General features: G+C 46.9%; 1 protein-coding gene across 3 annotated transcripts; it reads right to left on the bottom strand.

Annotated features, from left to right (window-relative positions):
- Positions 1-4,752: 4,752 nt before the first annotated feature.
- LOC135918589 (solute carrier family 22 member 6-like) lies at positions 4,753-47,231 on the bottom strand. 3 transcript variants are annotated; one of them, XM_070526480.1, is made up of 7 exons: positions 46,708-47,231; positions 37,018-37,342; positions 29,120-29,537; positions 21,653-21,960; positions 11,149-11,471; positions 6,008-6,332; positions 4,753-5,173 (listed from the first exon to the last, which is right to left on the bottom strand). In XM_070526480.1, exons 2-7 carry the CDS (start codon positions 37,333-37,335, stop codon positions 4,898-4,900), a joined length of 1,968 nt encoding a protein of 655 aa, XP_070382581.1. In that variant the 5' UTR covers positions 37,336-37,342; positions 46,708-47,231; the 3' UTR covers positions 4,753-4,897. The 3 variants fall into 3 exon arrangements, with proteins under 3 accessions (XP_070382581.1, XP_065308278.2, XP_070382580.1); XM_065452206.2 differs by having other exon boundaries at positions 37,018-37,339; positions 46,704-47,231; XM_070526479.1 differs by having other exon boundaries at positions 46,704-47,231.
- Between the last annotated feature and the right edge of the window lie 19,659 nt (positions 47,232-66,890).

Raw genomic sequence — 66,890 nt, forward strand, 5'->3', positions numbered from 1 at the left:
GAGAGCCCTGGCCCTCGCCAACCTCCGCTCCTTGTTTTGCTCGGGGTTCACGTTCCTTGGGATCGGGCAGACTCTGAGCTTTCTGTTCATGCTATCCGGTATAGGTACGTCTTTCTGCTGCTCGCTTTCCCTCGGCTCGAGGCCAAGGTCCCGCAGTATCTTTCTTCCGGTTCTCGTTTCAGAGAGACGCTCGAGTTGCGCCGTTCTTTGTGCTTCGGCTATTTCGTCCAGCGTGTTGTGGACTCCCAGTGCCATGAATTTTTCGGTGCTCGTGCTCCCGAGGTGGCTGAGTGCCGCCTTATACGCCTTGCGTATGGTGGCGTCTATCTTGTTACGGCCCACATGGGCAGTCACGTGTCGGAACGCGGGAACGTGAACCACATCGAGACGGCCAACTCGGCCGCGCGAGGACTAACCAACCACGCAGCTGCAAGCACGGCCGACTCGGAGTGTTGGTCGCGGTGCAGTGCCAAGGACAAGTTGACCACCTTCAACGAAATAGTGAAGTGGTACAGACTTAACAGACAGACTATGCCGCCACCTCACCCGGGGCTTACCCGGGAGGAGGCATTGTTATACAGGCAATTACAGACGGGGTCCCTGCTCACCCCGGTGCTAGCTAAGCACGTGTGTCCGAGCGTGTACGCGAGTGACGTGTGTAGACTGTGCGCTAAGGAGAGAGCCACCGCGGCTCACATGCTTTGGGACTGCAGTATAAATCCACGAGAAGCCAGCGAGAAGACGATCCCGCCGCAGCTAGAGGCTGCAACGAGGAGCTATGACCAAGATACACAACTCAAGGCCATCCAGCAGGTCTCGGCAGCTCTAGAGAGGCACCGACCTCGCGAAACCGAGGAGAAGGGGGGCAGCAGCCCCAGGAAGGGGGCTGCGGCCTTCTCCGCGTAAGTAGCGAGGAACCAAGACCTCGAGGAGCGCAATGCACGAGATTGACGTAGTGGCCGCGTCGCGGTAAAAGCTTGTCCTCCCTGCGTGGAGGGAGCTTAACCGACTCTGCAGGCATTTTTACTAAAGTTGTTCTCTCTCTCTCTCTTATTTACGCTTTATCTACGAAAATTTTCTAGTATTTGTAGTGTAGTATTGCGTCGGCGCTCATGAGTAATTATTGAGAATTGTTGACGGCGTACCGCAATTATTTCGTGCAAATTTTGGACAGGCAAGGTCAGAGAGAAGCGCTCTGCGAGTATCACAACGTTGAGGCAAACTCATGTCGTTATTATCATTGAACACTTTCAGCTTCTTTACAGACGGGCACAGAACTTCCCTCAAGTCATAATTTTAACGTATCTGGCACGAGAGCGGCAAAATGCTGATATTGAAAATGAGTCTCCTTCTTGGGCGAAATTTTTTTATTGTTTCAGAAGCAGCATGCCCGGTGCGCAGGCATTTCCTTTGTCTCGAACACAACTTTGATGGAATTAGGGCCAAACAATGAAATCTTCCTTACCTCAGTAAGGAAGCCTTCATTGCAGTGAGGCTACCTTATGTCACTCTGAAAGGTTCCTTACTGAGGCGCCCTCGGTGAAGGCTTCCTTGGTGCTTCCTTGGTACTTCCTCAGCATAAGAAGCCAAACAATGAAATCTTCCTTATCTCACTAAGGAAGCCTTCATTGGGGTGAGGCTACCTTATGTCACTCTGAAAGCTTCCTTACTGAGGGGCCCTCGGTGAAGGCTTCCTTGGTGCTTCCTCAGCGTAAGGTAGCTCCAAAGCTACCTTCATGCGTCCTTACGCCGCTCCTGGCCCTGAACGAGCGCTTCACCTCACTGCTTAACCACGTGGCATTCGCTTGCGCATGCGCACTGTCGCCCACCTGCGGAGAAGCGCGAGCACGGTACGTCTTGCCAGGCATGTTCGTTTCAGTCACGCGTGCGGCATGAAAGCGTTGCTAGGCGTTGCTAGGCGTTGCAAGACGCCGGCGTGCCAGCGATGCTGGATCACATCAACTTTTGCACTATAATGCTCAACTTTTTTTTAACTTTAGTAAACGAAACTAGAAGAAAGCGTCCACGCTTCTCTATATTAGCTATTCAATTTAAAGATTGTGCGACGATACAACATTTTTTAATAGAATAATGGTGTTCGGGGAAATATTTGAAGAGATAATCTCGAACCCAGGCACGCGGCAACCGCTCCTTAGGTGAGGACGGGTGAAGGGAGCTTTCAGAGTACGCTTGCTTCCTCCATCGGTCCTTCGCTGTAAGGAGGCCTCACGTAAGGTTAGGAAGCGCTCGAAGGAAAGGAACTAGGGGTGTGCGAATATTCGGAATTTCGAATACGGATCGAATATTTTCCATATTCGAAGCGTATTCGGTTCGAGAAATGCATGTTCGGAAATTCACGAATATCCGAGGACGGCCGAATAACGCTGGAAACGGCGAATATTCGGATAGACTGCGAATAATTGAGCAATTAACCAATTGTATGCTTGCTCCGCATTCTCCTAAGAACATGTTTATTAACTGAGAACTTCGCATGATCCGCTCATTATCTGTATGCTCTGTTTCAGTCTATCTGCTTCAGGCATTTGAGACATGACCAGTTTCGGTTTCTTTTTCACCAAGCTTTAGAATTCCAATTATTTTGGAATGTCCCATTGCCTTGAAGGTTGCAAAGGCAACTCAGGGTTTTCTAACATTGATTCAAAATGTATCAAGGCTCTTTGTGCGGAGTGGAAATTTGATGAAGTGGCCAGCCTAGGCATGTTTCTTGATCCGCGCTTTATGGCCACAGTTCATCAGGCATCTAGTCAGATGATCTGGCTGAAAAACCTTGTGACAAGGGAGCTCCAGGAAGCCGTCGTGGAACACCCTGGGGACGCCGCCGTGCCAGCGTCGACTTCGTGTCCACTGGTGGCATCGAGTGTATAGAATGCTTTTGACGATCTAGTGATGAACAAAGAGAAGACAGATTTGGCATCTGCGCCTGAGAGGGAAGTTACAGACTACGCGCAAATGCCTCTTCTGGAAAGGGGCATGAATCCTTGTGAGTGGTGGCAGTCCATTGGCCGCTTCAGGTACGCGCTTTTAAGTGCACTCGCCCGGAAGTACTTGGCGATCCCTGCCACTTCAGTTCCTAGTGAAAGAGTCTTTTCTGCCGGTAGAAATGTGACAGTGCATAGAGAGCGTGTACTTTCTGGCCATATTGAGAAGTTAATTTTCCTTCACGACAATCTGTAACAAGCATTTTAACTGACTGAGGGCATTACCTGAGTCCATTATCTATAATTGAGTACCTCTTTAATTTGAAGCAACCTTGTAAAATGCAATGTTATTTTTAAAAGGGTAATAAAGCTATTGTTACCTGTCTTGCAATTTTTTAATACTACACATGTATTCGATATTCGATTCGATATTCGAAGAGAGTTCTTCGACTTATTCGTATTCCATTCGTAATCAAAAATTTCAATATTCGCACACCCCTAAAAGGAACGTTTTATTGTTTGGGCCAAGCTACCTTCATGCGTCCTTACGCCGCTCCTGGCCCTGAACGAGCGCTTCGCCTCACTGCTTAACCACGTGACGTTTGCTTGCGCGTGCGTGCTGTCGCCCACCTTCGGGGAAGCGCGAGCACGGTACGTTTTGCCAGGCACGTTCGTTAAAGTCACGCGTGCGGCATGGAAGCGTTGCTAGGCGTTGCTAGGCGTTGCACGACGCCGGTGTGCCAGCGTTGCTGGAGCACATCAAGTTTCGCACTGTAATGCACTGCTTCTTTAGATTTAGTAAACAAAACTAAAAAATAGCGTCCACGCTTCTCTATATTAGCTCATCAACTTAGAGATTGTGCGACGATACAACCTTTTTTATTGAATAGTGGTGTTCTGGTGTTCGCCTAAAGCTTTTAAGAGATAATCTCGAACCCAGGCATGGCGGCAACCGCTCCTTACGTGAGGACGGGTGAAGGGAGCTTTCAGAGTATGCTTGCTTCCTCCATCGGTCCTTCGCTGTAAGGAGGCCTCACGTAAGGTTAGGAAGCGCTCGAAGGAAAGGAACGTTTCATTGTTTGGGCCTTAGTGTTGTCATTCTACAAAGTAACGCAAGCCTTGTAGGTTCATTAATCACTCCCGGTAAACTCGTTGTGGATACTTGTGAATGAGGTGCTTTTTCACAAACCATTTATGTATTTTGATGCTCCTAGACATTCCTGCTCGCTTTGCTGGTGGTTTTGCAGACGAGGGCTCTACAAGTTGGCAGCTCAGTAGGTTATGTATATTCGAGTACTTCCGCATGAGAAGAAATGTCTGAAACACGTGCAACAAGCTTATTGTCTTGACCAAACACACATAGACCCCTGACCTGAAGGCGACTTACGATTTTTCAGCGGCGCAGAACATTAAGCGCAATTTATTTCCGCTGTAGAGGTAATCATCAGGACTTTTCCTTTGGTGATTTAAAATACGGCCCATCTTCTATCGTCAGTCGGTGTTTTGGTTTATGTACATAGTCATGTGGTTCGTTGGCCTATTGCCTTCGATATTTTTATGCCTCACTAATAACTGTAACGACCATGGCGGCTTCATCATTAGGACACTATTCGTAGCGAAATTAAGTGAAGAAAATCACATCAGAATTGCAACCTAATGTCTTTCCGGTCGTGCAAATTACGAAACCTAAGCAGTGACTCGTCCAGAAGTTATTTTTTGATGGTGCAACTTATCTTCCATGACATTAAAGATTCACTAAACGCAAAGGAAGAACCAGGCAGATAAATATTGACAATATCAAGATATCTAAAACTACTAAAAAAACTAAATATATTTACATTCTGGCATCAATTTCTGACATCTATAATGGCGCATTGAGAGCAAACATACGGCAAACAGTAAAACTAGACACATGCACACAGTTACCAGTGCTCCATAGGGATGGTACACCAAAAATGTCATTCGCGAGTACCCAAGGGCACTAGGTGGCGTCGGTGTTGTTCTCTTTTCGTCTCGTCGTGCCACATCATCGCCATCATTGACGCTTCAGGGGGCCCTTGATTACCAAGCGTCATCAAGAACAGAGATGACAGGGCCAAACCCAGAGCAGAAAACGCAAGCGGGAGAGCCTTCGCGCTTCCGGTTAGGTGCTCCTCAATGTCCTTAACAGCGCTGGCAGACGTGGCACCCAGCCGACCCCACATGTAGGCGCCCGAGAAGCCGACACTACGAACCTGGAAAGTCCACGAAGACCAGCTCTTTAATACTGCACGTACTTGTACTAAATGAATTTTATTTAAATTATTTCCACGAATGTTTTTAGCTGGATTTGTGAGAAATCGTCACATTCAGAAGGGATGCTTTTCTGTCAGCCCCCCATATGTACATATGAAGCTTTTTTTTCGCGGAATTAGTAAAATAGTTCGTTGAAGCAATTTTCCAACTTATCCGCCAGTATGAGCTCGACAGATATTACAGTGGCTGAAGAGGATGCGGATATTCAGAGAATTATTATACAACTTTAATTTGGTCAGGTTCAAAGCTGGCGTAACGCAAGAAAATTAAGATATGTTGCTTATTCAATCACCTATTATTATCGACACAACTGTTTCATTAATATTTATTGCAATATATTTGCTACGAGAATATTGCCATATGTACCGAAAATGTACAGGACAACTGTATTCCCGCGCATGAAAGAAGTGAGCACTACTTACACTGGGCTTTTAACATAACTAGTGAAACATCAACTTTGATAAAAGATTCTGGATAGAGTCGCAAAACTATCTTAGCTTTTCTCCGAGGAGAACACTTCGGGCACTACAGTTTAGAGTTGCCACTACAGTTAAAGATAGTCATGAAGTACTAGTACACGGTAAACATTCTTTGGGTTCACTACGCAGCAATACCAGCAGGCGGTATTCATTACCCTTCCTTAAAGATACAAATATTTAAAGTAGTAGGCCACAGAATGAGAAGGGGTTATTCTTTTTCGAAGTAAGCCCCGAGCAATGATGCGAATACATTTAAAGAGTTAACAAGAACCAAATACGATTCACGCTCCGCACTTCTGTCGGGAACATCTCGACCGTGTGCACGCATAGCACGACGTAGGTGATGTTCAGCAGCAGCTTCATCCACATGATGAGTACAGCTAGCGGCAGCGACAGATCAAACGCCACCAGTGCAGACTGGACCGCTAGTGCTATCGCCACCGTGGACATCACCATGACGGCAGAGGCCAGGTGGTCGTGGTGTTTGACCAGGAAGTAGGCGACCGCCATTGCTGGCGCATTTCCGGTCACCACGACCCATTTGGAAAGCTCGTAGCTGTGGCTCACTGACTTGTGATCGGTTGCCACTCCGCCGTAGTAGATCAGGTACAATGTGAACCTGCGACGAGCGCACACTTGAAAAATCTATAGTTGTACCGAGTAAACCCCGGGAACCCCTATATGGACATTAAAGAGAGAACATTTTATGGAAATAGCAATTATATGGAGACTCCAGGCGCACTTCTGCCTTCGTTGTCACCGTCGGCGTTGTCATCAGTTTGTGTATGAAGTCATAGTGCGATAACACCATGGCTGCGCGCTGTGCGCTGTAGGTGCCACGGTAGGCTGAGGGTGATGGCTTGATCTGGTGCGCGCGAAGGAGGAATGTGGGGAGGAAGGGCGCCGTCTTTCACCGCGCGCAAGGCACAGGGTGGAGTAGTGGGGGGAGGGGGCAGTAGTCTACATCGGCGGTGGCTGCCTATGGCGCGGCTGAGCTCGGCTGCGTGAGCCTTATCTGGAAAGCGATCTCCGGTGAGTACTTGGTCTCAGTGCGCCGTGGGCTCATTGCTTTTTGTGCGCTGTGGTAGGCCACTTAGTTTGTGTTCAACCAAGAGGAAGCACGAAGGTTAAAGCGCTCGCTGCTGCTGCCGCTCTTTCTCACGCCAGCGTTTTGACAGCGAGTGTCGGTGCTCATCAAGTATGCTGTCTTTATGTTTGCCGCTGGGCGCGTAACACCATGCTTGCTAATTTAGTAAGCGAAAGTTTATGACTTCACACGGCCGATAAATCTACCATCCTTACTTGGTACAGCTGGCGTCTAATTTGCGATCATCGTATCGAGGATTTGCCTTTCGCGCGATACTGCGAGCGTTTAGAGCGCAGCTCGTGGGCGACCGCTCCTGCGTCGAGTCTGCGCGTCACTTGTAGCCGAGAGAGCGAGAACAGCGAAAAGTGAGAAAGAACGCCGCGCTTAGCGCTGGATGGAAAAATCGGCGAGAGCGAAGACTTGCGAATAGGAAAGCGGATGACGGTGTGGCGAAAGGGTCAGGAGGAAATCCAGGCGTATGGCATGCCTGACAATCAGGCGTGCAGCGAGCGGGGAAACAAAGCGCTGACTTGGGCTTCGGGCCCACTGCGCATGCGCTACTTCGCTCATGGCGCCGCCGGCGCTAGAGATTGCACTCCACGCGAACCCCACGTTCACGTGTTCGCGCTTTTAAACTAAACAACGACGGCGCAACCAACTGAAATGCTTCATGTGCCACTAAACGAGCTGCCCGAGGGAGGTTCAGCGCCGCCGCCCTGTCGTTCCGAATGAAATTTTTGACACAACATATCGCGAATCGAAAACATCTAAAGAGCAGTGCTCAATATTCGCATTAAGGTATATCGAAATCGTAAGTAATTTCTTTTTTTCCTGCAGAAAAGATGTTTACCTCTAGCCTCCTTATGCATCTCCCTGCATGAGTTCCCAGGGGGGGGTACCCTAGCCGGTTTATGTCGGTAACACCACGCGTGGAGAGGAACGTGTGATGCGATCCCAGTGATAGTACAATACCGTGCCGACCCGCGGCGGAGTAGAAGCAGGCCTCAGACATTCCGCCCACTTAAAAAAAAACGAGTTTAATATCGTGGGTCTAAATAGAGCCCCATAAATTTGGAGTTATATGAGAAACACTATATAAGTATACTAGAAAGCGCACTTCTTATAGCAAGTTGGTTCTCATGCACTTTGTTTTGTAGGGTCTCGACTATCGCCTCCAGAGCCAGTGAATAAGATGGGCTCACGCGCGTGTAGCACCAGAGTAGAACACACTAGTGCGCTCGACCTGAGCGGCGGGGGTAGTTGTCGCTTCCGTGATCCCTCGACACTATGGCTGTCCGGCATAAATAAACAGCGGCCATGTCGGCTACCTCTTCGCGCCGCCTCCCCCAGTTTTAAATTCTACTTGACAAATAATGAAAGTACAAAAGGATGCGAAGACGGCGCCTGTGCATGTGGCCTGCGATTCTGTGTTTATGACGTCACGCGCGTCGTAAGGTGCCGCCGCGGCTACGGCAGCGGTTGCGGCAGATGCATGGGGCGGCACTTGTGTCGGAGTAGTTTGGTTCTGTATGAAAAAAAAAGTTATGATTTCAAAATGCATGTAGCTTGTGTATGCAGCTAATGTATGCGCCTAAACAGCGTCGCTGGTAATGTATCCCCATAAAAATGTTGCGGCCCTACCCCCCCCCCCGCGCCGGAATGTCGATTTTACTACATTACCCTGTGACGTTATGTAAACATGCACTCTTATCACGAAAGGCACTTGAGTAAGAAGCAAAGAACTTTTAAGAAAATATACGACAGACGACTGATGGTGCCACCTATATGTTCCCGCAATAGCACACGGTAATCTCGTGGGTTCAGTAGTAAACTGTTGGGGCACACCTAAATTTCCCTCTCCAAAAATATAGTTCATTGAGACTAAAAGAACCAAGTAGACAACTTAAGAACTATCATGAACTTTTTCTGTGCAACAACAACTGTGAATTCGTGACGGCCCACTCTCATGGTTCCCTGCAGCTTTGACGTAACATTAAAACAGATGAAAATTACCTTCCTTTTTTCTTATATTCTGCTCATTAACATAACATAAAAAACAGCTATCCACAAAAAATTTGTTACACTAAATTTATTTTGCCTGTCCCTTTCAGACTCGTCGCTTGAAATATTTACACAAAATATGGCGTAAAAAGCTGACTTCATTAGCCTATTATACTTGTTTAGAAGCAGCGACGTAAGACTTTCACCCTTATAATATACCACTGACACGGAACGGTAGTGTGAGCGTTTGGTTAGGCGTAAAATATATGATATGAAAGAAAATCTTACGTAGTCACGCGTACCTCTATTTCTGTGAAAATCAGCACACGTATGTTTTGATTAGCGAATTTTTTTGCGATAGAAGATTATAGTTGAAATTTTGGTCTCTATCTTCTTCTTTTCATTGCATAACATATTTATACTTTTGTGTTTTGGACTTTCTACTTTTGCGTTCTGGATTCGTTTGATTTTTCTTGCTAAGATGACTGTAGGGTTCAATTAGACATAGATCTTTGTTTTTATTGTTGTATTTGCTCGTCACGTTTCAAGCTTATTGTCGTAATAGCCCTGCTGGTTCTTGCAAAGAAGGCCTTCAGTGTGGTTAAATAAAATAATATTTTCATTGATGAAGGAACTGTACCCTATTTTGAAGCTGCCATATCGAGGCTGTGCTTGGAATGCGTACGGTGCAGTTGGCTTGAGCAATACCTGCTGAGATCGGCTTGATATGTTTAAGGAATTTTTGTTTTTTTTTTCATGCTCCACCTACAGTGTTGTGGGAATATTTTGAATACCAGGTCAAGTTTTCCGGACGTATTACCTCAGAAGTGCCACGCAGCTCTCTGGTAGCGAAAACATCATACATATTGTCACATTGTCGAGATTGAAAAATTAGATCAGGCCCAACGGCAAGTCATAAACTATGTCTTTATTGGGCGAGATTGCGAGCACTAGGAACAAGTTGCACTTGGTCAGAACGATAGTGGCGAGCAAATGCATCGGTGGTAGAAATCTGTCCTCTGTGTCGAGCGTGTCGGCTATTTGTACATGACTTGTACACAGTGCCAGCGTAATAGCTGGCGTTCTCGTACTTTCCACAAGGTATAATACTATTCGCGTTGCAGATACAGTTTCATTATACAAAGTACGGCGACAACGTATACAATGTATTATTATACCTGCAAATACACTCTGTGCGCCCACTTTATTGGTCTCGGAAAGAGATTGGCAGTATTGAAAAATAGATAAGTAAATAAATAAATAAATAAATAATAACATTCCTGAAACTTCCGATGCATGCAAGCGTGTAATGCACTGAGCGATAATGTTAAGCGATTAGCGGGTGAAAAGTGGCCCCCAGACACAAGGTAAACAAGTACGCGGGTGAAGATACAGGGTGATTATTTTGAAGTGTTACAGAAATTTGAATGACTACCAATGGTATATATAATAATTCTTGTCTTAGAGCTAAATTCTTACGAGAGACGCTCTTTGCTAGTAGGTGAAATCGAAACACATATTGAACAAATTAACAAAACTTGACTTATAATTTCTTAGCCAATTACTTTACGGCACATATGGCAACTCACGAATCGTAGCCTATTAGTTTCAAAGCGCATCCGCTTGAAATGAATTTCCAGGATGACACCAGATTAGAGGTATTATTTCACGAATATATGAACAAAGTGCATGGGCGTATCAGTTACTTTCCTTCTTCAAAGCATAAAAGAGCGTTTTGCTAGAAAAGTAAGCGGAATAATGCTGCATTTTACGACAAGATTCCTGGCACAAATCTCTAAACTGGCGTCATTCTGGAAATTGATTCCAAGTCGATACGCGTTGCGAACTCACCGGCTACACTCCATAAATTGCAATATGTGCCGTAAAGTTATTAATCCAAGAGATAAATCCTGGATGTGGGAGTATTGCCTGAATACGCGTATCGAATTTTCGCGGAAGTAATGTCCGCCTCTCTCAATAATCCAGCTCATAGACTAGAATTATGTTATCTAGAACAAGCTATTGTTAAAGTTTTCATAAAACTTAAAAATGGTCACCTTGTATAAGTGCTCAAGCACAGATATAAGTTTGTGCGTGTTCTGCACATTTTGTCTTAGTCGCAGCTCCCTCGCCACACTATTATTCACAACTCAAAAAATCAACTAAAATGTGATAACACAGGAGCTGTTAAACAAGATGCTTTCTTTTTTTGGGGGGAGGGGGGGGGGGTGGTCGCACTTATTTGGTAAAACAGGCTTTACGCGCGCGGTCTGTTAGTAAAGGTTTGAAATCATTTTGGATGTTTTCCAATAAGGTTACCTTAAGTTTGGCCACACACAGGACTCACCAGGCTACGCTCAGCGCCAAGCTTCGGCGCGCCAAACCACCGCACATAAACGTAGCAGCCAGCGAGCGCTTGGCAGACTCCAACAGCCATGCGCCTCGGCCACGTGGGTGGCTGAGCCTGGCGGCGTGGCGGATAGCGTCGATGCGCCTGCGCACGCGGTCCGTGTCCTCGTCGTTGAATCGGGCCGCGTACAGAGCGACGCGCTCGGCGTCTTCAAAGCGCAGGCTGACGATCAGCCAATGCGGTGATTCGTCGACCAGACACGCCGTGACCAGCAGGAATGCCGACGGTAGCAGTATCATCAAGTTGAAAGCGGTCCAATCCTGCGAGGTTTGAATAAAGATAACTGGTATACAATGCAATGCAGATGCAAAGTCCGCCTGCAAACCCTGGCACCTACATACATTTTTAAATTACGGGATTTTACATGCCAAAAGGACTTTCTCCTTATCAGACACTCCGTAGTGGGGGACTCCAAGAATCTGGACCCCCTGGTGTTCTTTAAGGTGCACCTAAATCTAGGTACATGGGTGTTTTTGCATCTCTCTCCCATCGAAATGCGGCCGCCGTGGCCGGGATTCGATTCCGCCATCTCGTGTATAGCAGCCCAACACCATTGCTACTAAGCAACCACGGCGCGTGACTACTTGGTAATGACCGTAGAGTTTCCAGAAAAATGACTACTAGGGCTATATTCGGTAGTATCTACGAAAGATGCAAGCCTGGCACATAAGTCACAACTGAAATAATGGTTAGTACACAGATGTGCCTAAACATCGCCCTTGTGTCTTTGTAAACTGCTCTCTTACACCAAAATATTGTGCTAAGTGCCGCAATTCCCAGTGGTTATAGGCGTTTTGCGTAGTCTTATTTGCTTCTGCGTTTACAATAATAGCATTGCCTTTCATATTTCGTACAATAAAAGCCGATATATCGTAGTAATCAAAATGATGAGAAAGTCACTAGCAACTAACACTACTATCAGAAAAATTCATGTGCTATCCCTCCCCACGTTGCTCGATGGTCGTAGCCACGCAGCCTCCTGTAATAAATTTATAGCAAGCACCCTGGCATTCACAATAATCACTTTGCCTTCTGAATTGATAAAGTAACATTTTAATGAAGGACAAATAAAGACGAAGTTCCGGAATTCGTAATAAAACAAGGCGTGCACTTCAAGGAATTCGCCTTCTAACTTCACGAGACCAAAAGCAATGAAGTGCACGCAATGAAGTGCACGAAGTGGGACAACTAATGTTATACATTTGCCTCAATGGAGCCATTGCGATCTAAAAGTATACGCGTGTAGTAGTTTACGTGCGCTATATTACAAAATATGCTCCCAAAAAAGAAAGCAAAATAGGTCATGGTGCTCAAAAAGCTCGTTTCTGAGGAAGGTTCGCATGTCTTAAGCAAGTGACATACTGCGCAAGAATGCCTCGTAGTACCCGAGATATGATGCCTAATTACGACTGCCCCGATTTTGAACGAATGGCCGCGACTTTTCTTATCACTCACACCGTGAACCCCCAAAGTCACCGATGTTTGCATTTAGAGCTATAACAGGAAGTAAATAAACTTTAGTGATGCAAGCAGCTGCACGCAAAATCACATTATGGATATGAGAGACGCCGTAGCAGGGCGCTGCTGATTAATTTTGAACACCTGGGTTTCTTTAGCGTACGCCAAATACGCGCTACACAGGCTTTTTTTCTATTAGACATCCATCAAGGTGCAGCCTATCCGTGGCATAAAGTGCGAAGTGACACAGGCGAAGACTAGAAGCAGACAGGATGTGCGCTCGTCCAGTCTGCGTCTAGTCTTCCTCCGTGTTCTTTCGCCCTACATACCAAGAAGGTGTTACCATACCAGCTCACCCTACTCTTCATCTTTTTGCGAAATGCTGCTGCCATGGCCGGCATTTTCTCCGCGCCCTCAGGCTGGCCAGCACAACGTCAAAGCGGCTACACTTCAATGGGAGGAAAACTCATCTGCTGCACCGAGAGTAGTCCCTCAAAGAGTACATCAACACTATTTAAAAACATGTTTTTTTTTTTTCTAACCAACAGAACATGGCCCTGCTCCGCTAGACCATTGTCTGTCGTTACATCTGCATACAAGTGCAGATGCCACAACTTTCACATTGAGTGTGTACACACAAGTTACACAAACCACAGTCAAGTTACCAAATGTAGACGCCACACTTTAGTAGATCGCTTACAGGCATTTCGTAGGCTCGGATAACCAATTTACCTGCTCACGTTAATGAGCAGTTATTACATCATAAACTGGAAGCATTCCAAATGCAAACAGAAAATTACGCAATAGTTAGCGGCTCCTTAAGCTCGTAAAGCGCTCTTTATCCAAAGCAGGATTTGTTATCCCAGTGACGGAGGGAATTTTCGCTTCTAACTGTTGCGACGTGAAGCATAGGATGAGAAGGTGGCCTTCTGACGCCAAAATCTTCAATAACTCTCCGCAGGCATGTTGTAAAACATAAGGGGATCGTTTCCTTAAACCGGCATATATATATAGATAATAACACAATACGACATGTTAGAGGTATACCAGCCCCCCAAATACTTCGAATCAGGCTCTTTTGTGTCCTAGTTACTCTTCAACTAATGCTGTCTCTTCTTCAGTTTTCGTGGCGATGTGCAGAATTTCTACAAGATATAAAATACTTAAGTCAAGCGCATCCTAATAAACAAAATTGGTGCCGTTATCGCAACTACACACGCAATAGTTTTCTGGCACACCTGGCAGTGGAACCATATTGACATCTTTTCAGTAAATGGGAACAAATACTATCTTGCGAAACCTAAAACCTAAACCCTTAGGCACCAGTGTCACTGCTGACAAAAATGCAACAAATATGTTCCCTCTAAAATGGGCTTATAAATGACACGATATGCGCATGTACGCATAAAAACGCCCGGGAAGTGGCCAGGTGCATACAATGTGGCCAGATTTGGTTTACTAACCTTGGTAATTAGTGAGCAGCTGCTGGCTCACGATGTTGCACTTTCGCGCAGGAACTTTCACAAGAGCACTCAATATAACAGTTTTAAGGAATTCATTTCAGCTCTTTAAATTGAAGAAGCGAGGAATGTGAGTGCGCACAAATATTCTAAAAAAGAAGTTTCGGCTGTTTGCATTATATGTTAGTTCTCGCAGTGACAGTGTGCTGAGCACATGCTTTTCCTTTGTGGGACTTGTCTGTTCCTGTAAGAAGCAGGTTTATATAGATGTACATGCACAAAAATAGTCGTTTAAAACCGACATTTCCTTACGTAATTTTTTTCTACGTAAGTTTACGCTAGTTTTCTATAAGTGGCTTTGCCATAGTGGGCTGACTGTGACAATGTGTTTAGTAGTTTTCGGAGACATTGTGTGGTACTTACACATACCGTGCCTGGTTATCGAGCACAAAATGTCCGTGACAGGGGGTCTCGCATTTGACCATTGCGTTTCCTACGTCGCAACACACAGGAGTTGGGGCTTGCCTATATCACCCTCATGTGTTAATGTTTTTATTTTAATGTTATTTCCAGTGAAACCGGTATGTCTGCCCGTAAACGGCCTGTGCCCCCTTTTGAATTCGATACAGCTGATGTTCTGCAAAAATTCAGCAGGCATTTCTGCGAATACATTGAAAATGTTTCGAAGGTTGCCTCTGGCAGATGGCATACTTATAGTTCATGTGCTCCCCTACGTGAAGAGGCGGACATTATTAGCTCAAAAAATTGAAATGCATTATCGACTAAACAACAAAAAATAACTAATTTGGATTTTTACTAATGACCTCATGTCTTATATTGCAAATGACAAATTCTACCCGTGAAGTTCGCAAGGCGGATCCGCTTGGGACGAATTCTCTGGATGACACCAGTTTCGGGATATTAATTCCCGAACTTTGCGGAGAATCGTATTGGCGTTCCAGTTACTTTTTTCCTTGAGTGCGTAAAACGACGTTACCTTAAGAAAGTGCCTCGAATGCCAAAGCATCTTTCGCAAAGTTCGTGTACTAGTATTTCAAATCTGGTGTTATCCTGGCAATTCGTTCCAAGTGGATCCGCCTTGTGAATTCCACGGCTACAAGTAGTAACATGCAATATGGGCCGTACCGTAATTAGATAAGAACCTAATTGGATGGATGGATGGATGGATGGATGGATGGATGGATGGATGGATGGATGGATGGATGGATGGATGGATGGATGGATGGATGGATGGATGGATGGATGTGTGTTGTTTAGTGGCGCAAGGGCCAGGTGTGGCCAAAGAGCGCCATGACTGATAATGATGTATTAAGCACTGATTGGTGAGTTACGATGATGAGGTGTAACATGGCTGTAAAGTGGCCTAAAATTAGTCGCTATCGTAGAAGCATAAAACGATATATAGGTATAAAATTATGACAGTGATACGTGGAGTGGTCTCTGGGTATAGGGCGAGTGACAGGTCATAATGGGGCTAAAATGCATGAATATGGAAATAGCACATATGCCTCCTTAAAGCCTTTGAGCCCAAAGGCTGGGAGGCAGGTGCTTTCTTTCAATGCAGCTACCGCAGCAGAAACCTCTGTTAAGAGGCTGTGCTACGGATTTCTTGGGGCTATAGTATGAAAGCTGTGTACAGCTTTTAAAAATTGAAATAGTGATTGATGTTTAAAGAGAGGTTCCATACCTATAATCATTTGGGGATGAAGTGGAATTTGTTGTCGGTGAGGTAATGGAAAATGCTTTTTCCTATTTGCATCTAATTCTCTGCACTGCATCAGGATGTGAAGCACGGTAAGTGGCTCACCACACTTATCACACATGGGTGGATCACCACCTGACAAGAGGTATGCGTGTGTACTGTATGTGTGTCCTATTCTAAGTCTGCAAAGTATTACTTCCGTGTGGCGGTTCTTTGATACCGGCGGCCAGTTGCCAAGCTATGGCTTGATAACATGCAGTTTATTTTCTGTTTCTTTATCCCATAACCGCTGCCAAAAAGCCCTGAGCGTTTTCCTTATGGAGGGCTTAAGGTCCATTACAGGGACAGTCATGGAAATGTCTGTAGCGTTCGCGTGCACGGATGTGGCTAGCTGGTCAGCCAACACGTTTCCTTCAATGTCGCGGTGCCCCTGCACCCAGCATACTACGATATGCTGCCTGGACGCATAGGCGGTGCATAATGCTGAATAGAGAGATACAATTATAGGATTTTGATATTTCTTCACAGTTTTCAATGCGTTTACGACGCTCAAAGAGTCTGTGTATATAACTGCCTTTGGGATATTCAATTCTTTAATGTGTTTAACGGCAGCCAATATGGCGTAGGCCTCTGCTGTAAAGATACTTGTGCTCGTGTGCAGAACACCGGTATCCGAAAAGGATGGACCGACTGCTGCGTAAGATACGCCAGAATTACGCTTTGATGCGTCTGTGAAGAATTCAGGACCTGAGTATTTGTGTTGTAATTCCAGGAAGTACATTCGTATATGCGCGAGGGGAGCGCGTTTTGTAACAGCAATGAAGGATATATCACACTCTATTGGTTGCCACTGCCACGGTGGGGGCCGTATAGCAGGGGACGTAAGGTGGTATTCAAGCAGGGGAAAACTTGTTTCTTCAGCTATGTCTCTGACACGCAGTGAGAAAGGCTTTGCCACTGTGGGCCGGTTGCGAAAAAGTTGACAACTGGACAAATCATTTATAGTGTAATACGCGGGGTGCTGACTGTTTCCGTTTACTCTAAGAAAATACATGAAAGATGAGTATGTTCTCTGCAGTTGAAGTGACCGTTCATCCGATTCAACGTACAGACTTTCCACTGGGCTTGTTCTAAAGGCACCTGTGGACAGGCGAATTCCTAAGTGGTGGACAGGGTCCAGCATCTTTAGAGCAGTTGGAGTAGCCGACTGGTAGACTATGGCTCCATAGTCTAGTCGTGTGCGTATGAGGCTTTTATACAAATTCATGAGACATTTTCTATCACTGCCCCAGGTTCTGCGTGAGAGCACCTTTAAGATATTCATTGTTTTCATACATTTGATTTTAAGATACTTTATGTGCGGCACAAAGGTTAATTTCGCGTCTAAAATTATGCCTAAAAATTTATGTTCCTTGTTTACAGGCAGACGCTCACCATTCAACAGAATTTCAGGATCAGCGTGCAGGCCCCTTTTTCTCGAGAAAACGACACATGTGCTTTTTTGCGGGTTCAGTCTGAACCCGTTCTCGTCAGCCCATTTGGAGACCTTGTTAAGGCCAAGCTGGAGCTGTCGCTCACAGATTGCAAGAGAACTTGATTGGAATCCTATCTGCACATCGTCAACATACGTTGAATAGAAGATGTTACATGGTATGTGTAGACGAAGAGAATTCATTTTTACTATAAAGAGCGTGCAGCTGAGCACACCGCCCTGCGGCACTCCTGTTTCCTGTATAAATTTCCGTGACAAGACATTGCCCACTCGAACACGGAATGTGCGATTAGACAGATAGCTTTCAATAACACTAAACATATTGCCATGTATACCTAACTGTGAGAGGTCTCTCAATATCCCAAACCGCCACGCAGTATCATAAGCTTTCTCCATATATAAGAATACTGATAAAAAAAAAACTTCTTATGAACAAAAGCTTCACGAATACGTGCCTCGATACGTATGAGATGGTCACTTGTGGAACGACCCTCGCAAAACCCGCACTGGTATGGGTCAAGGAATTTATTTGATTCGAGGATATGTAGTAGGCGACAGTTAGTCATTTTTTCGAATACTTTGCAGAGGCAACTTGTTAGCGCTATAGGTCGGTAACTTGATACAGAGGAAGGATCCTTCCCGTGTTTCAGAATTGGAATTACAATAGCCTCCTTCCAAACGGAGGGGATCTCGCCGGAAGACCATATAACGTTGTATAGGTAGAGGAGGGTTTTCTGTGTTTCAGGTGGTAGTTGTTTTGGCATCTCATATATTACGCGGTCTGAACCTGGGGCGGATGTATTACAACAGTTTAGTGCTGCCTGCAGTTCTGCTATACAGAATGGATCGTTGTACGCCGCACTTTTAGCAGACTTTCTTTCTAATTTTTGCTGTTGTATTTGTGTTTTGTACTTTAGGAAGGTTTCGGAGTAGTGTGAAGAGCTCGATATGTATTCAAAATGTGCACCGAGAGAGTTGGCTTGGTCTTCAAGGCTTTCTCCATGGCTACTTACTAGAGGTAAGGAATACGTTTGCTGCCCATTAACTTTCTTCACTCTATTCCAGACTTTTCTCTCATCTGTATATGAGTTGATGCTTGATATAAATTTTGCCCAGCTCTCTCGTCTTGCTTGCCGGCACGTTCTCCTTGCCTGGGATTTGACATGCTTAAAGTTTTCCAAAGTTTTCTGCTGTTGGTGAATCGCGAAGCAGCGCCCACGCTTTGTTCTGCTTCCTCCGTGCTTGCCTACATGCATCGTTCCACCAAGGAACACGCCGCTTGGAACCCATGCCGCTCGCTTGAGTAATACATTTACAGGCGGCATCCAGTATAAAAGCTGTAAAATATGCAGCAGCATCATCTATAGTTATACCAGACATCTCAGTCCAAGTCATGTGTGTAAGAGATCTGTACCGTTCCCAATCGGCTGTGTCAATCTTCCACCGAGGGACGTGCGGGGAAGTTGATCTTGTTTCGGCGTAGTTAGGATTATTGGGAAGTGGTCACTCCCATATGGGTTATTAAGCACATTCCATTTAAAATATGGTAAAAGCATCGGCGATAAAATGCTAAGATCTATGGCAGAGTATGACTTGTTGGCTAGGTTAAAATATGTGGGCTCCTTCGTGTTCAAGAGACATGTTCCGGAGGAAAAAAGCACCTGTTCGATGACGCGACCTCGCGCATCACAGCGCGAATCGCCCCACAAACTGCTGTGTGCATTAAAATCACCGAGAATCATATAGGGCTCCGGGAGCTCATCTATTAATGATTCTAAGTCACGCCTGTGAAGCTGATAATGTGGTGGTATGTACAAAGAGCAGATGGTAATGAGTTTATTTAAAAGTACGGCTCGAACGGCCACGGCCTCATGGGCCGTTTGGAGCCTCAAATGCTGACACGCTACACTTCTATCAGCAATGATAGCTACACCGCCAGATGATGCGACAGCATCCTCGCGGTCTTTCCGGAAAGTCATGTATTGTCGGAGGAAGTTGGTGTGTTTGGAAGATAGGTGGGTTTCTTGCACACACAGCACTTTAGGTTTAAACTTACAGAGAATTTCTTGGATGTCTTGTAGGTTTCTTAATAATACTCTGATATTCCATTGTATGATGTCATCCATGTTGAAAAAAAAAGTTGTGCTGTGTGTCTCAAGAGAGAGGAGAATGACATTACTTTACAGGGCCTTTGTTAGGCCCTGTAATTGGTGTTTTGTCCTTTTTGGAGCGGTCAAGAGAACCTCGCCGCTCCTTCGGCGCTACTTGCGCCGTTTGGCTTGGACTGGTGTCCATAGCCTCCTGCGAGGCACGGGACACCCGCTCCAGAGAGCGATGTGTGCGTCGCGTAGACTTCGTCTCAAGCGACGGAGTCTTCGTCCCCACGGGGCCGGAGGTCGACAGGACCCCTGTGGCCTCTGCGGTGCCCTGGCTGCTGCCGAAGCTTGAAGAGGCCACTGGTGTGGAAACTTTGAGAGATGGCAGGGCAGCGTTAGCTGCTCCCACCGTAGGGGCGGGTGGCGTTAGCCTCGGCACGCTAGGCGTGGTCCGGGCTGCCGCCAGAGGCCGTTGTGGTGCCGCCCCCCGTTGCACCACTTCAGCGAAAGATGTTTTCAGGGAAAATAACGCAGAGACCCTTTGTCTTGCTTCACGGAATGTTATGTTCTCCTTATATTTTACTGTAATTATTTCTTTCTCTTTCTTCCAGGCTGGACAAGCTCCGGAGTACGCAGGGTGACTGCCGTCACAGTTCGCACAATGTACCTCATTATTGCAGTCGTCAGCAGAGTGACCGGTTGCGCCGCACTTTGCGCACATAAGCTGTCCTCGGCAGCTCTGGGATGCGTGACCAAATCTCTGACATTTGAAGCATCGTCGTTTGTTAGGAATGTAGGGTCGAGCATGTAGTTTTACATAGCCAGTTTCAAGAGTCTCGGGTAGAGTAGTTGAGCTGAAAGTTAGTATTAAATGCTTTGTTGGGATTTCATTGTCATTCCGTCTGATTTTGATGCGCTGCACATGGATTACGCCTTGGTCCTTCCATCCATCCAGGAGTTCTTCTTCATTCAGTGTCATTAGGCCTTCATCTGAAACTACGCCTTTGACTGTGTTCATAGTTCGATGTGCGCTGACAGAAACAGGGATGTTGCCAAAGGCTACGAGGTGTGCAAGTCTGTTGTGTTGTTCCTTGTCCTTTAGTTCGAGGAGCAAATCCCCACTTGCCATCTTTGTTACTTTGTAACCGGCTCTCTTTTAGGCACTTGGCGACAAGAAATGGTGAGATTACTCTAGCTTTAGTAGATAACTGTTCACAGTGAAGTACGTGGAATTTCGGGAAAGTTTCTTTGTTCTGGGGAATGAATAGCGAGGTTGCGTTGGTGCGTACCCTTTTCGAGGCACGATCAGGTGAAAACGGGTTCGAGGATCCCATGGAAAAAAGTAAGTTGTTCGGCAACGGCGTCTGCCACCCACCACGGAGCCCAACAAGGGGACGTGGCAGAACATGTAAACAAGTCTGCACAGCGCCAGCAGTATGCCGTTACTATAACCCAATATGGTATACCCAAGGTAGGACAGCCACACCAGGTTAACCCTTGCCGCCAGGAAAAGTCGAAGTGAATGGAAAAGATGAGAAGACAGGAAAGATCAAAAGGGGAAGAGAAAGACGAAGATGCGGGTAGAGAGAGACAGGAAAAGGCGACTGCCGGTTTCCTCCAGGTGGGTCAGTCTGGAGGTGCCGTCTATGTGAAGCCGAGGCCGAAGAGGTGTGTTGCCTCCGCCGGGGGGCCTTAAAGGTCCAAACGCCCAGCATCGGCTCAACCCCCAGGATCCCCTTTTCCCCAGACACGGCTAAGCCGCGCACGGCTACACGCGGGAGGGTCCAACCCTCGTGTGCTCGGGTCCATGGTGTCGCAACACACCAAACGCCCGCTGACGCAGACGCCCCTGCGGGGAAGTACCTAATTAATGATTTTCTTCTGTAGTCGATTAGCCATTTCAATTGCAAGTAATGCCCGCTTCTTCGAGTAGACAAAATTGCGAAGAATAGTGCTATCTGCCACAGGCAATGTTTACAAACGTTCGCCGTGTTCACGGAAACACCCTTCATTATGAGTGACTTTAGCTATTTGAACCAACAGTGCTTCATATTTTGCATCATGTGCAGTTCTCCGATCGCAAATACGAATATGCAGCATGACACTGTTAAGTTGTAGAAACTGGAAAGTGTTATATGCGAACGACCAATATTTTTCAAATGAGCCAGAAAACCTCGGATAGAGTGTTAAATATTTATGCAAAAATGCGTACCGTAAAGACAACTGCTAGTCCGGCGACGTATATGGGCGCGAGAAGCGTGGGCCAGCAGATGGCCAGGGCGCAGTACGGCCCCCGCGGTCCAGGCTGTGTGCTCTCGAAGAGCAGTATGAACGACGTCACTTCTATGGCGCTGCAGGCAGCCGATGACAAACAGCGCAAAAGTCCGTAGGCCAACAGGGAGCTTGCTAGGCAAGTAGCCACACCCGAGCCTATCACCACTGCCAAGGCCATAAGAAGAACCAGCCGGCGACCTAGGATGTCCGACGCTATGCCAACGCATGGTGTGACCAGGACGCTGGCTGCAATGGCAGAAAAGTTAGTGAGATTAATTGTTACACTACAACTAAACAACTAAATCGGTCACTCTATCCTTAGAAGATGAGATAACGTCTCCTTATAAAATGTACACACCTATTTCATCTGAATTCCCATGGCGTCTCCTTCATTGCCGCGACTGGTACCCAGCAAATTGATAAGGTAATTCCAGGCAAACTAAACTAGAGTTGAACATCAGTATATGGTTGTCCATGTCACTAACAGTATTGGTTGGCGTTGGGATACCTACTGACCGAAGTTGGAGTGAAATACTTTCACCTAATTTGGGAGGGAGCATACCCAGTGGCCCCAGTGGCAGATAACCAGCGGCCGAAAAGGGAACACATCCACTGATCCCTACAGAAAAGTCAAAGCTTCGCCCAAAAGACGAAGCATCGATTGCGATAGCAAATTAGTGGACAGTTATATGAAGTAAGGATAGTAGCTTTATTGGCCGTATACACTTGTACACGCAGGCATTTTCACTCATTTAGCAAGCATGGTGTCACAGGCGCACAAGTAAACATGCACATGTCTGACTCCATCACCGTGGAAACTCGTAGTGAAAACACTAGCGTCAGGAAGCGCGGCAACAACAGCGAGCGAGTCGACCTTCGTGCTTCGTCTCGCATCAAAGCGAACTAAGCTGCGAAAACACAACTAGCACAGGACTCTGTCCCCAAGGCAGATGACTTTCAAGGTACAGGGCTGGCGCCCCTACCCCGTAGAGCTTTGTGCGCGACGGAAGACGGCGCGCTTCCTCACCACTTTTCTCCCTCGCGTGCGCGAGGTTTAGCCGCAATCGTCTGCTCACTTTCGCACGCTATCACTGGCATTTGCAGCATACGGCGCGCGGTGGTGCTTTTAGCGCCCTTAGTCTTTAACATCACGGCGACGCTGACAACAGAAATACACCTGGATTGCCCATATAATAAGCGATCGCAATAACATTAGCTTCAGAAAAGTTCTTCAAAAAAAGGAGCGGCACCCACCTCGCGATGGTTTTCAACGGTAAGTCCTAAGCAATGAATCAATATAGCGACACAACGCATTGCCACCACCGAAACAAGTTATTTGTTGGATGTGTAGGGGAGCAGGACTCCTATTCGCACTTTCCTAAGAACATTTGGCGCCATGAGGCAGTGTCGCCGTAAAGTTTGCACGTGGCAACCGAAATGTGTGACGAGCCTGTGCATGCGAATGCCCAGAAATGCATTATGCTGCAACCGTAATCATCTTTCGAGCCTTTTATGGATAGACAAGTGGAGGCTATGTGTGACCCCTGTGAAGTGAGGTGGTCCGTGACACCACCAAGCTCTCCGTTCTATTTTCCTAATCTGTCACCTACATCTCCTTTAGATGTATTTATAAAAAAACATATTGATTCAAAGCATCAACCTTTCCGAACCACTATTGGCAACTTTGTTTAGTACACCTCCGTTGTTTGTTGTCTCCTTACAGTTGTGCCACCAAACCTTCAATCGCGTTTGGCTAATCTCTATTGTGTACGTGTTTACTTTCCCCCTGCTATCTCTGAACAGAAGTGCTTCAAGGAGGACAGCGGAGTCTAAACCGACAGCTGGGTAGATATCTTGGCTTTCTAATTAGAGATATTACGTCCTTTCCATAGCTTACAGCAACAAGCACATGTTCTTTGGTCTACCTCGCTGTATAACTTCGCGCTCTTAGGCTTCCTGAGGTCCCTTCGAGATATAGAGCTTCCGTTTGAGTTGTCAGAGATTCTTTCTCGATTTCATCTTTAATTTTTAAGTAGTTACTCATAGCAGGCACCTTTTCTTTTACCGCCACCCAGAAGATTGTCTCACACTATTTACTTTGAGTTAGTTTTTTTCTTAACATTTGCAGGGGCCCGATGATTTGATGAACATGACAACACGTGCACAGGCTCGTCGATTGGATGAACATGACGACACCAGCACAGACCCGATGACTGGTGGAAAATGACATGACCCCGAAAGACTGAACGGGTTATAAGCAAGAGAAACATCGGGAAGAGAAAGACGTTCTGCTTGCCGCGCGCCGCAGCGGGCGATTTGGTGCCGGCCGTAACGATGAGTTAGAGGGCAAAGGCCCTAAGTAGCTCATACCCTTGATGGCCTTGAAAAAAAATGGGTCATCCTGTCTAAAGGAACAAAAACTATCATGATCGGCAGCAATCGCTCATACCGCCCTAAGCAAGCAAAAATGCAATGGCTCATCCCTCTCGTAATGCAGAGGTTACAAGCACTTAGAAAAGTTAAGCGTACAGTGCATACATTCATTGAAATATCCCGCCCAACACAAAGAACAGCTTACGTTTCAGTCCCCTGCGGAGAGGATGCAAAATTGAAGAGAAACGTCATTGGCACGAATCTGACCCCGCAATGCAATCGCGCGGATCCACAGCTAAGTATTGAAAACGAGTCGAAGAAGCCGAACCACGAAAGCAGAAGCGCGACTATGCGAAACGGCGCATTACCATGTCTGCAGCAGGCTTTCGGCTTCACGTGTTACAGAAGTGTATCTAGCTGTCGAACTCATTTACTGTTATTTTGCTTTTTCTAGTCCTGTACTTAATGTAAATAAACCTTCATTCCTCTAAGTCGTCATCAATGTCGGCCAACTACCGCACATGATGGCAAGATCACATAAATGGTGGCAGTGACAGGGATAAGCTTTCGATCAAAGAATTACTGAGCAACTGGGAACAGCGATATGGATGAGCTTTTGATCAAAGCAGTCCTGAGCAGGTGGAAACAGCGATAGGGATGAGCCTCCGACTCAGGGAGTGGAGAACAACTGGGAACAGCGATAAGGTTGAGCCTTCGACCCAGGGAGCTTTGAGCAACTGGGAACAGCGATGTGCGTTACAGCGCCTAATGTTCGCGGACACCTCAGATCCGTTGTTCTCGCACAGCATCATGATCTCCCCAGCACAGGCCACTTCGGCGGCGCTTGTAGTTTTCACCATGACAGCCCGTGCTTCTTCTGGCCTAGTGTCTACTGCAATATCTGACGATACGTTTTGACCCACGAGAGCAGCCAACGCAGACCATTGGCATGCCAACCTAGCGGTTTCTCAAATTCGACTAGACCTACTGGAACCGTTCTCCACGTCCACCATAGCTAACTGACGTATTGCACCGATGCCATACCCTAGGCGACTCGCTTCGCTATCACACAGACTCTCCCTAAGAGCCGCGTCACTGACGTAAGCGATTGTTTTGTTCGCGACGTTGTACATCACGGTGTTTCTTGCCAGCTGGGGAGAAACCATGGCCGCTTCTTTCTCTCCACACTCATTGACAATCTTCTCTGATCTTTGTGCAGTCTTCAAAACTTTACGAACATTAAGCAAGCGCCCACAAATAGGCTCAGCAACCGCCTGAGATATACGCGTACGAACATGTTCTTAATGTGTTTCAGGAGATGAGCCTGATTGGAACTTTACATTGAACTATGCCAGCTTGACTTCTAAAGCTTCCCACCACTAAACCGACGGATAATTCACCCTTTTATCTCCTGTATCACAGCAAGCTGCGTCTACCCTTCGACTCCTTCTTTCCAACTGATACACATATGGCCTGCTCTTATGCACTGTTACACCACCCCGCATCGCCCATGCTCGTTTTCTGTCACCTAAGGCTACTCAGTAAACAACTAATGGGCACACCAGTCAAGACGTTCGCTTCTGCCCTTTGCGCATCATCCACCTCTCAGATCCTTCTCATAGCATAGGCTCTGGGAACAACTGACACGCCATTATGTTGGCTTCAATCATGTCGCTAGTCAAGTGGCGCACTTAACCCACACGATATCTCCTTTGGCAGCCCCCAGGCCCCATTCGTGCCTTTAGCCCTTGTTGTTGAACTTACGCGCATATTGCGGCTCAAGCCGTATCGATTAGTCTCGTACACTTTATCTTAGCCAACACCGCTTAGTCGAAAACACATCAGAAAGCTCACTTGTGTAAATTTTGTTCCATGGTATAACGTCATGTAGTCCGACCCTGAGACCCTGGCGTCTGTATGACGACGTCCATTATGCCGCAAATACTTTATTCAAACATTTTTAATCACTCCAAGTGAATTTCTGCGATCGTCATCGTTGTTGCCGAGCGCTCTGTTGTAAATGCCATATGCGATAGGACTTTATCGCACTCCGAGCACCATATGATTTTTATCTGCGGCGAATCACGACGGGTTTAGCTGCCGAGGATTGTGGTTTGATGGCCGCCGTTTTTCCGCTGGCGCAGCGTTGTGCGCGCAAAGGAAGAGGGGAAGGTGTAGGGAGTGAGAGGTGAACTCGCGTCTCCTCTTCTTTCCCTGCCGTTAATACGTGATGGGCGCCTGAGTGCGGCATTGCGCGGCACTTGGGCTAAGATGCGGTGGGCGCAAAGCTGAGACGAGCCGAGGTGAGCTTGTAGCTTCGAGTACTCTGCGCTCTCGTGCATCTAGTGTTGAAGGCCGCGAAATCTAGTATTGCGGAGACGCGTACACGCAGCATGAAGCCTTTGCTTGCTAATGGTGCCATCCGTGATCACGCCCGCGTTTCTACCGCAAGTGTCTGCGGTCATCGATGGAGAGGATGGATGACCTCACCATTATGGAGATAATCGAGATGTGTCCATGTTTCGCTGCGCGCGCGTGACGCAATGCTTGATAAATCAAGCAGTTAGATTAGCTTACTTCAACCTTTTACCACAGAGCGCCCTTTCAGGCGTAATATGATTTTTTTTTAAATGTAGAAAGAATAAGAGAGTGAAAAGTAAATGGCAATACGTCATGAATAAAAAACCTACCAGTTCTTCAATTTGTCTTGGCACTTGGCACACAAGAACAACGTGTAATACTTCTGCACCACGTGGAGTATAACACAAATACCGCTTCTTGCTGTTAACAACACAAAAATTGACCCGACGCTGGTCTTTACTTTTCGCAAATCGATAACCAAAGTGCGCTTTCACTTTGCAACGTGACCTCAGGTCTTTATTGAACAGCAAAAATATTGTTATCATCGAAATGTAGTCTGGTAAGGGCAGGGAAGTTCATTTTATTTACAATGTCTATTTCAGTAAGGAATCTTACATATCGACAATGGTGACTGGGGACATTGTAAAAGTTGTTAATACCAATTTTGATAGTTCTGTCTCGAGATATTTCATCGTGAACGTGCGTGCAGATGAGCTATTTGAGAGAAAGTATGAATTTCTAGTAGAAGTGATCATTACAACACTGATACCCGAGCTAGACACATAATCACGCTGCTTGGTGAAAGGATCCAGAGCACCTTGTCTTCTTGGCGTCCCGATAAAAATGTCACGGCAGAGAGTTTTTTTTTTTTTTTGTCGCAACGGCACTACCCTTTCATGCCACGACAAAAATCTTTCGTTTCGATATCAGAGCTGTTTACGTGGTAACACAATGTGGGCGAGTTGAAACATTTTCTATGACTAGTGCTTCTGTCGGAACGTCGCAAAATTCTATCGTAACGTTAGATCTGCCTTTCGCTACCAGAAAACTTTCTCTCGTGCGACAGGAACTTTTGCAGCGAAGAGAGTCACAAGAGGCTTTCTTGTATCAGCGACGAAGTGTTTTGGCGGCCGGCGATTGATGTCACGTTATGATCGGCGCCATGACGCCAAAGAGAAGATGCATAACACCGACTGGACTTGATTCTTGTGCGCATTCGACCCGGAACGTTGTTCTTCAGCGTTTATGAATACCCCAGAGTAGATTTAATACAACGTGCCAATATTTTATGAAGTGATTAAGTTATTCGGGTAAAAGATAGCGTTACGTGATGAGCAGAGAAAGGTTCACAAAGAGGAGTTAAATAATAATATATGGGGTTTTACGTGCCAAAACCACTTTCTGATTATGAGGCACGCCGTAGTGGGGGACTCCGGAAATTTTGACCGCCTGGGGTTCTTTAACGTGCACCTAAATCTAAGTACACGGGTGTTTTCGCATTTCGCCCCCATCGAAATGCGGCCGCCGTGAGGAGTTAAAGACATGTAAACGAGAGCCCTTTATTCAGGGTGTGCACTCTGGTGTAGACGACCTTAGCCTGCGTAGAGTAGCCTAATCTCGAAATTGCGCGTTGAGGGAAGTTTCTTCTGTAGACCCATAGGGTGCCATTTCAGTTACGATGCCTATTATAGTGGTTTTTAGAAATATTTTGGTATATTTCATACGGATATAATGAAGCTGGCTAAAGGGGAGGGTACTTACCAAGCATTTAAAATCTGATAATTATACAAGCGACGTGCTCAGGCTAGTTGGTATATCTAAATGGTTAAACTAGTACGAACCATAGCGAGACGGGAAAAAGACATTGATAACACGTTGGTTAACTTCAAGGCTTTATCAGATAGGCTTCTTTGGGCATGCGCAAAGCAAGTGGTTGTTTGCACATAAGCAATCCTTCTGTCATGTTCCCGGTTCTTTTTATTTTAACTTTACCGCGCCCACTGTTAATGTTTTTTATTATAGAAGGCACATGCTTCATGAACCTCTACTACAAAAAATTGTTCATCATATTTTCTGGCGCTTGCGCCACGATACGCTGAGGTGGCGCATGGATTTCTTGTAACTTCATGTGTAATTAGCATGCGCGTTGCCAATGCCTTCTTTCATTGCCGTATGTTTTACAGTAGTTCAACTTTTGATTGAATAATTGCTTCAAGTCTTGCTTACATTTCAAAACCTGACCATCCATGTGTCTTGTCAGGCGCCACTAATGTACACTATCTTGGTCGGCCTTAACTGAGGGGACATCGGAACACGCAACAATAAGATCAAATGGCAAGGACACCAGTGTACCGTCCATTTTTTGCACGTTACCCTGGATGCCGAGAACTACAGTTATCGAGCGTGTTATAAACCACTGTGCGCATTCGCAAACATAGATGTCCTAATTATTTTTGTTAATCTTCTCTCCGACGCTCACTCCATGCAATATGTTGAATGATAAACGTCCAGCTGTAGATTACGTTATGATTATTTCTATCGAATCGCGTCTCCTTTCCCGGAATTGCTGCAGTTTGCGTCTTCTTTGCCGTAGAAAACATACGTTGTGTCAATCAACACGACCCGAAAAACATCGTCGCATCTGAGGGAATATAAATAAAAGGAAACGCACCTCCCGCGTACGCTGCTTTCACCAGACCCTGGTACCGCGACATGTTGCAGACCATGTCCCAGCGGGCCACAGCGTTCCTGCCCGGAGTGCCAAGTGCGTAGACGAAGCGTTCGCAAGGCACCTCGCTGGCGTTGCTTCTGTCTACCACCAGGCTGGGCGGCGCGTCGGCTCCGAGGTTGTCATCCAAGCTGTTTCCAGGCGGAAACGGCGGTGTCGTTAGTTGGGAATCAGGCGCAACAAGTGGGTCGTAACGCTGGCACTGTTTGAAGCCGCCTTTTGTGTCACGTGGTATGGCCGCGTCCTTCCACTGCTCCTCGGATACGTTGGCGAACTCTTGCGGAGGCGCGCACCAGTGCTCGACAGGCTCGAAATCGATGAAGAGTGTGAAGCTGTAGGAGTAGGCGAGCATGGTTGCCAGCTGCGTTGCAGAGAAAGAAGTGACAAATGAAGGACACATTGTAAGCTTGAAGCATGAGAATGTGGAAAAGTTAGCATCGTGAGCGTTATTAGGGGTCTTCTTTTTTGAAGGAGGGGAGGGCGGGGCACGCCATCCTGCAACACAAGTTTCGGCTATCAGAGCACTATAACCCAAATTGGGAAGCTGCGGAGAGCGCAAAGTCACCCTCCTCGAGGCGACATACCCTAACGTCACCAAGAAACCCGTGCACTTTGGCTCCCTACTCCTTCTGTCGCAGCGCACTGGCCACCTTCCTGTTACTGGGTGACGTAACAGAACGTCGCCTCAAGGGGCGTCGCATTGCGCTCGCGGCAGCACTTCAGTTTCGATTTTGCGCCATTTGATAGCTGAAAGTCGTCATTCCACAGTTTCGCAGGTTTCAAAATTTGATATCGCATCCACAGTGAGCTCACTTCAATTTCTCACAAATAGGATAATCCCGCTGAAAGTGAAAGTGTAAAGTTAATGAATGAATTTTGTTCACTAGCGACTAATTACCACGCGTCACGCATCATTCCGTGGTCGCCACAGCTGATCGCATGCTTCCGGAGGAACCGTTCTTTTACATAGAAACGGCTATTTTTAAGTATTAGTGTCCGTAGAAAAACCCTGTATATCATAAGCTGATCTGTTACGACGCGAAGCTGTCTCGAACGTAGAGCACCGGCTAAACTGAGGCGAATTCGGGGGCGATGCAGTACCCCCATACAGTATCAGTGGCAACACAGGAAGGATCGAGAAGCTGTCAGGTTGGGGTTTTCGCTTCCGTAAACTTTTAAGCAAATTGTTGCAGTGAAACATGACACACGCGCTGGCAGTCTCAGTGCACTAACTTAAACAAGTGAAAGATAGCTGTAATTTTGTATGGACTTGTGTCGCAGATGCTATCGTTGCCTAATGTGTAGACCATGGGACTGATGTGCTGGGAAACACATCTACAAGTGCTGCTGTTGTATTCGCAATTTTTCTTTGTTGAACATGCTTCACATAAGACGAACGAAAACCTGCCTACCACATACCGCACGGTAATCGTATAGGGACAATTAGGAATACTTCTGAGCTCCTGAGCAAACAGAAAGACTGCGTCAGCCAGAACCCATCTGTTTATGAATCCCATCAGACCCATATAACTATTGAGATAAGATTTAATCTTATCTCAATAGTCACTCCATGTCGCGAACTTGCTGCCAAACACAGTGCCAAATAACTGTACGACGGCCTATACCGTAGCGTAATTATTGCTTCCTAGTTGAAACTCCACAGCATCCCTAATATCATGGCTGCAACTTGGATACACTTGCTATCCATGAAACGATCTCACTCTTCACAACTTCGTCAGTTGTGAATGCCGTATCACTTTACCATATTTTGGCAACATATCCCTTCTGTAACCTCGCCCCATCAATTCTGGCATATTGGCTAGAAACGAGCGCGGATCAGGGGCCCTATAATGTAAAACTATTTCAATATGTTTTTCTCCCATTCTCCTGACGTGACATTTCCGTAACTGCCGACGCAGGCATCAGGCGGTCACCCGCTGGCTTGTCTGAACAGACCAATCAAACGCTCTCGTGGTTCATAGGTGGTGACTTTTGTTTGCTTGAAAATTGAATAACATTGCCTACACTAAGCGGCATGTCTTATCTAATTGGCTGATAAGAGGTGAGGTGCACGCTTAAGTGGAGAGGGATTCGATGGGGCCGAGCCACTGCACTAAAAAATTTATAGCAGGATGAAGGGGATGGTGCTGGCGTCTGCGATTGGTCCGCCTTCCCTTACTTAGCTTGCGGCCGCTGGTCGAAAATCGCGATGGCATAGAACGGAAGCTTATTAATGACGCTAAAACGGATCTTCAGTAAAGAAGAGTTGGTGGAACGAGGTCGTAAACGTGCCGAAAGTGCTAGAAAACATCACACGGCCCCGCAAGACGTTTTATTATGCGCAAATAAACCATGCTCTCCGGTAGGTGCGAGTAACCAGTGCCTGAGCGATCGGCGGCAGCCATCTTTTATTCCTTTCGGAATGGGGCAGCCTGCAGTTATTCCGAAAAAAAAAACAGTTTTGTTCGGCATATTAATGAATCTTTAACGTGTACAGACCACTTTGACGCGGTGACTTTTCGCAGTTTTCTGACGTCGCCTGAGAGGCAGGTGAAGTGGTTGCAGCCCTAAATCTTTTGATCAATAGCCGAGGTACAACGGCGAAAAGGCGTCGAATCCGATATAAATATTTTTCTTTTGTTCGGTCCAATCATGCATAATCAGTGTGTACGCGTCCTATCATATGGGAAGCTATCGCAGTTTTCGTGACGTCGCGTGAAAGAAAGGCGAAGTGGGAGTGTTTGAAAAAAGTGTTTGACCAATCGCGGAGGGCTGAATGCAGTACTGGAATAGAAAAGATTGCAATAGTTTTACGTTATAGGGCTCCAGCTTGACATGCGGATTGCCAAACTTGTCAGTTCAGGCAGGTACTCAGTGGCACATAACCCAGTGACCCATGTTGTCTACTAGGCCCAGCCGCAGCCAGAACATAAAAAGCGGCACACGTTAGTAGACAGCTTGGGTTACTAAGTGAAAGAGATGAGATAGAGACATGCCACCAAATGTGTACTGTTGCCAAATGTGCCCGTGACTGTCAAGCACCAAGCAGTAAAATGTCACATTGCGGAGGGGCAGCTGAGAAAATCATATAATTTTAGCGACCACAGTCTACAAACAAATGTGCTCCAACGCGATCACCTATCTGGGGAACACATTTCATTTCAGGAATTGCCTCAAGGTGCCCTTCCAGCGAATAACTATATAAGTAAACTAAAGAATGTCAGTCCATTACAAACATGTCTATTTCCCAACAAAACACGACTGTAGCTGCACTAACAGTGCTAACAATTGGAAAATAAGAGGAACCTTGCGTACAGCTGCACAATGAAGCAGGAGCACTGAACCGCAAGTTAAAGCAATGCATTCACAAAAATCGCGAGTGAAAGTGGCCTGCGTGAACTGATAACCGCTATTAATGGGATTAGCATTTTCCAGGAACGATACCGACGGCGGTCCAGCTTTCAAGAGTGCAATATTAGGAACACAGTGTTCACTCATTTTCTCTGTAAGCGTGGAGCATATTAGTATAACATATAACAAAAGAAACATACAGGGAGCTACTACTAGTTTCCTAGAACTCCCTACAGATGTTCCAAAGGTAGCACAGATGGGATAACAGTAGGTGTGTCTATCCATTTGTCTTAAACATTAAGTTGGCCGTACATGAAGACGAGTACATTAAATCGCGCCCAAATAAAGAGAAAGGTGCGAGAAATACGTTGGAAAGGCGCAGCTTTGGAATGAAGGGGAGAGTGGACACGTACTAGCGTTGATCATGAGAATTGTATCAGGTGCCTGAGGGACATTTCTCTTTCTCTTTGTTTTGAAGCACTGCAGCGTCTGTGAGACCGCAAACACTGTGACCCATAGTGTGACAACCGCTTGCCTCTGAGTTCCACGAACTGCGTTCTATTGCATTTTTTGAACAGGTATGTTGGGCTCAGGAATTTTGGGATTGCGGGCAAACTGCTTTCTACAGCGAAGATGTTAAGGGCCAGTTCCCCCAGTAATGCTTCCGTGTGTAGACACAAAATTATGATCATCACGATTGGCTCCAGCGTCCTCTTCTTCCGCAGCTCGCGCGTTGGCGCACCTCGGCGCCAGCCCCCGAACGCACTCGCGACACTGCTGCGGCGTTCATCGTCATCATTCATTGTTTAATTATTTAACTAATCAAGAAATGCAGAGAAAAATAGTTTGACAGCAGTATTTCACCGAAGCTGCTAAGGGCTACTTCCAACACGGTAGTACCCGCCTGTAGACACAAAACGCTGGTCGATCCCGAAGATAGTTCAATGCCGGGCCGACGCCCGGCGGAGGTGAAGCAGGCGTTAAGCAGTCTCGGTTCGTGTTCCGATTCCAAAGATAGTGGAACACCGGGCGGAGGCGTAGCGGAGATCAAGCAGCCGTTATGCACTCCGAATACGTGCAGCGATGTCGAAGAATGTGCAATGCCGGGCTGAACCGCTGCGGAAGTGCCGTCTACCATTGAGGAGCCCACATACACAGCTTCGCTGGTCATCCTTTTTCACGGAGTGGAAGGGCGCTCAGTTTCGCCATTGATTGTAGGTGTGACGCAAGCGGTCAATGGGCAGGGCGTGCGCCGCAGGAGGCGGTACGAGAGGGGTATAGGAGCAGGTGTTTCTCCGGCGTGCGCCTTTTCGCCCCATGGATTCGGCTAGGCGTTAGCGGCCGCGGGTCCTCGAACAAGAGTTGCAGCGTGGACGTCGTGCTAATCCCGAGTTACGAGAGCGAGAAGCGCAAGCAAAGCGCTAGCGGAGGGAAGCTGCTACCACCGAGGATCGAGAACGGCAAACGCAAACGAAGCACAGGTGGAGGCAAGCCGACCCCCACATTCAAGAGAAGGCAACCCAAGCCAAGCGCTAGCTGAGGCACGCTAACCCTGAGCTTAGAGAGTAGGAGGCCGGGCTGAAAAGTCGACACAAAGAGATTCACCCCACGGAGGGCGCCGATGGACGGTTCAAGAGAGAATTCGTAGACGGTGAGTGCGGCCACAGCTGCAAGCCGTTTGACTGTGGTTTGGTCACAACGTCACGCACGTGAAGAGCTTGCGCAATCCGCAACGGAGCTCGAATATAGCAAGAGGACGACAGCTAGACAAAAGATTTTCATGAATATCGCGCTAAACGCGAGTTCTAACTTGGGAAAACGACCACTAGTTTCGCAGTTTTTTCCTCGTTCAATGCGTGGAAGTGGCTTTACTTCTATTATACAGTGTTTTTACGTCTGTAAAAAAAATATTTAACAAAGGGAAGTAATAAATAATCAACATAGAAATATAAAGAAGCTTCTGTTATCAATTATCTACAAAATAAACATTTGACGCCATAAATATCGTGTACAAATACACCGTATATAACCACTATTATATGCATAAAGAGGACAGGGAAATAATTGATTAGTGCACCAAAAATTTTCACAATCATGCAAACACATTTCTTGCTAGTTGGGTATATACGTCCGCCTACCTATACCCTCATTAATTCCCCTAGAATGTAAGCTGAAGTCGTGTATTAAAAATGACTCGCATGCTTCTGTTTTTTAGTTTGTTGAGAATCCTGATTTTAAAATAGTCGCCCTAAGCTTTTGGAAACGCTGGTCCAGCGCGTTCAACTCTTTTTTGGAGGGGACGCTGCGGCGCAGAATTTCCATCTGATTTGAGATTATTCAAGCATAGCCTAAATGGGGTTTCTGATGCTCCAGTGCATTGTGTGCGACAAATGGTGCATTCGAGGAAATCTATAACGTAACACGTGTCGCAGTTGTAATCTTCTGTAATTATAAACGTGGTGCTGTTGACCGCTTTAGTGGTAGTTATCACGGGGAACAACTTGCATCCAAGCTTTAAAGCGGCAGCTTTAAGGGCCCCGGGTAGCAAGAAATCCGGCGTCGGCGTACGACGTCCTGCGTTCAATGTCGATCATCATCTCGGGAATAAATTATTCTGAGGAGCACATATAGTCAACCACGCGTACCCAACCACGCAGGCCTTCCATGTAGCGCAAAGAAGTTCCTGAAATAATTGAATTTTTCAAAGTAAATCCTCCAGGAAAAATCTTAAAGTACAATTTACACACAACCTGCAGGTATGGTAGCATCGGATTGTTATTTGAATTTACGAGAAATCATAATCCTGTTACGCAGAAACTGCAAGACAAACACCTTTTAGCACGACAGCGTTTTGGAGCTGTCGTTCAAGTATGTCTTAGTTGGAGCGGCGCGGCCCCATCGGTTTTGTGCACACCAGAAAAAAAAAAAAAACGCTCGCCTTCGTGCATAGCGTACGCCGCCAGTGTTTCGCGGTAAACACTATGATTACATAAGCTGCAGTTGCCGGGAATCGTCAGAAGCACTCGGGAATATTTGATTGACATGGCGTTCCATTCTTAATGGCGAAACTTAAGTATTCTCCAAATTTTCCACGTGGTGCGCAGGCTTTGAAATTAACTGCGTTAGCTTTGGAGGACGTGAGAACATCTCTCAGGTTGGTGGCCCTTCTGTATAACATGCGCGGAGTTTGAGGAATAATTTGTCGCATTGCTGTTGAAAGCATGATGCGGCAGATGCCGACTCTCGTCGACGTGGTGAGAGCATACGCGGTGTATAATTAACTTTACGCAGGTGCGAACATTTATTATTTCTGAAAAGCAATCGCATATTCCCTTATTTGTTCCAACCTTCGCATGTGGTTGACGACATCAATAAATGGGGAAAGTTCTTCGTCGCGATATTTTTCGGATGATGATTGAATCTTTTGAATCGCCACCTGCGCGTGAATAACATACGTATGCAACGCTAGTCCAATGTGTTTCATCTCAACGGCGAAAGAAGATATGCAAGACGTAGGACTTCGCACCGCAGCACCCTACATCGCCAACGCAGCTAGGATTTTCCCACTAAACTGCTATGACAAGCACTCACTAGCCAGTACTGAGTACTAGAAGAAACTGCATATTTACTTATAAAACTACGTGTTCCTTTTAAAGAGGCATCACTTCATGACAAACAATGTATCTATAAAACTTATCAACAACGTGAAGGCACTGCGATGGTAATACTGTTTTATGTAAACGAAAGGGGTTCTACGTTATTCAAAAAAATATTAGATATTTCAATTCTTTATTTGTACAAAACACACATTTGAATGAACAGCATGTTAACGTACTGGACCATAACGTCAGGCAGAAGGAGCTTTGAAGAATTATAAAATATAAAGGCTAATTATGTGCCCTACAGAGATGCTTTATGAGCAGGTTAGATTCTAAAAACCGTGTCTGCAGCTATCTTAACGAAAGACTAATGCGAAGTAGAAGAGGCGGATACATCCGGTACCATTTCCCACGGCTTGAAAGAAGGCATACTTGTCAGAGTTTCTGACATGCGGTTTGTCTGACCATAATTCTGTGTTCAATTGGTAGTAAACGTCTTTTAAGGTTGTGTAGGTAAGGAAATTTATTCAATCTCAAGTGAATGTATCACTTTATTTGATGTGCTTCTGGCAGCATTCTCTTTGTATGCAATTTGGTAGCCAAAATAAGTATTCGCACATTGCTAGTACACATTGATGGCTGCACAAGGCATCGTGACAAGCGAAGGCCGTACGAACATCATAGAAAACCTACATGTGTGCTTACGTGGGCAGCGTATGCCGAAGGCAACCTCGTTGACAACACAGGACTCCGCTTCCAATACTCTGACTAGGAGTGCATTGCGAGGCTCATAGGCAAGAGCTTTTTTATCCAGGTGCGCTTTCTCCGGACAGAATACCTACATGAACATGCTTGCTGAACAAGATGTCAATGCACTTCTTTCCGACTCACCTGGGCACAGAGGAGCATCGTCTTCTGGAATCGGCCGTGCCCAAACGCGGACCTGCTCTCCACCGCTGTCTCTGATGTCGTCTGGTTTCCGGTGTCGTCCGCTAGCCGTCTAGCAGTCAGGCGTGACGACGTGAAGAGGGAACCGAAGCTGCCGCGCCACAGGCTCCCCCCTTCCGATTCATGCTTAGCTGGCTGGAATACATCGCGTTTGGCGGACGCTTTGCTCATCTTGGTTGATCGGGAAACTGGCCCAGGAAGAGCTGCAGGGGGCTTCGACATTACCGAGGACTGTTCTTCTTCTGCTTCTTCTTCGCGCATGAAGCTTCTTCCGACACAGTAGCCGGTAGAAGGCATGTAAAATAAGCAATTGAAATAAAGTGTAGAATGAACTAAAAGATGGACACGTTGCTGGAATAAACGAACCATTGATTTAAAAATTTCAAATTATTTGACCTTTCGATGTATTGCTATATTTTTTTCGTTCCAGGAATGTAAGGGCGCCAGCCAAATTTGATAGAAAACGACGGTAATCTTTACTCATCTTGTCTTAAAATTGATATTAACAATTGGTATTCATTTCCTATATCATTATTACCTTAAAAAATTACAAAAATATTTCGTTAGCCCTTTATCACCTGCAACCCCTCCCCTACCCCCGTTCATTGCCGATCCCCCGTAGTGAGTTTAGCTATACTCACTAAGCTCCAAATGAAACCAAACCAAAGCAAATTTATATTGTGTCCATTGCCGGACGTTCAATAAATTTGTATTCATTCATCCATCCATCCATACATCCATCCATCCATCCATCCATCCATCCATCCATCCATCCATCCATCCATCCATCCATCCATCCATCCATCCATCCATCCATCCATCCATCCATCCATCCATCCATCCATCCATCCGTTCATTTTCTCCTTTTTCGCTGAGTAGAACAAAACGAAATATATGTCAGCATGTATCTCCCATTTTCTGACAAAATGCTTTTCTCCCTTGCCAAAATAAGCACACGACGGCGCTGAGAAAAAAGATATCTTTTTTATGTTCTGGAGCTGCTCTGGAGAGCAGCTCCAGAACCTAAAAAGGATATCTTTTCAGAAAAGAATCAGAACTCCCTCCAGAGCATGCTCTGGAGAGAGTTCTGGAGACTATGCTCTGGAGCAAACTTCGGAGTCGGCTCGAGGTGACCTCCTTTTGCCGTACGGGATCCACATACAAAGTGTTCCTTCTAAGAATGACCAAGCTGTCCAAAATTGGGTGCATTATACAGTTTTCTTATCTACAATATTGTTTCGTAAGGTCTCATCAGCACCAGTTAAATTTTTAAATTAAGTTTTCCCACTCAAATGAGATGATTATTTTGCAAAAGATTCAAAGCGCTAGCTTTCTTCAGCTGATCGTTCCGTTTCGCATCGTCCGCAGCGAGAAAAGTGAGAGAGAAGCAAATTTTATAAAGAACATCTTATCTGAGACATTGGCAACCCGGCGGAAGGTGCTTGAATTTGTGTGCACTTCTACCAACGGGAGAGGACAGTTTTGTCACGATGACAGAAAGCTAACCACCCTTGCTCTACGGAGCACCGCCAGACAACGTTGGCCTCCGCGCATAAGGGACGACGAAACCCACGGATCGCGTCCGTCCTCGTTCCCTAAACGTCGTTCCTCCTTGTTCCTTCTATAGTAATCACCATGACCCCATTCACTCATGATTATCACAATGTTGTGCTGGCATTGTCGACATTGAGTCGTGAAGCATTCGTTGTCACAGCGTCGTCGTGATACCGTCATCATCATTCCATCATCGTAATTCGAGCTTTGTCGCTCGATTCTAGTCATGCTATCGTCCTTATTCCATGTCACCCCATCATTCTCACGTAGCCATCATCAATGCAGCTTCTTGCTGTGATTCTCGTCATGCCATCGTTGATGTCAAGCCGCCATAGTCATACTGTCGTTTTCATGTCATCCATCACAGGTCATTCATATAGTCGTCGTAAGTTATTGCCACGTCATCGCCATAGCACATTTGTCATCCTCCTATTATCTTCATCCTGTCGTCGGCATGCTGTGGACGTTAGACGATTGTTATGATTTTATAATGATCATTAGGCCGTCATCGTTCAATTGATATGCGTTTCCTGTGATATCATCGTCTTGATGCCATCGTGGTCACTCCATTATCGCCATTCCACATCAACTGATTCTCGTCATATTCTTACCGTGACGCCGTCATCATCACACCGTCGCCGTAATCCTCTTGTCTTCATGCCATCGTCGTCATGTCCCTTTATCGATCCAGTGAAGCCGTCCCAACGTCATTTCAACGTCATCACGCTATCACCACTTATTCGTAATGACGTCGTCACTGTCATGCCGCTGACGTCCTACCTTCGTTGCTAGGTATTTTTGTCGGGCCACCACTGTCATGCGGTCGTGGTCATTCCATCGTCCTCACTCTAGCTTCTTCATTCGATTCTCGTCGTACCATCATCGTCACGCGAGCCGACTTATACTCGTCGTCATCTCATTGTCGTGATGCGGTCGTGGCGGCGCTGTCGTCATTACACCATTGTTATCATTCCATACTCGTTATCCCATAGAGGTTAACGTCATACTGCATTCGGTTGGTCCCGTGCACGTCGACTTTGTAAGCATACACTGTAGGAAAGTTAACTTTATGGCTCTAGAAAGAGTAATTGAACGGTCAGGCCGGATGTCTTCATCTTCTATTGGTTGATGACGATTTCCGGCCTGCATGGTTGGCGCCCCCTATTCCAGGGCACCACTGAGCGTGGTTGCTCGTCGGGCATGATCCAACAGCCTCGTTTGGAGGCTAGGGTCGCCACTCCCCCTGCTCCGCACTCGGATCTTCTATTTTGTGGAATGCCTTATTCGTATTGCACTCCCATGTGATGTGATAAAGTGTGGGTATTGCCCCACACCACGGGCATGTGTCCCTGCATTGACTGGGAACATTTTGCATAGTATATGTAAATTTGGGAAAGTTCCTGTCTGCAGATTTCGCGAGTAAACTGCCTGTTGTTGAGTAAGTGTATTGTGGAGTGGGGGATATCTGATCCTCATCCCTCTATGGTAATTTAGTATGTCAGACTACGTTGGGATCACTGTCATGAAATCCTCAAGATCTCTGTTTAGGTCCGCTTGGTTTGTATGCTTGCGAGCGATCCTATCAACCCTTTGGTTGCCCTCAATGTCAGTGTGCCCCGGTACCGAAAAGATGGAGTGTCTAATGCGTTGATCCTGTTGGCCAGCGCGGAGGAAGATTTGGAGCGCTTTCTGACAAATTCTGCTTTTAATGCAGTTTCGGCATGCCTTCTTGGAGTCTCTTAGAATTATAAGGTATCTATTTGCGCGGTAGCTCTCTACAACTGCTAGAGCAACAACCATTTCCTCTCCCTAGGTTACCGTACAATCCCGTGGCGACGCGCAAGCGATTTCCCGATAGTCCGAGTCGATTACTCCCTCGACGAATCTGTTCTGTTTCCCTTCGTTCTCCAGCATATACCGCGGCATCCTTGTACACCGTGTTCGCTTTGGTTGCTAGGTAATTTTCTACATAATTTGCCCTAGCGTTCCGCCTGGCTGTGTGTAAATTCGGGTCCATGTTTCTCGGCAGGGACGCTACCATGATGGTGCTGCGATACTGGTCGGGTAGGTTTGCCGTTCTTTGTTTTTCCCTTTCAATTCCTTTGTGCGCCAGTTTTTTTAGGAGCTTTCTGCCCGTGGTAGTCTGCCAGATTCTGAGTAGCTGCGACCCTAATTGTGCTTATTTGAGTTCCTCGAACGTGTTGTGGAGTTCGTGGGCCAGCAGCTTCTCTATCGAGCTGTTGGCCGGCAGGTGAAGCACTGTTTTGAATGCTTTCCTTAAGGTGGCGTCAGCCTGGTCCCGTTCGCCTTTGTTCGTGTTGTAATATGGGAGGGCGTGCGTCATCCAGCTGATCATGAGGCTCTTAACCAACTTGACCGTATCTCCCTCCTTCATGCGGCTTCTATTTTGCGAGACACGGGTGATCATACGTGCCACCTGTGCCGTCGCTTGCTTGAGTAGGTTTATGGTGTGTGTGCAGCGTTGCTTGCTCTGTACCCACATTCCCAGAATCTTGATGGCTTCTTTTTTGTATCTTCTGTCCTTCTAGGGTGACGCTGATTTGTTCTTCCGAGCGTTTTCCTCTTCTGAGTCTCAGGAGCTCAGACTTCTCCGTCGAGCAGGTGAGGCCTCTTTCCTTAACGCATTCTTCCACGCATCTTGCTGCGGCATGTAGTCGTTCTCCTTTTTGGCTGAGCGAGCGTTCGTTAGTCCACATGGTGATACTGTCGGCATAAATGGCGTGATGTATGCCGTCGATCTCTTCCAGCTTCCAGGCTATCCGAATCATTGCAATGTTGAAAAAGATCGGTGAGATCATGGATCCCTGCAGTGTTCCTTTGTTAGGTGTCTGGAACGTGTCTGTCCGCAGGTCTCCTAACACCACCGTGGCTGTTCTGTTTGATAAGAACGCTTTCACGTAGCCATGAATTCTTCGTCCGCTGTTGAGATCGTCCAGCCTCTTGAGTATGGTGGCGTGGCTGACGTTGTCGAACGCTCCAGTGACATCGAGTGCCATTATTACGTTTTCTCCGTTTTAGGGGATGTTGCTTAGAACCCCACTTTAAAATTTGTAGTAGGACGTCTTGGGTTGATAATTTTGTGCGAAAGTCGAACATACTGTGGGGATACAGATCTTTGTCTTCCATGTATTGCTGTACCCTCCTTGTCACGATTCGCTCGTACAACTTGCCAAGGCACGAAGTGAGTGATATCGGCCGTAGGTTTTCTACTAGCAGCTTTTTTCCCTGGCTTGGGGATCATAACTACTTCCGCATGTTTCCATTCCTCTGGTAGTGTCCCCGCTTCCCAATGTGTGTTGAAAAAGTTCGTCAGCTGTGTGACCGCCTCATCACGTTGTGCGTTCCTAATGTTGTCCGCGCCTGCTGCTGTGTTCCGGGTCGATGCCTTAACTGCTGCGAAAACTTTCTGCCTGGTGATGGGTCTGTCTAGGTCGAGGTTTTCTTCGCCTCGATATCTCTCCGTGTACGCTTCGGGTTTATTTTTCCCGTAGCACTTTACATGGACCTTTTCCAGTAGTTCTTCTTTCCCTTCAAATGGGTGTACTAGTCTTTGGATGGCCTTGTTACTTTCTGACTTTGTCTTGGTTGGGTCCATTAGAGCCTTGAGGATACGCCAGGTCTTTCTTCTGCTGAGGGTTCTATTCAGCGAGTCGCTAAACTTTTGCCAACTTTGACGTGTGAGTTGGGCTGTGTATTCCTCTGCCTCCTTGGTAATCTCTGCTATCTTCTTTTTTAGCTCCGTATTTAGTCGTTGTTTCTTCCGCCTTTTGGTTAGTCCATGCCTTGCAGCCCATAGCACGAGGGGTCGCGAGTCCACCTCCGTTGTTTGCTCTGACCTTTCCACCTCCTGGGTGTATTGTTGTTGTATTTCCTTAGTTGTTTGCACCATTCCTCTATGGACGTTATCCCCCTCTCCATGTGCTTGCATTCTTTGCGCAAAGCGTTCCAGTCCGTTATTTTGGCTGCTCATATCTTGCGCTTGATGTTCTCTGCTGAGGAGGAGGAATAAACTTTTATTGTAGAACCAGCACCTTATGATGGCCGGGCCTAAGCCTCCCACGAAGGGACGTCGAGGGCTTGCCTCGCCGCCGCCTCACGGGCGTGCTGGGTCGCCCAGGTTTGGTCGTCGAGGGCGGAGCTCCGCAGAACCTCATGCAACCTCGACGAGAGAGTCGTGGTGTTAGTCTGGGTGTACTGTGCTGGGCACTCCCATAGCATATGCGGAAGCGTAGCCGCGTGAATTCCACAGCACCGGCAGTTGGGGGTAGTGTAGATGTCCGGAAATATAAGGTGGAGGCGGGCGGGTGAAGGGCACGTGTTTGTTTGTAGTAGACGCAGGGTGGTAGCCTGCACCCGGCTGAACTTTGGGTGAGGCGGGGGGAAGATTCGGCGACTGAGGTAGAAGGCCTTAACGAAATCGTTATAAGTTGTCAGACTGTCCCTGGTGTCCAACTCATCTCCAGTGACTCCGGCGCGGTCGACTAGGCCTCGCGCAATGGAGCGGGTGACCTCGTTGAGATTGGGGAGGTGTGTACGGACAGGGCCCGCATGGGCCGGGATCCATGTTAGGGAGATTATGCTGTCTTTAGACTGTGGTGCCTGGCAGAGGATGCGAAGAGCTTGGGGGGAAATACGCCCTTTGCTGAAGTTATTAATGGCTGAGCGAGAGTCACACACTATGGTGTGACAGGTGGGATCTAAAGTGGCCAGGGCGATGGCCACTTCTTCAGCCGTCTCGGCAGTGGGGGTAGTGACGCTGCAGGCATGGTGTAGGGCTCCATCGCGTGTGGCGACGGCCACAAATCGTGTGCCATGGGAGTATTGGGCTGCATCAACAAATGTGACGCCAGGTACGTTGGCAAGGACTTTTATGATAGCTCCGGCCCGAGCTTCGCGCCGGGCCCTGTTATATTCAGGGTGCGTATTTCTAGGGATAGGGTCTATGTAGATCCAGCTACGGATGTCGGTCGGGATCGGTTGTTTGGGGCCCTGTTGCTGATGATAGGTGAAGCCAAGCGTGGATAGAATAAAGCGCCCCGTTTCAGTAAGGGTGAGCCGTTCAAGCTGAGAGCGTTGTTGGGCTTCAATGAGTTCGGAAAGGTTGTTGTGAACTCCCTGTTGGTTGAAGAGTTCAGTGCTGGTTCAATGCGGGAGCCCAAGTGCTTGCTTGTAGACCCCTCGTATGAGGGTGTCGAGCTTGTTTTGCTCAGCCCGGTACCAGTTGAGGTACGCAGCAACGTAGGAATTGTGGCATATGGCAAAGGATTGGACGAGTCGGAGAAGGCTTTCTTCTTTGAGTCCTCCTCGTCGGTTAGATATACGTTTAAGTCGTAAGGTGTTTTGCGATTGGGCACAGATCTTGTTGAGAGCCAAGGCATTGGAGCCATTGGTAGAGATGGTGAGACCGAGAACCCGGATACTAGGGACGTGTGGGATAGGATTGCCATCTTGAAGGCGTAGTGTGATGGCGTCACAGGGTCGGTGATCAGATTGGTGTTTGGGAGGGTGACCCCGCTGAATGGGCTTGTGTAGCAGAAGCTCTGATTTAGCCGGCGAACAGCGCAGTCCGGTCCCTTGGAGATAGGCTTCAACCGTGTCAATCGCCGTTTGGAGGGCTGATTCCACTTGACCATATCTGCCTCGGTACGACCAGATGGTGATGTCGTCGGCGTAGATGGTGTGGTTGATATTGTCGACTTGCTGTAGCTGCTTGGCAAGGCCAATCATGACTAAGTTAAAGAGCATGGGAGAGATAACTGAACCTTGCGGGGTGCCTTTGCTGCCAAGGGGAAGCTGGTCTGATCGTAAATCGCCGGCCGAGAGGGTAGCCGTGCGATTGGAGAGAAAGTCACGGATGTAATTGTAGGCTCGCTCTCCCAGCTGGAGGTTGGAGATCTGGTCAAGGATAGCTGCATGGGAAATGTTATCAAAGGCTTGAGTGAGGTCGAGTCCGAGGTCACTACCCAGTTTCTCCAGTAGGTTCTCCTACATTGCTTGCCTAGCTCCCCTGACGTATGTCAGGTCTGGGCATGTGTCGGGACTAACGCTGTTGCCTAGGCGCGTTGGTTGGTTTGCGTCCGTTAGGAGGGTGCAGCTTGTGATTTATGCTGCGTCGCTAACTTGTGTTCCCTTCTTAGTGTATTTTCGATATCCCCAGCTCTGTCCCTGGCATTCAAGTCACCCATTATAAGCCGGGTGTTGGATTTCGCTCGCTTGCTGGCTCATATGAAAAGTTTCTGAAAATCCCCGTCATTTTGTAGCGGTGGACTGAAGCGGTGGACATTCGTTGGGTCCCGTGCACGCCGGCTTTGTAAGCATACACAGGACCTACTGAGATGAGCGTAGTAGCCCTAAATAAAAACGCGTAAAATCATCCGATACACTGCAATGTCCCGGAGTAAGCAGGGTCTGCAGACCGTCAAGCTATTGGGCAAGCTCGACATCAGGAGCAAAACAGCCTAGCACGCACCCCAGCTAACCTTAAACATCCTCGTTGCACACTGGAAACTATCCTAAAAAGTTTCTTTTATTCATTTTTGTTTTCAGAGCACCGATGTTTTAAGGGAATGTCATGACATTACATGCGCAGTCTGCGCAAAGCGGGAGTAGTCGTGCGTGATTGCGTGCCCTCGAGTCACGAACCGAGTGGTCCTAAAGTGATTTCTAGGAACCAAATTCTCTCAATGTCTGACTAAGTGAGTGTTTAGTTTCGGCCATAGCGGTTTGCATATTTTCCATGCCGTTCAAAACCTATAGAAGAAGCTGCTCTCGAATAGCGTTTGTCACCTTACGCTTATTAAACAAAAGCGCTTTTCGCGGGACGTTATGGTGCACGTCGGAAAACGGTTACATTAACGTACGGGAATTGAAACGTAAAGTAAACGTTAGAGGGCAGGGCGCGATCTGGAGCCTTGTTCCGAACATAACCAAGCCGAGACAATCCATTAGCCGCAATGCTGTCGTTTCTAAGCCAACGCGTCTCGTTAACCCTACAGAACTCGGAATCGAAAAAAAAAAGTCAGACAGTATTAATTAGTTAGGGGAAGCTAAAGCTTTTTTCTATAGTTACCTAGCGAGAGCATAGCCATCTCGGTAATTCACGCTGAAGCTTTAGCCACGAATGTTGCCAAGTGCGATAACGCAATTTCTGAGCGCACGCAGACAACACGTGCGGTAAACTCGCCATAAGCCGTACGCTAACATAGCGTATACGTGAATCACGGAAGCCTAATGAGGCATTTATCATGCACAGTGAGAGCGAGGCTATGCCTCTCTGCGCAATTTGTGATTACGTTTGGTTGCGAACACTACCCAAATAGTCATCGCTGACAAGGTGAGGGCTGTTATTTCCTGCAAATACCGTTAGTAGCCACTGGTGCGCTGGCGCGCGTGTGCGCATTCACGCGGCACTTTCCGCGTCAGGAATTGAATGAGGCAATCGCGGGAATTATTTTTCCGTAGGAACTGACGCCATGCAAAATTCTCAATAGGATATATTTTAGAATAATACACAACATCCCCCCCCCCCCGCCCCAAACTAACACTCTGAATTTCTATATTGTAAGCTTTTCTCGGGTGTTTTCTCCCTATCAGCCCGATAAGTAGCACAGAAGAATTACGCTGACAATAAAATATCAGTGATGTTGGAACACCGTATCTCTCCATAGTAGTAAACCGTACCAGTTTCTTAAATATAGCTTCTACAACATGGATATTTCCGCTTCAGGGGATCTCGACATGTTCGCCCACTCTTCAAATGTTACCGAGAAGCCTCAAAAGCCTGCGTGTACGCATTGCCCAGTGGACGATGCTATGCACGTCTGACACCTATCGAAATTCTGCAGTCCTTTACATGCCAATCAGCACATAGGTAGTCCTTTCAGATCATGGCTTATCCCCATGATTGTGTTTAGCCATACGGGTAGTAAAAAAAAATTAATGCAACAAACAGTAAATAAAAATTGGAACCGATCGGAACCATCGACTGACGTAAGGACAACATAGGTTTAATCGCGCACACTGCAAAAAACGTAAATACATGCAAGTGGGCTCACCTACCAGCGGAACCTTCCGGACGGCTCAGTGCTCTGATGCAGAGATGCTATCATGGTGATGTGGCTGATATCGCAATGAAACACACCAATCGAATGTCGCCTGCAGCCGCCAGCCCGGCATGCCCAGGGAAGACTATTCTTCGGCTCAAGACAGTGGAGATACACGTGGCAGACAGAGGGATGACGGCCGCCCCACCGCGCCACGCGCCGTAATACGACGCGCCACCGCTGCTTCAAGGCTCCCACGACTGCCGAAGGACACTTTTCGTATCATTTTCAGAACGCGTGACGGCTTGAATGTAAACAAGGTCGGTAAAATACGCTTTAAACAAGCCTTCGCCGTGGGAGCAATTTTGGCTCCGGCCGCAATCGAAGAGGACATGATGTGTCCCAATGGAGTTCAGAATATTTTTGTGACGTGCACCCCACGCCATAAAAACGCAGACGCGTACGCGTGAGTGCAGAACATCAGGCTCGGCGAAGTTACGTTTCGGGTGGCGGCGTATCTAGCCCCACCCGAGAATACGTTTGAGGCAGTCATAAGAGAAGTCGACGTGGAAGTCAGCGGGGTTCAAATCAGGGCGACAATTGGAAATCATTAGAATCCGGGCACTTTGGAGGCCAGGCCGATCAAGAACACCGCGGCGGTGGTGGTGCTTTTCAAGGGCATAAGGGTGCCCAACTATGTGGCCAGCGGCGTAATCATATTTCGCTGCACGCTCTACCGGCGCAAGTCTGTTGCGAGTGTGGTGAACTGGGACACCGGGCTGACGTGTGTGCTAACCCGGGAAGCAAGTGGTGTCGCACCTGTCGCAAGCAATCACCGGCGAAAGATCCCCAGTGCAAACCGAAATGCACGTTGTGTGGTGGCCCGCACCCCACAGCGGCCAAGGAGTGCAGGGCAAATTTCAATTTCCCTATTAGCCCCGTGAAAGAGGAATGGCGCCCTCTCGCGAGTGACGTCACGGCCAGGACGCCGCTCGCTCCGGCTCGCTCGGCTGCCGCGCGCGCTCGTTCCCTTCGTGTATGCTTGGTGTATAGGTGGCTCGAGCCGTACGTATTGAAGAATACGTCGGCTTCTTTCAGCTGCCATACCTTAACCACAGTTTGTTCTTCAAAAGCGGGTGAGTCGAGAAACTTTGCGGCTTGGATATCGCAAGCTAAGTAGCGTTAAAGGGGTCTACTAGTTTTTGCAATGCATATATGCGCCGTGTCTATCGGTAAATTTTGACTAAAAACAGAATATCTGCAAATTCAACGCGCGAAGTTGTGTATGATGCTTCGCTAAACACTTAACATTCCTTTAGTATTTAGCTATGACAGGTAATGCATTTTACGTGGAAGAAACATTTGGTAATTGGCGTCAACATGTTATCCGATGTTAGAAAGACACTGCCCAGCGAAGCTGTCATCATGATTCCTATTACTCTGGTGTGTTGTTCTATTCAAATATGGCCATTCATTAATGCGTAAAAAAATAGTTAGGCGCGCATTTCTTATGAAAATGTTTGCTGCTGCTTTCATCCCCCTCTGAAACAGGCCTCCAAAAAACGAATTGCTCATGGCTGCTAACACGACGGCACGTCATGTAGAGTATTTACATAATTAATTCACAAACACCATAGTAGCAATCACCCGAGAGAAAAGTTTCGCTGTTTAGATCGAGAGCCACTCAATTGAAAGTGATGAAATGTATCATAGTGGCCCTCAGTAGCCTTTATCGACAATATGGCACACCCCTGATCACGTTACGGTAGCAATCGACTGTCCGTATGGCGAGGCACGCTATGTTCGCGAAACCCATCAGTTCACTTCAACTTCGAATTAAAACCATAAAGCATTTTTTACAGCGCCAACTGGAATGGCTAAAGTATTCTCGAGCTACTACTACGCAGCTTATATTGCCTACAAAAGGAAAATTCAAGCACCTTTTGTCTCACCATGTCTCGATCCAGCGTTATTTAATTCTACAAACGGATAACTATTCGCTTCGTCGGTACATAAAAGAGAACCTTGCAGGCTAATTTAAGTTTGCTCCAATCCAATCGCAAACATTCATAAAGAAAGCACCACAAGCCTTGCATATACTTTCACTTGATTTCTGACCCTCCACCGGGGGAATTTCGATATCTTCAATATGTCCCATACCACTAGTCAATAACGCTTCGACTGCTTTCTGGCTGCAGCTATGCGGTCCAGCAGGCATACTTCACTAAAAAAATTGGGCCGAGCAGCCTGTGTCAGTTTGCCAAACAGATTCGGCATGTATATTCCTCAAGCAACAAGCACCAGTAAATTTCTCAAGTGAGTTTGATTTGATTTGTTTTATTAATTTCCATTTACACACACACATGTACAGAGGGGTGGTAAATGGAGGTGGATGAGGGAAAAAAACCGCACAGACGCGGCTTGAGGTAACCTTACCCTCTTAGGTACAGTATGGCTGCATGGGGTAACACATCAAGCGCCATATAAATTACATTTATATAGTGGCCATAAAACATTGCAGTTATACAATATATCAAAGCACAGTGAAATATTTCCACAACAACAATGCAAAACACACTGCGGCATTGAAATAAATAAATGATATACACTTGGTAACATAGACAAAAAAGAGGAACATAACATGCATTATTAATCATTAACAAACGCGCTCTAAAGAGGTGAGTTGAACGTGTAGCACGGAAAAGGGAATATATTGGTACATTCCTATTTGTACTCTGTAAATAGCTGTAAGCCTTCATTAACTTTACTTCAAATTTCCGCCACTTAAAAAAATAAACACATGAAGAACCGCCTAATGTTGACAAGCAGTTAAAGAAGCAAGTGAGGCGTGTAGAATCTAAGCTCCAGTATTAGTTAAGTCACCGTGCTACTGCCGAGCGTTTCTGTGAGGAAATGCAAAAATTCGATATTATACCATGAACTACTCGTCGTGAGCAAACCTGTTTTAGCGGAATAAAATCAACGTAAGTGCTATAGAAGTCATATATAGCCAGCTTTGTGACATACTTGTTGCACCGCGGCAGGTATGGTATCATAACTGGATTCCTATAGGCTATGCTTTTGCGATTGTCTATCCGCGTATGAAAAAATTGGAGGACGCTTAAGCTTCGCCTTCAAGAGTGGGACGCGACAGCGTTCCCGTCGACCAGCCAAGGGGTATAAGACAATGCGCTACGGCACAGCGATCACTTACGATGCGCCCCGCATCGGACTTAGCGCCCACCTATCACGCGGTGAGCGTCGAGCAACGCAGCGTTCGGCGCGGCAACGAAACGTGCGCCTGAGCGAACGGAACGAACCAAAGAACTCGGTGTCTCGGAGGGGAAACGATCTACGCCAGCCAAACGTCGTGATCGGCACGGGCAGAGAGATAGATAGTAATCTAAACCGGGAGCACGGCGAAGCGTCGTCAGGGGAGAGGGAGTCCCGCGACGCGCCTGGCAGCGGTCCCAATGCGCGCGCGGCGCGCCTCCTGTCGGGGCAGCGCCGTACATTGAGAGGAGGGGGTCTTCTGTGTTTGCCGCAAGATGGCTCTGCGTGTGCGGAAAGCGCAGAAGAAATGCAGCGGAAACGCACTTCGCAACTCGTGTAATTGTGACTTCTGTACGTTACATGTTCATAATTACCGATATACACCGCAGTATAACTTGCCACGGCTCGTTTCGAAGGCAACACCGCATTCACTAGAGGCGCGTTTGCACTGCTTGGAAGCATCGAACTCGTGGCTGAGTGGTAGCGTCTCCGTCTCACACTCCGGAGACCCTGGTTCGATTCCCACCGGGCCAATCTTGGAAGTTGCTTTTTATTTATGAAGCGCCTGCCGTGATTTATCGCTCACGGTCAACGCCGCCGACGCCGACACCCGACGCCGACGACACCGGCTTTTCTGCGACACGAGCTCCTTAACGCTATCGCGTTAAAACCCGCAATGGGCTGGTCTGCGTCACTTCGGCTGGCACTGTAGCATTGCCTTCGAGAGCTTCATTGTTGTCTAAGAAATTAGCTCTTCGAATAAATGTTCGCAAAGGAAGACGTCGTAAAAATATATTTGAGACGACCACCATAAGTATACAAGCAGAGAGAACGAGGGCGAACAAACGAAAACACCGCAGAAAGCGCCCGGACAACGCCCGAACTGTCACAGACGACAAGCGCGAGTCCGTGCCCTGACGTCACGCGAGCGGCGCTCGCAGCGCCGCTCGCGTTCGTTCTCGGGGCTAATATCGTCAGAAGACGACGGCGCCAGCGGCGCCGACGCGCCGAGCAGCTGCAGCCGCGGACCGACGTCAAAACGGTGGGCGGCAGGAGCTAAAGTCCCTTGATAATTTGAAAGTAGCGACACTCTTTGAACTCTGCCGCCGCCGCGCGACCTCCTCACCTCCTCCTCACCCCTTGCGCGTTCCCCCCGCGGCAACCAGTTTTGCCCCCGTTTTTCTGCACGACGATTGGTCTCCCTGCCGTTGCCTTTGGAAACGCGCGGATCTTGAGTTTTGCTTGTGTTTTTCTTTTTCGTTCGCGCCATTTTCCTCCTGAGCACGGCTGGCTCGGTGCTTTAGCTCGGCGTAGCGAACGTTGTGCGCAGTGTTTCTGGTCTGTGTGCTAGCGCTATGCCGGGCTGTTGCGCATATAACTGCAGCAAGATGCCTGAAGATGGTTATGCTGTTTTTATTATACCGCAAGGAAAGCGTGACGGCTTGTGCAGGAAGCAGTGGCTGCATGACATTGGCCGAAATAACTTTGTTCCGACATAGAACAGCGTTGTTTGCGAGCTGAGGCGTCTTTCTTATAGCTCGTAGCAAAGCATCCCGTAATGCTGCATTTTTTCGTTCTTCCGACCTGCTCACCGGCGTTTTGTTGCGCTTGTCCTCAGTATGCTTAATCTTCCGGGGCGGCTCCATCACCTCGCAAGTCGCTAACTGTTGCTGTTCAATCTGAAGAGCAGCATTATAGATTCTGCTTTGCGCCCTGAAAAAATTGGTGGCAATTATACCCGTGGTATTGCAGGTGATGAGCGTTAGCTAGTCAACATTGAGTTTATTTAAGTTTTAAGGCGAAAGCCTTTAGATCTCTATGTTTCAAGGTCGCGCTGTAAATTGTATCACGTGACCCAGGGAAGGCCAGAGGTGATCCAAAGCATGTCCACCCCTGTATAAGACAATGATTACCCAAGTTAATTAATGAATCATTAGTGATTGACGTAAGGTGGATTAGGGAGGATTAAGGTTGATAAGAGTGTATTAAACAGGATTAAGGCGGATTAGAGTGCATTAAGAAGGATAAAGATGCATGCACAAATATTAGGGTGGGTGGAGGAGGATTAAGGCGAATTATGGTGGATTGGGGGGAAGAGTTGACGAAAGGGTATTAAGACATATTAGGGTAGATTAGGGTGCATTGACAAGGATTAGGGAGGATTAAGGTCGAATAATGTGGAATGCAGGTGATGAGCTAGTCAACATTGAGTTCTTTTTTTTAAGTTTTAAGGCGAAAGCCTTTAGATCTGTTTCAAGGTAAGGTTTTAAACTGGAAGTATCGCGTGACCCAAGGGAGGCCAGAAGTGACCCAAAGCATGACCACCCCTATATAAGAGAATGATTACCCAAGTTAATTATTGAATCATTTGTGATTGGCATTAGGTTGATTAGGCAGGATTAAGGTTGACTAGAGTGTAATAACGATTAAGGAGGATTAAGGCGGATTAAGGTGAAGGGTTGATGAAAGGGTATTAAGACCGATTAGGGCGGAATAAAGTGAATAAAGGAAGATTAAGGTCGACTGATGTGAATTAAGGTGAATTAGGGTTGATAAAGGGGGATTAAGACCGATTACGACAGATTAAGGTAGATTAGGCACCATGGAGCTGGACCAGCTTTCATAGAGGTGGATGAGAGTGTATTAAGGTAGATTGGGACTATTAGGCAGGATTAGGTTCGATTAAGGTGCATGAATAAGTATTAAGGTGGATGAAGGCGGATTATGATGGATAAGAGTTGATAAAGGAGGATGAAGGCCGTATAGGGTAGGCTAAGGTGCATTAGGGGCGATGTAGGTTGATTAGATTGTATTAAGGTGGATTAGGGTTCATGGAGCATTAAGACCGATTAGTCTACCATAATCCTCCCAATGCACATTCATCGACCTTAATCCTCCTTCATTCACTTTATTCCGCAATAATCTATGAAAGTCCTACTTATTGCACCCTAATCCACCTTCATCGACCTTAATCTACTCGAACCCTCCTTAATGCACTTTAATCCTCCCTAATCAACCCGAATGCTTTCTCATTCTCTTTATTCCACCCTAATTCACCATAATCGTACTTAATTCACCTTAATCTACATTCATCTAACAGTCCACCCTAATTCTCCTTCATTCACTTTAATTCACCCTAGCCCACCATAATCTTCTTTAATGCACCTTAATCCTTCCTAATCCACCCTTATACTTCTTCATGCACATTATTCCACTCTAATACTCCTTCATTAACTTTATTTCAGCCTAGCCCACCATAACCCTCCTTAATGCACCTTAATCGTTCTTAATCCACTCTTATCCTTCATGCACTTTAATCCACTATATTCGTCCTTAATGCACCTTCATCCACCTTAATCCAATTTAATTTTCCTTTATGCACCTTAATCCACCTTCATTCACCCTAATGCACCTTCATCGACTTTAATCCACCTTAACACACCTGAATTCATCTTAATCCAATCACTAATCAATCATTACTTTGCTAATCATTAATCATCTATTATACGCGGCTGCACATGCTTTGGTTCGCTTCCCGCCTTCCTTCAGTCACATGATATTTTCTGTAGCTCCCAACGGGACCTTGAAACAGAGGTCTAAGGCTTTCGCTTAGTAAGCCACACACAAAGGGATGTGTCACAAGCAATAGTAGATCAGACGCACGAAGTAAAGCATCTGATCATGTGGCAGAAAAATTGTCTGGAGTATAGAACTCGCCTCAAAGCTCCCTTTACAACGCTATACCCCGTTCATACGGCTTTAAGGAAAAAACCAACCTCCTCATAAACGTTGCCTCCAGCATTATAGATGCTGTTATTAGCATTTCTCAATATTTTCAGCCCCACTGGGGCGCGCAACTGGCACAAAATAACATGCCTCCATAGAATCCTGCGGCCCGTGCGTGGGAGCCCGGGAGGAAAAGCGCGCCGTGCGCAACCGGCGGGTGAGGAGAATCGAGGAGGAAAACGCCGTGAGGAGGAGAGTGTCGCTGCTTTCAAATGATCGAGGGGCTTTAGCAGGAGCCGCTTGCGTACGCCACCTGTGCACGAGCGCAGCACGGAGAGAAGCTTCTCTCGCTAGGCAGCTGCACGGAAGCGCGTCGCCACCAGGCACCTCTCTCGATCCAGAGGGCGCTCGGAGTCTAGCGTGAGAATCGAGGAGGAGTCTGCTTGAGCGGTTCGTGTCAAAGGGAAGACGAAGGAGCAAGGGAGACCCACGAAGGCAACGCGTTCGGCATCGCTAGAGCATGGTAGTAGGACGTACTATATGGACGCATCACTTAAGTAAGTTAAGGAGCTTTGAGAGGAGGTGCGCCGACTCAAAACCGCCAAGGCAAACACGAAGTCCGGTGAAATAGAGGCGAGCAACCAGATGCCAGAGGTAGTCGAACATATAGCCTGCGCAGGACTCACTAAAGTAAAGCCTAAGGCCCCGCTTCCTAAGAGTGAGAGCAACTCCGAAACGTCTGAAGGCGAGGCTCAGCAAAGAATGATGTTGGAGGAACTACTCAGGATAAGCAGAGAAAATAAGGAAAGCATAAAGCTTCTGGTGGAAATATTAATGGCATTAGAGCAAACGGTGGTGATTAAGGCCAAAGCGAAGGTCCGAGCAAAAAGCAAGGCTGCGATTCCCTCCAAGGATGCTCCGGGTGCGGAGCAAGGCATGGTAATGTAGCATCATGGTTGGCGATCACTAAGAGTCGGTAATCTGGCAATGGAACTGCGCTAGTTCTCAAAAGCGCAAGGATCCGCTATGGCATTTTTTGGCGAATCAGATGGAAAAGCCGTTGATTTTCTTATTACAGGACACACTACGCGACGTCCCTACCCTCTCTGGCTTCAAAACTTTGTCGGTCAAGAAAGAGGGAGACAGATGACTAGCCTCGATGACCATAAAAAATTGATCCTTTATTGAGCATCTAATGCCATCTTGACGGGGTAAGATGGAGGCCCTTTTCGTGGAGGTTTTACCGCACGTGTGCTTTAATCACAGCGTCTTTGTGGTTAATGTCTACAGCCCACCGTCGGACCAGAGACCGACGTTTAACTCCCTCCTTAGGAAGGCGACGTCGATAGCGAAGAACTCTTCCCTGGTAGTTCCCAGGATCTTTAACGCCCCTCATAGGGCATGGGGCTACATCAGACACGGTAAAATGAGTGATCCTGACGTGTATCCTGGATCATCTCAAGTTTAGGATAATCACGGACCCATGGTTCCCCACTAGGCTGGGAATGTTGGTTGCGCGAGAAACAACGCCTGATTTGGCATGCGTAAGGAACGTAGTTTACGTCGCGCGGGCCAATAAGCAGGAGAACCTGGGCAGTGATCACTTCATAGAGATATTAGTTTTAAGTGTGGACACCCGACCACCCAGGGTACTTCGAGTCACGAACTGAGAGGATTTCTGCAAATTTAGTAAGGAGCGAACGATCACATCTTCCTCGTTTGGCCAGGCTATGAACTTGCTCACGGAGAACGTAGAGAGGGCTACTGAGTACACATGGAAGCGGCGGTCAGAAGAATGGACCCGCCCCTAGCGCAACTGTTTGAGGCCAACTCCTCGATTCTGATGAAGTGGAAAACACAGTGGCTAAACAGCAGGCTGAGTAAAAAGGTGGCGGAGCTTAGTAGAGATCTAGAGATATGCGGAACTAAACAGCCTACAATGGGATGAAGTCTGCGCGGGAGTAGACGGGTCCATGCACTCAGGATGGAAGCGGAACCTGCTCAAGCACCTCCTGTGTGACGCGCAGCCTAAAGGGAATCAAAGGCAAACACTTAGTAAAGGTACACACAGGCACAAACAAGAGGCAGGTACTGAACAGTCACTTTTAAATGCGGTCACGGATAAATACCTCCCCATAGGGCCGACGCACAAACAGGATTATGCGCAGATCGTGTATGCGACAATGGAGTAGCTGGACGCACTCTTCAAATCTGAGCTCAGGGCGGTGCTCTACAATTGAAATGGCAGATCGGCTCCGGTTCCGGGTAAGCTTTCTAACAAGATATTACGACTCTTGGACGATAAGGCAGTTGAACCACTAATTTAGGAGGTCAGCAGGATATGGAAGGTAGGACAGATGCCCGACGGCTGGAGGGCGGCTACGGTGATATTCATCCTTAAACCTGGAAAATCCTTTGATTTGGACAACTTCAGACCGCTATTGCTAAGCTCTTGCAGAGGCAAAGTAGCGGAGCATGCAATTTTGAAGAAGGTTTCGGGGTACATAACTTGCAGACACCTCTTCCCACATACTATGGTAGGTTTTCGGCCCTGCAAATCTACGCAGCAGGCTATGCTAATGTTGAAAATGAAAATATTTCATAGCGACATTCGGGATGTCAGAGGGATTCTCGCCCTGAATCTCACTAAGGCGTTCAATACAGTGCAAAGTCGATACATACTGTAGGCCAGAGCCGGGATAGGCCTGGAAGTCAAATTCCAGGCCATTGTCAGGTCCTTTCTCATGACTAGAAGCGCTACCATTCAGGCGGGGCAGATTCGGTCATACGTGTTTGCATTGGGGGCTCAGGATACTCACCAGGGAGCAGTCATCTCACCACTGCTCTTCCATATAGTCATGAAGGGCCTTTCAGACAGGCTTGGCGGCATCTTGGCCTAGGTCACGCACACGCAGATGACATCACGATCTGGAGCACCGGGGCCTCCTAGTGGAAATAGAGCAAGCTATACAAGCGGCATTGGACGAGACGGAGGCTCACCTTGCGGACACAGGTCTCAAGCTGTCCCTGAGTAAGATGGAGATGTTACATTACAGACCCGCAATGCAGGGGGTTACGCTTCTGACACCCCTCAACAAGCTACCCATGGCATTATACGCTAATAATGGGCGGAAAATTCCTAGAGTTGAGTCAGTAAACATTCTAGACCTGCTCATAGATGCAAGGCTCTGTAATGCCGGAACAGTTACCCATGTTACAGCCAAGACGGAGAATATGCTCAGGTTCATCTCTGGGTATCCAACCGAAAAAAATAGGGTTAGGTAAGGACAACCTCCTTCGGAGGTAGCACACGTTTCTGATGAGCCATATTAATTATGTGAAAGCTCTAGCAGGGACAAAAACGGGAAGACCAAGTAAAACACCCTCAGGCGCGAGAGCATCGAGGCAGTGCCAGGCTTGCCCATTGCCACGAGCTCCGAGAGACTAGATAAACTCGGGATGCACAATAACATAAACGAGGTCATAGAGGCGCAGGCCACTTCCCAGGTGGTTACGCTATTGTCGACCAAGGCTGGCGGGCCAATCCTTGACGAGGTTGGCATGGCTCCTAGGATAACGGAGGACCGGCTGATAACACTGACAAAGAAAACTACGGTGACCTACCTGGTGAGGCCCTTCGCGGGAAACGTACATCCACAGCATAACGAGGGTAGACGTAAAGCCCGTGCACGAGCCATATTGAAGAAAGTTAGGGATGACATAAACTACGCGCTCTTTGTCAATGCGGCGCGGTACGGCAGCAGTACCATATGGTTTAGAGATAGCTGGGGGTGCTTCGCTCGTCTGCCTCGGTAAGGGCGGCCACCACGTTTGCGCTGGCCTTGTGTGAGCCAGAGCGTTTCCACATTTACACCGACTCGAGGGACGCAATCGGAGTTTCCGAGTCGGGTAACCTCGCTCGAGAGATGCGGCCCCTTTTATAGAGAAGAGGCCTTCCTTCGGTTCTCATTACACCACGTGGGGACGAACGTTCTCGAGGGCTTCCCAAAGCTCAACAAATCGACCAACGACCATGCGTAAGAACTCACGCACCGTGACGGGAGGCTTTGGAGGGGCAGAAAGCGACTGAACAGAACGATCCATTTCTCAGACGTATTGGAATTACTAAACATTACCAACTTGGCAGGAGGGTTTATCCTTTTCCTCACCCGAAGCGCAATGGAGGCCAGTCAGCTACTCTTAGAATGTTACAGCCACTCGCGGTGCTATTTCAGTAGGATATACTCAGATGAGGACCGTGGTTGCCCGACTGCAGTGAAATCTTTTGACCTATGGCTCACATGCTCTGGCGATGTCCCAAGTTGCCTAGCAAGCTTCTGTCCAGCGAAGCCGAATGGGGGGAGGCCATTAAAAGCACGCTACTCTGAAAGCAAGCCCAAGCTATCCAGAGGGCCAAGGAAAGAGTGGAGCGTCAAGGCGTTCTGTCCTCTACGTGGGTGCGGCCAGCGGTTACAATGCTTTACAGAATGCCCTTTACAGAATCCTGACAGTAGCTCCTCAGGATCAAATAAAGTTTGTTCTCTGTCTGTCTGTCTGTCTGTCTGTCTGTCTGTCTGTCTGTCTGTCTGTCTGTCTATCTGTCTGTCTGTTACGACGCTGGCTACATGCACCGAATCCGAGCAACCTCTTTGCCTCTTAGGCAGCTGCGGCTAATCATCGTCAGAGGCAAGGCATACGTCAAAGCCCTTTCTAACGCAAGAAGACTTAAAGTGCATTACCTGCTAAAAATGAGCTACTTTCTAGGTCTTTGGATGTCTAGCTATGCCCATTATGCACCAGAAATGCTGCATGTCGTCAGTTCTCGACATAAGGCAGCCATCGTAGTAATGCAAGAAATCAACTGCGATCTCACGCTCACTATCCCCCATTGTAAACTGTAGGGTGTATACGATGCGTAGAACATTTACGAAGCAAAAACGGAACCTTCACCATGTTCATGAAGCCTGTAGAAGATATTTGAGCTCGCCGGTGAGAATACCTCGTCGATATCCACCGAAGCAATGATCGCAAGCCTACTGCTGTCGCTTCTAGACGGCACCGCATATTATTGCTGGGAAAGTTTATTGGAAATCCATGACAACTCACATTTGAGCTCATAAACTTATTACCAAGGCATAGGCTGCGCTTATTCGGTGTGTTGAGAACTCGCGACAACTGGCGTGAAAAGACTAAGAGGAAATAATAGAGCTCGGAAGTCCGTGTTTTAGGTAGGGCAGATGGGTCTATTAAACTTATTCAATAGGTACCGAGTAAAGGAAAGCGTACTAGAGAACTGCAAAGGTCGATGTTGCGATGAAACAGGGATATTTTCAGGCGTCATAGTAGCTAGCCCGAGACGAGAAAGAGGGCGGACATAAATGAGATTTTGATATTGAATGGTGTGATGCGTTCAGGTTTCTTCAAACTAGCAGACTGAAGTATTGTTTTTATTAAAAGTGATTCGGCTATATGGAACATTAATAGTTGGTGTCACTGTGTGCTCCGCACACCTTAACATGTAATTTTGAGTGCATTTCAATTTTTCTACTTTACAGCAAGAATGCTAATATATGCACAGCGAATGAGAAGGTTTAATTATGGCTCTATAGTGTGGTCTGTATAAAATCCAAAGACACATAAGCACTTCTTATGACTTGCGGATGCGACAGCCTTTAAGTCCAATTGAACGCCGCTGAGTGGTCCTTCGTCTTTTGCGCAGCGAGTAATGTACCATAGCGGTACGCGGTAGCCGAGGCAGCAATGAGCAGCAGCCTGCGGTGGCAGCGCCAAATGCTACCGACATCGTGTGGACCGAGGAAGCAGCCGTGTCTAAAACCCCTTAAACTTCGTAAAGTAGCGCCACGCTTTGAAGAATGCCTCCTCCTACTCGCGCGCTCCGGCCGACGCCGCGCCGCTATTCGCTGAATGGCATCATGTGGGTCCTCGCGCTGGTTTCTTTTGTTTACAGTCATGCTTCAGCGCCATTTTCACTTGTGAAACGTCTACGGAGTGGCCAGAGACTAGCGCAGTTGCGGTTCCATCTTGTTAGGGTTGGCGAACGCCTTGAACTATGTTTTGTGGCAAGTGTGACGTCGTTTCACGACACTTTCTACCACCATAACCTGCGGCGCCTTCGTATGCCAAAAGGGTTTCAGCAAAAAACAAGAAGCTGTTCTCTATACCGTCTGGTATGCACTGCGGGTTAAGAAGAAAGACATGGATTTATTGAATAGGGAGGGATAAATTCAGACCAACATTCTCCACGCGACAGTACGAGGTAGTTGCGAGTCTATCATAGTATAGTGTGTGTCAGGTTTGAGTAATTTGTTGCGGGATATAACGTAGTAGATATTGCACAGTTCACTGAGGATGTTGTCATTTGTCTGCACCCATTAACACAATTCCTACGCGACGTGTACTTTATTTATTTGGGCAGTAGGTGGTCGCATTTGATGTGCCTAATTGAATTGTACGCCAGCAGCATTGAATTCGCGGGCACGTGAGACTGCTTGCGAGAACGTGAGTACGAAACCTTTAGGATTTAGCGCATTCCTTTTGTTAAGGTTTGAGGCTCAAGCGTGAAAACTCATTTTAGAGAAGCAACTCTCTGTATTTCGTAGTTACTCACTAGCCTCATTTAGAGGGAATAGCTTTATTCGCCTCTTTTGTTCGTGTTCGTCACTGGCGGTCGCTCGATGGATTTGCTATACAACGGAAAAATGTGCGTGCTCTCCCGAGGCGCCTTCGTCGGCGAATGACAGCATCATCTGTTTGAGGCGTACATGTTAATGCTTGTCAGCTTTAAAGTGTGTGTAGGTTAGGATGCGGCGGTGGAGCACTCGCAGAGAAAATGTGCGGTCGCTCGCTCGTCCACGGTCTGGTTTAGTCGTCGTTCGCTGGTTCGTTTAGTCGTTTGCTTGCCCGTTCGACCACTGTGTCTGTGACACACACGCAATGAGACACCAAATGATGCCTCAATATGAGATACTGCACCATTTCGCTTATCGCAATTGTCGCCACGTCTTAGCACTGTAATTATTTGCATGGTCATCACTTTACTAAAGTCATATCTCGCGAATGTAATTTCGGAGCGAGCGCAACCGTCCCGAGTGCATGCACCTTAGTGCAGCTCGGTTCGAGACACGTACGTGACTCCGTGAACGGACGAGCTAACGCACGATAAAACGTCATTCGTGATGAGTCACTAACCTTGAAAAAACAATGAGCTTTTTGAGCTTGAATGAAGCGCTCTTCCCGCGTTCCGGCTTTGCGAACGAATACTGAAAAAAAATGATGTCAATTTTTATATACCTATAATGAGGACTCGATAATCCGCCGCGCGAATTTCTGTCAGCTTTAAGGCACGAGAAACATAATAGCACCGCAGCCACCTCTGAGCCATTGCGCGTGCTCTCAAGGTTGGCAAGCGCGCACGTTAGCGGCACTTTCAAACCTTCAGGGCAGCGTTCGTTCGTGCTCTCTGTCGTCTTTTGGACATCATAGCTCTTACACGCCAATAAATCACATGGTAAGGACAGCATGGATTATTTAAGCGACGGAGGGCTTGCTGGAGGTCAGGATGGTGGCATTCGATCGTACATGCACTATATACAACCATTCGCAACAAGATCTTGTGGCAGCCACTTGACAAATGTTGCGTACCTAATTGTAGCGCACGCGATACATTCGGAGTCTTCGTGGCACAGCGTTAGCGCTCCTTTATATACTTTTTATAAATTGCTGTCAAAACAGGAAAAAGAGTTGCCGTCATTGAGTTCGCATAACCGCCCGGTTAGAAATTCTATGCTGTACACGAAGTTACTTGGCGCTCAAGAGACATGCATGGCAAGCGCACCGACTTGCCATGCGTGCATTGACTCTGCGGAAGGTCGCCTGCTACGCTCGAGCAGTGTAGGCGGCGCCACGGTCGAGGAGGGAGCCTGAAAGACAGGAGAAATGAGGAGAAGCGAAGGCGGAGGAGGAGAGTGGTGCTACTTTACGAAGTTTAAGGGGTTTTAGCAGTGGCTACCCAGGCCGGCAGGCGCACTCGGCAGCTGAACCAGGTCGCAGTGAGAAAGGCAGATACGAACCACACGCCGGCTGCCGAGACCGAGAGAGAGATGGTCACGCAGCATCGCAATGATGTAAAGCCCCTTAAACTTCGTAAAGTAGTGCCACGCTTTGAAGAATGCCGCCTCCTCCTCGCGTGCTATGGCCGAGGCCGCCGCCGCGTCGCTATTGGCGTAATAGCATCACGTGGGCCTTCGCGCCTTGCTTCAGCGCCATTTTTACTCGAGAAGCGTCTACGGAGTGGCGAGGACCGCATGTTGGTGCCGTTGCTACGCTCTAGCAGTGTAGGTGGCGCCACGCTCGAGGAGAGAGCGTGAAAGAAAGGAGAAACGAGGGGGAGTGAAGGCGGAGGAGGAGAGTGTCGCTACTTTGCGAAGTTTAAGAGGCCTTACGATGATGCTCTTTCTCCTCACTCAACACCTTTCGCGCTGTCGCTGTAGCAGGTATTCCCTTTCGCCCAGTCTGCTCCGTCGAGCGCCGCCCATGATGCGGCATCGCAGCGAAGGGGAAATGTACCTGCTGCCTCACTGCTACAGAGACAGACGCCGGCTTTTGCGTTGAATGGTCCATTTGACGACGTATATTTTCTCTCTCAGTAGGTGCGTCATGCAGTTCCTCTGTAGCACACAGGAACTGCTCTCATGTACACCAGCTGGCATCGGAGAGCTGCGAATAATACTACGCGTTCTATCTAGGCTGCCTGTTGAGATTAAAGCAGATCAATATATTACAAAACCGGCTTAGGGTAGGCTTCTTGCGGATGTAATTGGTATTCCCATTTAGTTCTCTAAAATATAACCAAGCTTTCATTTAGGACACCGTATGAACTCTATTAAAATGCAGCCGAGAAAATTTCTTTGCGAGAGTGTACAGTTAACAGCGTTTCTGCAGAAAAAGACTCAAACGTAATTATATGAAACTTGTAGTTAAGCGAGTTAATTTCATAATGTAGAACAAAATTATGCGGCGCAAAAGACAGACAAACCGAGAGAATATCGGCACGGACCAGCGCAATACGTTTCAATGCCCTTTTGTGTTTCTCTCTCTCTCTTGGGTAGTATCTTTTTCGGAAGCACTACAACGTATCCAAAAAAGCCTGTGATTTTACCACAAATCAAAGTAAATGCATCAAATGGTGATAATAATCCTATTTTACCTAACAGAAAACGCCACAGCAAGGGAATAAACTTTGTGCTTTTGCGTGAAAAATAATGCGTATCTGAATGGTAGGCATACATTACACCCGGTCAATTGAAGGAAATAGACCTCTGATCAGAGTGAGCGAGATGACAAACTGGGGAAACCAGTAATTGCCGTCGCGGTGTACTTTTTGTTCAATATATCGTGTATCTCACCGCTTCCTACGCCTACGTCTAGCGTGGCTTTGCTGTTGAAGTGTCCTCCTGTGAGAGACAGCTACGGAACTGCACTTATCATTTCCATTCCCTTTAAAACTCACTTCAAACACACACAGGTTTACATAAACCCATGTGCTTCATCCAAGCCTAAATAAGATCAATCCCTGGCGCCATCACACAGCAATCTTGATACTGCCTTGTCTAAGTTCACCTTTGAGGAGAAATTGTCTGTTACTAATACATTGCACTCAATGAAGGAAAACAAGTTTGATAATGCCATATTAAACAAATCCTCACTTCATGGATATTTTGGCACAATTACAGACCCACACTGTGAAATGACCTATGAATAGTTCAATTATGAGAAGGAGCTAATTTTTTGCAGCAGTTGCTTCTTAAGACGTTCGCTTGGCAGTATCCCCTGCGTTGGTGCGTGTCAACGAATGGGTTTGCAAGAGTTGCGGACTCGGGGCTACACAGTCCCGGCAGTGATTTTTTTTATTAACGCCTCTTCTCAATATGATATGCAGTGCCTTACTGGCACCACACATTTTTTGTGCAGTTACCTTAAATGTTGACCACAAACATTTCAGAGCGAGAGCGATGGCCTTGATTGAAGAAAAATATTCGCCGATGCACGCCGCGATCTCCTTTCTAGCAAAAGACACCAAAAACTTTACTCAATGAACACTTATACAATTTCTTGTGAGTCTGTCATTTTACCATTGCGAACGTGAGCAATGTTTGGAGGCACACCAACCGATCATGTGACTGCAGTACGTGTGCTCTTGCGCATTGGTGAAGCAGAAAATTAGTGAAAGTATTACGGTGTTCCTGTGTAGTGTAAAATCCACAGGTTCTGAACTGTTTAGGAAGTTTTCTCTTGCAGCTCTGATTTACCTACAGAGCGATAACAGTGATTCATAGTAAGGATGGTTACAGCGCAACACAAGACAAGGATAGCAGAAGGTAAAGAAGGTAACTGGCCCAACTTGCCGCCTGGATGCGCTAACAGTGAACTTTTACTTTTGAATGATTTTTATGTAGTATCGTCCTCTTGGTAGCGGATGCCCTTTACTTCGTTTTCATTTTTTGCCCTCATCTTTCTTTATGTCGCACTGTACGCCAACATCATTTGATGTGGCGAGGTGATATCATATTTCAAAATTGTTAATAAAACTGGCAATTATATATTCTTACGTGTTTTGAATGCAAAAGCATTATGGCTTCTTTAAATAATTGTTTTCATTCATGATAGGTGACGATATACATTCTCACATGTGGTTCACTGCTCTACCTTAATCCACCTTGATCTAATTAGTACAGCCTTAATCTACTGTTCTTCAGCTTAATCAACCGAGCTCTGATTTCTATGAAACAATCCAACCTAATCGACTTCAGTGCATTTTAATGCAACTAAATCTAAGTTCGTCGGGTTTCTGCCATCCTTAAACCGCCCTAATGAACTGTATTCGTCTTTATTCCATTTTAATCTACATTATTCCGCTTGAATTATTCGTCATTCCCTTCACTCAACATTACTTCCCATTACTGCTTTTTAATTAGCTGTACCCCACATTAGATGCCATTACACTTTGTTGCTGTAGCTTTACTTCGCTTTACTTGACTATATAACACCATAATTACTACCAATTGTTGCTGTTACACCAATTATTAACTCCTTGTTAGTGCTGGCACCATACACGACGCTGATGACGTCTGCGATGATGATCATTTTGGTACCATCACTTGAATACGCCGGATTTTTGGCCTGATGGGACATATACCGCTTTCGCGTTAAAAATATCTCGGAGCAAAGTATGCAATTTTTGACTGTATAAACATGTGATGATCTTACAGAGACACCAATACAAATCACTTCATATTTAGAATTTTCATAGGTCTTGTGCTGACGTAAGCTGCAAACCAGTTTCGACGAACCGACTGCATTTCTGCCGGACTGGCGCTTTTCATCAAACACCAAAGAGGACAGCCGTCATGTATACGCTTAATGTAAACGACCACATCCAAGACCTCACTAAAGTACAAGGTGACCCAGAATCTCCTTGCCATAATGTTCTAAAAAGACAAAATAACCGGTGATCAGAGAAAAAATTTAACCAAACTGACGTGCCAAACTGAAACTACTTGACGTAGTTAACCGACGAGAAAATCATGAGCCTGAAACTAACCTCGTCTGTCATGTCTGTCTTCATGTTCACACACTTCTTTCCCAGTGGGTCACTCGGGTTACTGAAAGAGCGGGCATATTCACAATACATCTCTAAATGTAACTAAACACGTAGTTGGCATTTCTACACTTAAGGTGTATGCTCATGTGCAGACTACGCAGCATTAGTTTTTGCGCTCAGGGACTTAGATTACCTAAACTGCAGTTCAAGAAAAACATCTAGGAAGATGGACGCGGGACTTCTCTTACAGAACTTACCAGTGTCAGAACACTGTGTCACTTCGCGATATCAATGTGAAGTGACACAGTGTCACAGCCAAACAGTGACACAGCCAAACTGACGTGCCAAACTGAAACTACTTGACGTAGTTAACCGACGAGAAAATCATGACCCTGAAACTAACCTCGTCTGTCATGTCTGCCTTCATGTTCACACACTTCTTTCCCAGTGGGTCACTCGGGTTACTGAAAGAGTGGGCATATTCACAATACATCTCTAAATGTAACTAAACACGTAGTTGGCATTTCTACACTTAAGGTCTATGCTCATGTGCAGACTACGCAGCATTAGTTTTTGCGCTCAGGGTCTTCTAGGAACATCTAGGAAGATGGACGCGGGACTTCTCTTACAGAACTTACCAGTGTCAGAACACTGTGTCACTTCGCGATATCAATGTAAAAAGTGTGCAACATTTATTTTGCATGTTGTGAACTTACGCAGCGTCGTCAGAGCTTACATGTCATGTGTAGCAAAGCAGGTGGACAGGCGGACCAATTCCTTTATTTTCGGCATACCAATATTCATCCAAACGCGTGAACACCGGGACCCAGTACAAGGTTCCTGTGCATGACATAGTAAATTTTAGTACACGAATTTTAATACACGGGGAAATTTTATCAGTTTTAGTTGGGCACCTAACATTGACGAAGTTTTGGTAAGAAATGGTATGACTCAATTCTTGCGAAACGCTTCACTCTCTACGTCAATCAATAATTCAAATTGGACAATACGTCCCCTTATTTTAAAAGCTCAGTCAATGCAAATGGCCTTTCATCATCTGCATGTAAGTTCGGATAGCATTAAATGACTAGTTTTGTAGCAACGGTCTTCCTGCTTTTTGGCCCATCTCTCTACAAATGCTGTCATATGTCACCTTGAACACGAATTGAATGAGAAGGACTTAGCAAGGAATAATTTTTATTTGCTGATACAAAGTGCCAGTAATTGCGACTTGAAACGCTCAATTGAAGGAGATCGCCATGGCTTCAGCTTTTCACTTTTGACTTCATGCTGGATATTCCTTCACGTCTACTCCTCTGCTGATCACACCTTTCTTTTGCTGCGAAAAGCTTTTGAAAAAGTCTTCCGAAAGGTCAAGCGGAGCAGGGGAGCAATCGACCATCTGTTTGGATTGAGCATTTTGTCAGGGATCCCTTGAAGTTCGCGTCGGCAAATCAACCTATTTCTCCGCCAATTCATTTTCATTTCTGTTTTTATTCATCCAGAATTTTCCTTAACAGCTTGACCTTATATTTTGTAGCCGCAATAAATATCCCGGAATGCTAAGAATGGAATAACAG

Source organism: Dermacentor albipictus, chromosome 10 (assembly GCF_038994185.2).
Source record: "Dermacentor albipictus isolate Rhodes 1998 colony chromosome 10, USDA_Dalb.pri_finalv2, whole genome shotgun sequence".
Taxonomy (NCBI): domain Eukaryota; kingdom Metazoa; phylum Arthropoda; class Arachnida; order Ixodida; family Ixodidae; genus Dermacentor; species Dermacentor albipictus.

Bases quoted from the DNA above. Each gene is read 5' to 3' on its own strand.
- LOC135918589 (XM_070526480.1), bottom strand. From the start codon at position 37,335: ATGCGCGAAGAAGAAGCAGAAGAAGAACAGTCCTCGGTAATGTCGAAG. The intron at 11,472-21,652 runs GTACGCATTTTT...CAAACCTCGCAG, and splicing joins GACTAGCAGTTGTCTTTACG to GATTGGACCGCTTTCAACTT. The intron at 5,174-6,007 runs GTGCGGAGCGTG...TGGACTTTCCAG, and splicing joins TCGAGATGTTCCCGACAGAA to GTTCGTAGTGTCGGCTTCTC.